Source organism: Corylus avellana, chromosome ca6 (genome assembly GCF_901000735.1).
Source record: "Corylus avellana chromosome ca6, CavTom2PMs-1.0".
NCBI classification, from domain to species: Eukaryota; Viridiplantae; Streptophyta; class Magnoliopsida; order Fagales; family Betulaceae; genus Corylus; species Corylus avellana.
Genome location: NC_081546.1, coordinates 24,919,678 through 24,991,264, shown reverse-complemented (window position 1 = coordinate 24,991,264; position 71,587 = coordinate 24,919,678). Strand labels below are relative to the sequence as shown.

General features: G+C 35.4%; 5 protein-coding genes, 1 long non-coding RNA gene and 1 other non-coding gene across 11 annotated transcripts in view; 4 read left to right on the top strand and 3 right to left on the bottom strand.

The window, feature by feature from the left end:
- The first annotated feature begins 6,287 nt into the window (after positions 1 to 6,287).
- On the top strand, positions 6,288 to 6,448 carry LOC132185995 (U1 spliceosomal RNA). Its single transcript, XR_009440679.1, has one exon. It is a non-coding gene; the product is annotated as a U1 spliceosomal RNA (small nuclear RNA).
- A 3,922-nt stretch (positions 6,449 to 10,370) lies between these two features.
- On the bottom strand, positions 10,371 to 13,892 carry LOC132184113 (receptor-like protein kinase 7). Its single transcript, XM_059597618.1, has 2 exons — positions 11,156 to 13,892; positions 10,371 to 11,063 (listed from the first exon to the last, which is right to left on the bottom strand). The coding sequence occupies exons 1-2, from the start codon at positions 13,716 to 13,718 to the stop codon at positions 10,663 to 10,665; spliced, it is 2,964 nt and encodes a 987-aa protein (XP_059453601.1). The 5' UTR covers positions 13,719 to 13,892; the 3' UTR covers positions 10,371 to 10,662.
- Positions 13,893 to 24,101: 10,209 nt separating this feature from the next.
- LOC132185436 (receptor-like protein kinase 7) lies at positions 24,102 to 25,817 on the bottom strand. Its single transcript, XM_059599210.1, has one exon. The coding sequence runs from the start codon at positions 25,815 to 25,817 to the stop codon at positions 24,102 to 24,104; it is 1,716 nt and encodes a 571-aa protein (XP_059455193.1).
- A 5,218-nt stretch (positions 25,818 to 31,035) lies between these two features.
- On the bottom strand, positions 31,036 to 37,780 carry LOC132184879 (uncharacterized). Its single transcript, XR_009440591.1, has 3 exons — positions 37,663 to 37,780; positions 36,083 to 36,224; positions 31,036 to 31,796 (listed from the first exon to the last, which is right to left on the bottom strand). It is a non-coding gene; the product is annotated as an uncharacterized LOC132184879 (long non-coding RNA).
- Positions 37,781 to 41,638: 3,858 nt separating this feature from the next.
- On the top strand, positions 41,639 to 51,354 carry LOC132183845 (sucrose transport protein SUC4). 3 transcript variants are annotated; one of them, XM_059597300.1, is made up of 6 exons: positions 41,639 to 42,435; positions 43,369 to 44,114; positions 44,543 to 44,606; positions 44,687 to 44,730; positions 50,320 to 50,479; positions 50,820 to 51,354. In XM_059597300.1, exons 1-5 carry the CDS (start codon positions 41,952 to 41,954, stop codon positions 50,476 to 50,478), a joined length of 1,497 nt encoding a protein of 498 aa, XP_059453283.1. In that variant the 5' UTR covers positions 41,639 to 41,951; the 3' UTR covers position 50,479; positions 50,820 to 51,354. The 3 variants fall into 3 exon arrangements, with proteins under 3 accessions (XP_059453283.1, XP_059453282.1, XP_059453281.1); XM_059597299.1 differs by having other exon boundaries at positions 41,640 to 42,435; positions 50,852 to 51,354; XM_059597298.1 differs by having other exon boundaries at positions 41,640 to 42,435; positions 50,847 to 51,354.
- A 2,572-nt stretch (positions 51,355 to 53,926) lies between these two features.
- On the top strand, positions 53,927 to 56,270 carry LOC132184642 (protein DETOXIFICATION 48). The gene is made up of 2 exons (XM_059598352.1): positions 53,927 to 54,217; positions 54,373 to 56,270. Exons 1-2 carry the CDS (start codon positions 54,074 to 54,076, stop codon positions 55,909 to 55,911), a joined length of 1,683 nt encoding a protein of 560 aa, XP_059454335.1. The 5' UTR covers positions 53,927 to 54,073; the 3' UTR covers positions 55,912 to 56,270.
- Positions 56,271 to 69,516: 13,246 nt separating this feature from the next.
- Positions 69,517 to 71,587, top strand: part of LOC132184655 (soluble inorganic pyrophosphatase 6, chloroplastic-like) — a 2,335-nt gene continuing 264 nt past the window's right edge. The window contains exons 1-6 of one of the 3 annotated variants that reach the window (XR_009440577.1): positions 69,517 to 69,862; positions 70,119 to 70,279; positions 70,419 to 70,519; positions 70,601 to 70,782; positions 70,916 to 71,014; positions 71,262 to 71,348. Coding sequence is in view for 1 of the 3 variants with exons in the window: in XM_059598373.1 (XP_059454356.1) it covers positions 69,590 to 69,862; positions 70,119 to 70,279; positions 70,419 to 70,519; positions 70,601 to 70,782; positions 71,262 to 71,360 (816 nt within the window). In the remaining 2 variants the exon portion in view is untranslated. Of the gene's footprint in view, positions 69,863 to 70,118; positions 70,280 to 70,418; positions 70,520 to 70,600; positions 70,783 to 70,915; positions 71,015 to 71,261; positions 71,361 to 71,587 lie in introns of those variants that run through there. The other 2 variants (XR_009440578.1, XM_059598373.1) reach the window with 2 other exon arrangements.

The following is a 71,587-nucleotide window of genomic DNA, read 5'->3' as shown; positions in this document are numbered from 1 at the left end:
ACAGGATTTACCGGGGGAGACTGGGATTCACGGCGTGTCTTCGATTAAAGAAGAAAAGCCAAACCCAACGGAGAAGAAATGGATGAAATTGCGGTCTTTCTGAGAAAGCGAGTTTTAAGGCTGGGGATTTTCAAGGAAAAAAACTGAAAAGGTGTGAAGAGAAAGACAAGGACAATATGGTCAAATTTCCCTAATCCAAAGTTTGCTGGTCAACATTGGCAACCGGTCAAATGGTGAACAGTGTCTAGGCACAACCCTGTTGCCAAACGAACCTAAAGGCAGTTGAGGAACAATTTGTGAGTTCCGACAAGGCCTTAGCCAGCACCTTAATGAAGAAGCTATCAAGCGAGGCCTTTGATAATTCCAGAAGTGTGCATGAGCACATTATGGAAATGAGGGACATGGCAGCTCAACTCAAGTCCCTAGAGGTTGATATATCTGAGTCATTCTTGGTTCATTTCATACTGAATTCTCTCCCCTCTGAGTATGTTCCTTTTAAAATATCCTATAACACACATAAGGATAAATGGTCAGTAAATGAACTTCTGACCATGTGTGTTCAAGAGGAGGAGAGGTTAAAACAGGAGAAGCCAGAAGGTATTCACATGGCTATTCATGCTAAGGGAAAGACCAGGAGAGGCAAGTATGCCCAGAAATTCAAAAAGGAGAACAAGGTGCCAATCAAGAAAAATGGCAAGAAGGATAGTTGTTTCTTCTGCAAGAAAGAAGGGCATATGAAGAAAGATTGCTAAAAGTATATAAAGTGGCTTGAAAGAAAAGGTAATCTTATATCTCTAGTGTGTCATGAATTTTTTTTTGTTGAGGCTCCTAATAATACATGGTGGATTGATTCGGGTTCTACAATCCATATTTTCAACTCAATGCAGGGTTTTCTCACAACAAGGAAGCCAGCAAGCAAAGAACAACGTGTCTATTCAAGAAATAAATTGTTTTCACAAGTAGAAGCTGTTGAGACTTTTAGAATAATTTTGAATCAGGATAAGTTTTAGATCTTGAAAATGTATTTTTTATTCCAGAATTTTCTAGAAATTTAATTTATGTTTCCAAATTGGATGTTGTTGGTTTTATTTTTTGGTTTATCAATTCAACTTTTAGGATTTTTAAAGGTGAACAATTGATTGGTGGTGGAACAAAAATTGATAGTTTATTCAAAATTGATTTAGATCCTAACTTTGAAAACAACTATTTATCATTGCATACTAATGTTGGCATAAAGAGGAGTCTAATGGAACAAAACTCCGCTTTGTTATGGCACAGGAGATAAGGACATATCTTCATAGAGAGAATCAAAAGGTTAGCGAATGATGGAGTTTTAAAAACTCTTGACTTTACAAACCTTGGTTCTTGTGTGGATTGCATAAAGAGAAAGCAAACTACCAAGACCACTAAAGGTGTCAAAAGGAGTTCTGAGATTCTTGAGATCATACATACTGATATCTGTAGACCTTTTCCTACTCCTTGCCTAAATGGTCAAAGATATTTCATATCTTTCATTGATGACCATACAAGGTTTATGTATCTCTATCTTCTAAATGATAAGGTTGAAGCATTAAATGCTTTCAAGACCTATAAGATAGAAGTAGAGAAAAGAAAGGAAAAGAAAATTAAGATCATAAGATCTGATAGAGGCAGAGAGTACTATGGTAGGTACACAGAAAAGGGACAAATGATAGGTCCATTTGCAAAATTCCTTGAAGAGGAAGGTATTGTAGCTCAATACACGATGCTTGGCACACCGCAACAAAATGATGTAGCAAAAAGAAGGAATCGCACACTTATGGACATGGTTAGGAGCATGCTTAGTAATTCCGATCTTCCTTTATTTTTATAGAGTGAAGCCTTAAAAACTGTTGTGTATGTTTTAAACAGGATTCCATCCAAGGCTGTCCCTAAGACACCTTTTGAATTATGGAATGGTTGGAAACTAAGTTTAAATCATTTACACATATAGGGATGTCATGCTGAAGTGAGGATTTACAATCCAAATCTGAAGAAATTAGACCCAAGGACAACCAACAGATTTTTCTGGGCTATGCAGTTAACTCCAAGGGATTTAAGTTTTACTGTCCTTCGCATAGTCCTAGAATTGTTGAGTCTATAAATACAAAATTTATAGAGGATGTTGAACCTAGTGGGAGTGCTCATCCTCAAATGGTTGAATTAGAGGAAGAACGAGAGTTGACTGAAGCTCTTCACATGAAGGACGTTTGATTGTGCTTAGGGAAAATCAAAATGATTGCCTTGAACCATAATCAATTCAGAACAGCCAACTCATGAGGAACAAGTTTTGAATGAGCCTACTCAACCTCCTCCAAATGCGGAGGAAGTAGGATTAAGAAGATCCTCTAGAATAAGCAGACCAACAATCCCTAGTGATTATATTGTATACCTCCAAAAGTCTAATTTTAACGTTGGGCCTAAAGATGATCCAAAATCGTTCTCACAAGCCATGAGTGGAGATAACTCCACATTTTGGTTCAATGCCATGAAGGAAGAGATGGAATCCATGGCTAAAAATCAAGTCTGGGATCTCGTTGACTTACCAAAGGGAACTATAGCCGTAGGATGCAAATGGGTTTACAAAACCAAAACGAATGCTTTTGGTGTTGTTGAACGATATAAAGCTAGACTTGTGGCCAAGGGCTTTACTCAGAAGGAAGGCATTGATTATCATGAAACATTTTCTCCAGTATCAAAGAAAGATTCATTTAGAATAATCATAGCATTAGTAGCTCATTTTGATCTAGAGCTACATCAAATGGATGTGAAAACATCAATTCTAAATGGGGATCTTGAAGAAGAGGTATACATGAAACAACTTGAAGTATTTAATGATAACAATCAGAAGGCTTGCAAATTAAGAAAATTTATTTATGGGCTAAAACAAGCCTCCCGTCAATGGTATATCAAATTTCACAAAGTTATTACCTCATATGGTTTTATTGAGAACTTTATTGATCAATGCATATACCTTAAGGTCAGTGGGAGTACAGTTATTTTCTTAGTCCTATATGTAGATGATATTTTGCTTGCAAGTAATGATTTAGGTTTGCTACAAGAAACCAAACAGTTCCTCTTTCAAAACTTTAAAATGAAGGATTTGGGTAAAGTCTCATATGTCATTGGCATAGAGATTCACAGAGACAGAAAATAAAAAATATTAAAATTGCCTCAGAAGGCTTACATTGAAAAGGTTTTAGAGAGATTCAAAGTGAAGAACTGTTCAACTTCTGTAGCACCTATCATTAAAGGAGATAAATTCAGTAAAAATCAGTGTCCTTAGAGTGCATTGGAACAAGAGCAGATGAAAAGTATCCCATATGCATCTACAGTTGGTAGCCTATTATATGCATAGGTCTGTACTAGACCTGACATTACAATGGCAGTTGGAATGCTGGGTCGATATCAAAGCAACCTAGGATTGGAATATTGGAAAGCTGTAAAGAAAGTCGTGCGGTATTTGCAAGGAACCAAGGATTACAGTCTGACATACAGACACACTGACCATTTGGAGGTGGTTGGATATTTAAATTCAAATTTTGCTGGATGTGTAGATAGCACGAAGTCTACTTCAGGATATATCTTTCTTCTTACTAGAGGGGCTATATCTTGGAGAAGCAGCAAGCAGACTATAGTTGCTACATCTACAATGGATGCAGAATTTATTACATGCTATGAAGCCACTACACAGGCATTATGGTTGAGAAATTTTGTTGGTGATCTCAAGATTTTCGATTCTATAGCGAGACCAATCAAGATCTTCTGGGATAATCGTTCTGCCATTTTCTTCTCTAAGAATAGTAAAAGTGGAAGCAGAAGTAAACATATTGACACCAAGTACCTTCGTGTGGATTCATTCAATACTAGTTAACTACTCTTGCAAACACGTTAGGTTTTCTTTCTTTTCTCTCTAGCGCCGTCAGAGAGCAAGAAAGGAAAAAAAGACTGAGGAGGAGGGAAGAAAAGCCTGAGCATATCAGGAAAAAAAACTTGATATGCTCATCCAAAAATCACAACTCCAGCCTAACTTCCGACGCTCCTCCGCCCCCTCCGAGCCAAGACAATGGTTTTTTTGTTCGGATTTGTCATGGGTCTCCGATCTGGTTTCTTTGAAGCTCGATTTGTCATCCTCCGGCAGCGCCGCTTCTCCACCTTCGTCTCCGGCATCATCTCTTCCTGCTGCTGCCTTTCGCTCAACCTTCCGGCCACCTCGAGCCTCTGCGACTCCTCCATCTCCGCTTCTGTTGTTGCTGATTTCCGGATTTGGAGATTTTTTCCTGCTTTTTAATTTTATGCTCTGCCTTGTGTGGCTTTTGTTGGGCTTGTATTTTCTGTTGCTTATGTTTTTTGTGTTTGTTTTCGAATTTGTGCTGGTTACTCTCTGTGCTTCAGTCCCTTCAACGGACTACAACAATGCCCCTTTTTGCTTTTATCACCTTCCGGTGGTCGTTGCTGGTTCATTCTGGGGGCTCAGATTTTGTCTGTGCCCCTTTAGCTTCTGTTACCGCCATATGCGACCCTTTGAGAAGACCGGATCACTTGTTTGACCCATTTCCTACCTTTTGTAATTATTATTGCACTGTTTTAGTTTGTTTGAGGTTTGTTGTTGGGGAGCCCACCCCTTTTTCGTTGTTAAGATCTCCCACTTCTTCTTCCTTTCCAATCAAAAGTGGTAAAGATCCTCTCATGTAGCCCTTTCCTTATTTGCTTAGGAAAAAAAAAAAAAAAAAAAAGAGGGTACCTTCGTGTGAGAGAGAACATCAAAAGGAATGAAGTATTCATTGAGCATACCAATACTGAACTAATGATTGTGGATCCCGTGACTAAAGGTTTACCAGTAAAGCAGTTTAACAGTCATGTGGAGCATATGAGGCTCATTGATTCATTTTATACTTAGTTCTTTCTAATCAGTCTATAGACATCATAACATTTTAATAAAGTTTTGTGCACATTTATTACCTCATCTATGGGATAAAAATGAAGTTTGGACCCGAATGACTTATAGGATGTTCATTCATAAAGTACATTATCCATAAAGTACTAATTTATGGAGATATTGCATATTGTGATGCATGGAAGGGGCGACTTATCATATAAAAGCTTTACCACCATGATTCGTGTGTAGTATTCCTTGAGTGAGTGGGAGGATTCCATGAATTGTAGGATTCCATGAATGGTTGGAATAAATAAAGTAATGGCTATATCATAGAACCGAACACCATAAGGAATTTACATGTCATAAGGGCCAAGTGGGAGGATGTAAGAAATTTCATTTAAGGTATATCCCTTATGTCACATATATAAAATATGTATAATTACGGTGTTCAGTGATTTATTCTAATTAAAGCTTATTCTATAAAATCAAATATTTTGAATTAAATTGTTGATTTAATTCTTGTGGAAACAAATATTTGAATTCATTACTGATTTTATTTTGTGGAATCAATAAGTTGTATTGATTATTTATTTCATTTTTATTTCTTGATGGGAGGAATAATTAAAGTAACAGCTCTAATTGAAGGTCCTTGACCTACCTATAAATAAGGCAATAAGGCATGTGTATTCCATCAATTGACACTCATTGGTAGACATATGTCAGAAGAACCTATATATATATATATATATATATATATATATATATTGGCTTTCTAGTTTTGGTTGCTGTAAAGTTGTTCTTCAATTTGTTTGAGCAAAGCAATGGCCGGAAGTACTTATATATTAAATTATTTTCGCTGCTAGTTTTATTGTTAATTAACATTTAATATATATAGAATTCTTACACCTTCTTTCTTGAGATTTACCAAGAGATTTAAGTGGTCGGAGGCTTGTGTTATTTAGCAGTTGGTGGTTGCTATCAAACCAGTAGTAGCTTCAAGTCATTTTCAGTTTTTCACCAAGTAGACATAAAATAACCTCTTCTAGAACAAGCTTTGTTAATAGTTACTCTAAATTACATCATCAGTAATGTTTTCATTGATCCAATAATTAGATATATGCTTATGAGTCGGTCAAGAGCAGGATTTGAAAGAAAGAAATTCTATTCTCGCATGCCAAATAAGAATCGGTACACGAACTAACCCCTCCTTAAAGGGTTCCTAGTCATTAAAAAAAAAAAAAAAACTACTGAGCATCATCTTCCAAATACTTAACCAAAAGATGCAGAGAAGATCACGATGCTGACGAGATTGTTGTCCCACATGGAAAAGAAGCAAGGAGAAGAAGGCTGAGGTGCTACTATATAAAGAGAAACACGAGCCACGTAGAAGATACTTACCTGGACAGGGTCTATGGGTAATCAAGAAGGCCCATGGCCTAGGCCTGTGACTTCCATTGCACTCTGGAAGACTGCTTGCCTAAGGTCTGCCCACGTGGCAGAGCCTAAGTCATAATTTGTGGTTGTTGGGGCCTGCGTTCGCGCGGCCCCCGTTCCAAAACAAGCCAAATATTTTGGGCTTTAACACATTTTTTTGGGGGTCTTTTGAGTAATTTTGGGTTCTTCAATCTTTAGTGAAATGGGTGGTTCTTGCAGGACAATGGAGGCATGAAATTCATCTGAATCTATTTATTTCTTATATGAAGGCATGAAATTGAGAAAAAAACATGAAAGACAATATTTCTCTTTTATTATTGAATCGATACACAAAATCATGCCATTTTGGAAACCTTTTTCTATCAAATTATAGAATTTCTAAATTTTTATAGGACCCTTTGGAATTCCTCCCAAAGCCTGTTAGAATAATTTTTTTTTTCTTTATTTTATGGATTGTGTCCTTTCTTTAGCCCTCTAAAAGCAGCCCATTTGTTAAGAAATGTGACATATCCCAGAATTAGCTTGGGCCAAAAGGTACTGTGGGTCTCTGTCGAGTGTCCCTTAATCTCTCTTCTAGTTCTAGATCTTTTTGTCCCTTTAACTCCCAACCAACTGACCAAAAGAGTAGGTAAAAAAAATAAAAAAAAAAAAAAAAAAAAAAAAAACTGACCAAAAGAGAAAGACTTATGAAGCCCTATTATATTCATCATACATGGCTGTTTTTTTTAATTATTATTGGTTGTTGACCAAACAATGGTTCCAATTACGCTCTTGACCGAGTCATAAGCATCTAATAATTGGATCAATGAAAACATTGCGATTTTCAAAGCTTGTTCTAGAAGAGATTATTTAATGTGTACTTGGAGAAAATGGAATGAAGCTACAATTGTGATGGCAAACAACAACAGCCTCTTAAATTTCTTGGTATCTCAAAGAGACGTGTTATACATTCTTCTATAGTATTTATTTATTATTATTTTTTTCTTCTCAAAATTATTATTGAATCTGTGAGGCTAAGGAAGAAGTGGCTTAGATCCAAACCAAAACCAAATATATCCGTTTTATTATCTAGAAACTTAGACCTTCTCCCCGATTGTGGGAACCGGAAAGGACCCACTTGTAGTTGTGTTTTTTTATATGTATGTATTGTATTTTTGTTTATGTTTCCTTCTATTTGTTTTTCATCTATTTTTAAAAAATAATTATGTTGCCATATGGAGCACCAAAGGAAGCATTTTTCAGCACAAAGAAGTGCTACACATTCTCCTCTTATTATGCTTTTATTTTTTATTTTTTAAAATTGTTATTAAACTTGCGGACTTTTTTTTTTGTCTTTTCTTCTCGAAGCACCTTGTTTTTCTTTGGACTGCTTACCACCAACTGAAGTAGAAGTAGCCCACAATGTCGGTGACTATAGAAAAAGAGAGCAGCCGGGCAGTCCAGGCCATTGACTTGTAGCATTTACTTTAGAGTAAGAAAACTACTTGCAAAAGCCAAAAAAAAAAAGATTTGTATGCAAACAAAAAGGACAAATGGAGTAGCCTTGCACCATGCAAGAACAAACAAGTCCTTATTTGGATGAACTCAATCAATGGGCTATACCCATATATTAACAAAATATTCGATAGAAAAATCATATTAATTGAACGGTTGATATAGTTTGGTTTATCTTAAGATATCCTAACATCCTGATATGAAAAATGCTACGGTTTTTTTGGATGTTCTTTTGGTCCTACGTAGAGGTGGCAAAACGGGTTGACAGGTCAACCCGTTTAAGACTCGTGACCCGTTTAAGGTAAACTCAAACATGACCCGTTTAGCTAACGGGTCGGCTCCACCAAACTCGGACATGACATGACAATTTCATGGGTCATCCAACACGACCTGCCTAACCCGTTTTAGCTTAGAAAGTGATTTTTTTTAAAAAAATAAATAAAAGTGATGAGTCGGGTCATAAACGGGTCAATTGACCCATTTATGACCCAAATCCATCAAGGATAAACCAAAAAAAAAAAAAAAACTAAATGGGTGTAACAGGTCACCAACGAGTGGCTCACGGGTTGACCTGTTAAGAAAAACATAACGGGTCATAAACGGGTTGACCCATTTATGACCCAAACTTATTTAGGGTAAACCCAAACCTGCTAATTTCGTGTCGTATTTGTGTCGGATTGTCGAGTCGTGTCAAAATTACCAACTTTAGTTCAACGTGCACATTATTTTCTAAAAAAAAAAAACTTATTCCACCTATCCCTAAGAAAAAAAAAAAAAAAGCAAAAAATAATATTCACATAGCATTCATTATATAATAACATCTCTACCTAAAATTTAATAGGTTGAAAATCTAGAATAGGATCCTCGTTAAATTATTTTATGATTCAATTTTTTTTTTTTTTTAAATGGATATGATTTTGATAAAATTTGTCAAACTCTAATCAAGTTTAAGGTGACTTTGAGGTGTATACCTCAAAGTCACGTTAAACTCGATCTCCCACTTCGATCGTGCTTTTTCATAGTGACCCACAATACAAAATAAAAAATATTAATAAAAGCAATAAATTAGAAATAATTACGTGGAGGCCCGCCCATTAACTTTATTTATACAAAGTGTCGTGTGGTGGAGAGAGTCGGTTGGTTGAGCACGGAAGCGTCAAGCCGCCGAAGCTGACTTGATGTGTCTAATTACGAGGTCGAGAAACCACGTGGTTAGTAGGTTGTTAGGATAGTGCGAACCAGAGATTCGACAACTCGCACGCGCCTCATCACGCCCTTCAGAGAAGATTGCCTCCTCTAATCATTTGAAGTCTCTAATCCCAAGACCCACCGTGTGAAACATTTTCAATTTTCCACCGCTCTGTTGCCCGGCCACAGGCAGGTGGGCCGTGGCCCACAGTATGCATTATGTGCAAGAAATAAACAAATTTTAGAATTACCTTCTAGAATTTTTCCCACATTTCCTTCTTTAAATTTTGAGATTACCATATTTTATTGCATAAATTGTGTGTTTCCAAGGGGTAAGTCAATTGTCTGGAGACCACATCTCATGAAACGGAAGTCATTAGTTTAAATATCTTATTATGGACATGTAAAAGAAAAAAAAAAAAGAATAATTAATTATCAAATATTTTAGAAAAGTGAAGCTCATGGTATTTGTTTGTAATGGACAACGTTTTTCTCTAAAATGGGGTGAAAGAATTTTTTTTTATTATCAAATTTATAAAATCATTACAGGTCTTTTAATACATGAGAAACTTATATATATATATAAAATTTTCAACATCTTTATCTCTTCGTTGGAGTCCTTCTGTGGTGGTTGAACCAATAAAAAAATTTCTTCTTTCATTGATCAACAATGGTCTTTTAATTTTGTTAGAAAGGTTCAAATCAACAAAACTGATCTTAACAGATCCATTCAAATACTGTTAGATGTAATCAAGATTAATGGTATCATTTTCTACTCTAGCGGGTTTAGATACATTCTCCAAAAGCCATTTGTTAGGAAGATCAATTTCATCCAAGCGAATCATTTTAGGAGTACGTATATTTTATATATATAATACTTTTTATGAAGATAATATGCAAAAAAAAAAGAAAGGAAACTTATTGGTCTATGGTTAGGACAAAGTTTTTCTCGAAATTTAAAAGTGAGAGTAAAAATTAAAAGTGAAAGTAAAAATTACATGTTTTAAGGACAAATATCGATTTAACAGGCTAAATTAAAAAATTTCTTAAAAAAAATAATCAGAAAAGCAAGTAGGGTCTCAACTCTCCTCCTAATATTATTCTTGTCTTCTTTATTTCTTTCTTTTCCATTTTATTTTTTATTTTTTGGTTCATCTTTCCCAGGAGAGGACAAATAACTCATTCTGTCAATTATTGGAGAGCAAGCATGGTTAGGAGTTCGTAGGAAATTGCAGGCTGGCATGAGTCTTTTGGTTTTCTTTGATAAAATCTGAGTTCCATTTCTGGGTACTGTTTCCTCCTCTTTGCTGCCACAAATGATCAAGTGTAGAGGGAACTATTTGCTGTGAGAAAAGAATAAATCCCGAAAGCAAAGGATAATGAGCATGACATATATTTCATTCTTTCCCTGCAAATGTATGCTGCATTCTTGAGAAGCTGCAATTGGGAAGAGAAAGTAAACATATATGGATTCAATTGCTTAAAGGGAACCGCCCATCACCCTCATTTTTTATTCCTCTATGTTACAGAACACAAAAATCTAGAGGCTTTTTATCACTGATATCTACAAATAACCTCAGCTCTCATCTATTATTACACAATAATGCTATGTTACACCTCGCAGGACAATGGAGATCATGACCAAAACCTTAAAGGTCTGGACTTGTTTTCTCAGTACCCTTCACTTCATTTCTCTTACTAGCACCATCTTTGCCAATGGCGATTCCGACCAATTTATATGGCGCGGCTTCCTCAAGCATTTGGACTACGGTTCTCATCGTTGGCCTAAGTGCCGGAAGTGCTGCTGTGCAGAGAATTGCAATTTTCAGTACCTTGATTGCATCTTCCTTGAAAGCCTCTGGAATTCTTGAGTCCACCACACTTAGTATGCTCTCTCTGTCCTTCAACTTGCTGCAAATCCAACTCACTATGTCCTTGTTCTCCCCGTACTCCGGCTCGATCGGTTTTTTTCCGGTCACTAGCTCCATCAGCACAACACCAAAACTATACACATCACTCTTCTCATTTACTTTGTATGTATACCCATATTCTGCAGTATCAACAAATTCAAAGAAAAATTCATTAACTTTATCAAAGAATCAAAGAAAAAAGACAAAGTAAGGAATCTGATAATTCACTAACCAGGAGCAATATAGCCGTGTGTTCCAGCAATGACATGGGTGGAATCTCTGCCGCCATTGGCCTGAACAATCTTAGCAAGCCCAAAATCAGCAATCCTTGGCTTCAAAAACTCATCCAGCAAAATATTACTGGACTTGACATCCCGGTGAATCACCGGCCTCTCATACCCATGATGCAAATACTCCAACCCTTTGGCTCCTCCCACCGCAATCTCATGCCTCGTCTCCCAATCGAGCTCCGTCTTCCGGCACGAATGCAGCTGATCCCACAAGCTCCCATTCGGTAAAAACTCATACACCAACAAGCTCGAGTCCTCGCTGGTGATGCTGCAATACAGTTTCACCACATTCACATGCCTTATGGAGCTCAGAGTCTGCACCTCGGAATCAAATTCCTTGGACTTCCCGCCGCGCTTTCCGAGCATCGGCACGGTGGTGCTCCGGCCAGTACCTCTGGAATCAGCGTTCCATATGTGCTTCACAGCAAGCTCTTTACCGTTAGCGAGCACCACCTTGTACACGTTGCCAGAACCACCTTTTCCAATCAGATTCTCTTGCTTGACAGCATCAAGAATCTCATCCTCCGTGAAGCTCAACACGTGGTAGGACTTCACGTCCCAAGATTCATCCTTCAACGAACGGCTATGATTCTTTTCCCTCTTCTTTAAGTAGAAAGAGTACACCAGAGACGCAATCAATAAAGCAGTACCCACTGCGAAGCAAATGATGAGTGTACGGACTTCCCTGGACATGCCTGAAGCCGAAGGACAACGAGGGAATACGGAGCCGATGATTGAGCTGCATAGGCCTGGATTTGCAGCGAAGCTGCCGTTATACGCTGCGAGTGACAGAGATTGCGGCACGGGACCGGTCAACCTGTTGTGAGACAGATCCAGAAGGCTTAGTCGAAGAGACGAAAAAGTCCCCGGAATTTCACCGGAAAGTTGGTTGTTGGAGAGATTCAGAGCATTAAGAGTCGGTAGAGATCCCAAAGAGGATGGGATTTGACCCGAAAGCGAATTGTTAGCCATGTTTATGTCGGTGAGAGAAACGCCGGTGCTTAACGTATCTGGTATCGAACCAGAGAACTTGTTGTTTTGTAGATGAAGGCTGTTGAGTTGCTTCAATTCACCAACACCGGAAGGGATATTTCCCGAGAACTGATTGTCGTTCAGTTGAATCGATACCAGCGAGGTAGCGCCCGAGATCTCGGCCGGTAATTCACCCGATAAGCGATTGCCTCCGACTAACAACTGCCCAAGAGACTTGGCGTTCTTGATATCGGAGGTAATCGGGCCTTGGATATTATTCGACGAGATATCGAATATGTTCACGTTGGGTAAACCCCAGATTCCGGTGGGAACGGTACCGGAGAGCAAGTTATTGGGGACTCTGAAACGAAGCAGAGTCGAACAATTGGCGTAGTTGGCCGGAATTTCGCCGGTGAATCTGTTGTTAAGCAGCAAAAGCTTCTTCATAGTACCTTGTTTGCACATATCTGGTGGGATTGAACCGGTCAATAAGTTATCGGACACGTCGATGAAATTGAATTCCGCCCAAGATCCAAGCTTCTGAGGCAGAGGACCCGTCAACCTGTTCGAGTACAGAGAGAGGTTCACCAGCTTCTTGAATTCGCCCAACTCGGCAGGAACCTGCCCAGAAAGATTGTTAACATACAGTTGCAGATCAACCAGGTTGGTCAAGTACCTCAGCTCCGACATATCGCCTTCGAGATAGTTCGTAGAAGCATCAAACATCTCGAGCTTGGTGAGGTTTCTAAAACTCGCAGGAAGTTTTCCTGTGAAGGAGTTGTTGTAGAGCTCGAGCTGCCATAGGTTCACGAGGTTCCCAATCTCTTCTGGAATCTCACCGGTCATGTAATTGTCGGAAAATTCCAAGTTGATTAGCTTCGTGAGTTTTCCAATCCCAGCTGGGATTGGTCCTTGGATGTTGCAATTCGAGAGGTAAAGCCAATCCAGCTTGGTGAGTTGAACGACGACACTTGGAATTGGACTGGGATTGAAAGGGTTGTCTCCGAGGCTCAGCCTAATGAGACCTGTCATGTTTCGGAGTGAATCCCACGGAAAATTTCCCGAGAATCCACTGTTGTTGAGGTGCAGATACTGTAATCCGGTGAGAGTGGATATGTCTGGAACAGAGCCATTGAAGAAATTGTTTGCCAAGTCCAAATATTGCAATTTCACGCAGTTTTTCAGGTCCTCTGTGATTGGACCGTGCAAGTGGTTGGACCCCAAGGAGAGCCTTTCCAGCGATTGGAGCTGGCATATGGAATCCAGAGGAACAGTCCCCGTCAAGTTTTTGTTCGAAAGCTCGATTTCTGTGACCAAATTGTTCGAGTCGCAGGTGATTCCAGCGAAATTGCACGGACTGGAGGAGGATTCCCATGAACTGAAAACGTCTGTGGTTGAGCCCTGAAGCGAAGATTTGAGTCTCGTGAGAATTTGGAGCTCGTCGGATTTGACGCCGGAGAGAAGGGAGAGGAAGAAGCAGAGGATATAGAAAGAATGATAGAGGTGTGGCCGGGAAGTGTGTGGCGGCGACATGTCGTGTCGCGGACGGAATGGCAGAGACTTTTGGGAAAAACTAGAGAGAAGATTTGGAAGCTAAGAGTGAGGATAGTGCCATTTTAATTACCTTCTCGAATCAATGTAGAAACCTCTCGTCACTTTATTCACAACGGTTAGTACGGCTGCATCATGAGAACCGTTGCTTTTCAATTTTCTGTTATAATTCCATGAGGTTTATTTATGAATTATGATTGTTAATTAACGTATTTTGCAAACCTACATTATTTTAAGAGAATTACTTTCTCAAAAAACAGGAAAAAAAGAAAAAGAAAAGAGAATTACATTTATATTAATCAACATATATATCTTCTCCGCTAATTTTTCTGTTATTAGCAGGAAAAAAAAAATATATATTCACAGGAGGCCAAGTTTTGTGTTCATAACTTAACAAAATGGACCGACGAGGATTTTCTATAATTTCTTAAATGACATAATTTAGACTATTTTTAAGCATCGAAATACTTGAAAAATACTATCTATTAAAAAGGTGACATGTAATACGTCTGGAATGTAATACGTCATACGTCATTTTTTACGCTTGTAACCTCGTAACTTCGGCTATAATTGCTGTAGAACTTTGCTATGGGTTGTTTGAGTTTTATGCTCGTTTATCAATGAATAAAATTGAACTGTTTTTTTTAAGAAAAAAAAAGGTGGCATGTTATCGAGGTACCTAAAAAGAATTTTCTTCTCAAAATGCTTCCTCTTCATTTTTGCATAAAATCAAAAGACAATTTTTTACTTAAAGCTTTTTTACAACACGGATGGTAAGAACCTCATAAAAATATACTCAATTTTCAATTAAAACATACCACATTTTCAATAGGTGGCATTTTTTAAACATTTTGAAGCCTAGAAACTGACCAAAATTGTTTAATTTGAGAATCTACGACTATGACTTAAAATTGTAAGAAATCTTAATCTAAAATTAACTGCTATATATATATATAAATTCAAAGCGCTTTGAATTTTTTTTTTTAAGGAAAAAATCAACTTCACCCCCTAAAGTTTTAGGAATTTTTCAATTTGAACCCCAAAGTTTAAAAATTGGCAATATACCCCCCTAATGTTTCAAAAATTTTTAATTTAAACCTTCCGTTACTAATTTCCGTCAAATTGAATGGAAATCTCTAAAATTACATCATTACCCTCAGGCTTTTTAAAAAAAAATTCCGTCCAATTTAACAGAAATTAGTAACGAAAGGTTTAAATTGAAATTTTTTGAAACATTGGGGGGTACATTGCCAATTTTTAAACTTTGGGGTTCAAATTGAAAAACTCCTAAAACTTCAGGGGTAAAATGATTTTTTTCATTTTTTTTAAAGAAACTTAGACCTATGGTGGGAACTAGGAAGGACCCACTTGTAGTTTTTTTTTATTTAATATATATATATATATATATATATTGTAGTTTTGTTTATGCTTCCTTATACTTGTTTTTCATCTATTTTAAAAAAGAAGTATGTTACCATATGGAGCACCAAATGATGCAACGACCTTTTCTTCTTTCTTTTCTTTAATTTTCTTCTGGAAGCACCCTGTTTTTCGTTTTTCCCACCGATTTTTTTCATCACGAGCTATAAGGAAGTAGGCCACCATGTCAGTGTGATTATACAAAAAGAGAGCCGCCCCGAAGGCCATTGACTTGTAACAGTTACTTTAAATAGACCAAGAAAACGATTTGCAAAAGCCAACAAAAATAAAAATAAAATAAAAAAAGATTTTGTGTCGTGAACAAAATGGACAAATGGAGTAGCCTTGCAGCATGAAACAACAAACAAGTCCTTGTTTGGATGAACTCAATTACGCTGCAAAAGAACCCACGGGCCTAAGGGATAAGAGAAAATACAACTATTTATGGGAAAATATTAATTTAATTACTACATATATTCTTAAGATTCACAAATATTCGTTCAACAACCTCAATCAATGGGCTATGATGCCTATACCCATATTATATTAACAAAATATTCGAAAGAAAAATCATATTAATTGAATGGTTGATATAGTTTGGTTTATGTTAGGTTATCCTAATATACTCATATTCATATAATCCTATCTCCATCTAAAATTAATAGGTTGAAAGTCCAGAATAAGATCATCGAGAGATTATTTTATGATTCACCATTTATTTTGTAAATGAAAATGATTTTTTACGGGTTAAAGTTTTGGAGTAATTATAGAAATTTCTCTTGTGTCCCTCTTGAGTTTATCCAATAATGATATGACTATTAAAATTACCATTTGATCAAAATTTAATAATGATCAATCATAAGTCCAACAGTAATTTTAATAGTCACATCATTCTTGGATGGATTTAAGAGGAGCACAATAGAGACTAATAGCATTACTCGAAGTTTTGTCTATATTTGAGGTTTTGATTATTTGTAGTCGGTTTCTAAGATTTTATTTACAAGAAACCTTCAGAGTAGCACTTAGATTTCTTATCTGTCTTTCATTTTTTTCTCTTTGGTTTTTTGTTTAGGAGCAAATAACTGACAGATGGCAGAAGAATTATTAGATGTGTGAATGAATTTGTCATTGGTGGTAGAGGAAGCGAAAGAGATTGCGATTGCGAATGCTTTTTTGTAGCGGTGATGGAAAAGAGAGGCAATCATTGTCTAGTTTGAAAAGTTAAAATGGATCAAACAATGGACAAAAACATGATTTGTCAGAATATGCTACGAATCTGAAAACTGATTAGGACGGTACATGACATTCATAGAGTTAGATATTAACTAGTTACTCATGTAGTTAGATATGATTGGATTTAATTTCATTATCTTCCCTTAGCTTGTATAACCCATAATGTGGGATATAGCAAAAAAACTTGATAAACAAAGTATAGATTATGTTTGGATGTGAGAAATTTTTAATATATTATTTTGTTAGAGAAACCTCCTTTTTTTTTTTTTTAAAGAATGAAAAAAAAAAAAAAAAAATCTCCCATTGCAATCGTGCTTTTTCATGTGACTACAATACAATAAAGATATTAATGACGTGAAGGCCCATTAACTTTGTTTATACAAAAAATGTCGTCTGGTGGGAAGTCGGTTGATGAAGCACGGAAGAATCAAGCCGCCGAAGCTGACTTTCTGTGTCTCACGAGTCGAGAACCCACGTGGTTTAGTGAGGAACCAAAGATCTTACTTAATCCTAGACGCACCACTGAAGCGCGTGCCCAAAAAGATTTGATACATTGAACCTTTTGCAACTCAAGTTGGATCTCGTGTATGAGCCTTTTTATCATACAATTAACCTCTAAATTAGTAATTCGTGTCTATAGAATTGGAAACATAACCAATAATAATAATTTTAAAAAAAAAATCAACAGCTTATTTTACTTTTTGGACATTTTAAATTTAAGACTCCATTTTTAAAATTTGATAAATTTAAAATTCTGAGTTTGTATTTATGTGAAATTCTAGACCTCTTTTAGGATTTTTTTTTAATTTTTAATTATCAAATAGGTAATAGAAATGTGTAAAAATACTTTTATGCCTCTCTAATAAAACATTATTCAACTAAAAAAAAGTTTGTACGGTTATTATAGTTTTTTTTTAAAAAGATTTAACATGAGAGAGAAAAGGTAAACATAATTTTTTTTAGTATTTAATATTTTTATTTTGAAAAATAAAATAAAAAACAGAAATAGAATGATTTAATAAACAAAGTTTTTTTTTTTAAAAAAAAAAAATCAACTTCTGGAAGGTTGAGAAATCACGCGCGCGTGATCAGGCAGTAGAAGAGTTTCTGTCTTGTATGATGTAAGATTGGCTTGGAAGGGTGTGAAACATGTTCAATTTCGACACCCCGACAGACAGGTGGGCCACAGTACGCGTGCAAAAAATAAAACAAACTAATAGTTACCTTCTTCTAGAACTTTAAATTACAGATTATCCTCTACAACTTTAAAATTATCATTAATTCAAATTTAATATTAATTTATACAAATCTAAGAATGATTTTAAAATTACATTAATTAATAAATATATATATATATATAAGAAAACGACTTCTAAAATTACTTTATTTTATCACAAAAATTGGCTGTTTTACTGTTTAAGCACATGACGTTGAACAATTCATTTTCAAATATTTTAGAAAAGTGTAGCAATGATATTTGTCCGTTGTGGACAGCTTCTCACAAAAATTGAGTTGAATTTATTTATTTATTTATTTTTAATGTAAGTTATTAAAAATTAGGAAAAATTTAATTTTATCTTCCTAAAGTTTGAGGCGGTTTGTAATTCAATTTCTAAAGTTTTAATTTTGGTAATTCACTTCTCCAAAGTTTCAAATTTTTGCAATTTGACTAATTATATCAAAAACTTTTCATATTGCCCATAATTTTTTATTTTTTATAAAAAAAAATTTTAAAAAAATTCGGGGTGGCCGTTGCCACCCCTTTGGCCATTTGGCCATTTTTGCACCCCCAAATTTGTTCTTTTATATATATATATATAAAATAAAATAAAAAAATAATAAAAATTAGGGGCAATATGGGAATTTTGGAATAATATTGGTTGAATTGCAAAAATTTGAAACTTTAGGGGGGTGAATTGTCAAAATTGAAACTTTGGAAGTCGAATTGCAAATCGTCCCAAACTTTGGGAGGTAAAGTGTAATTTTTCCTAAAAATTATATATTTTCACATGCTCAAAAGACTCATGAGAATTTTATAAACTGGTTTAAAAAAAAAAAAAAAAAAATCCCAATTTAAAGGGAAACTTTATGCATAACATTTTTTTGAAGATAATATGCAAAAATAGGGATTTCAACTCTCCTCCTAATATTATTACGTACTCTTGTCATCTTTATTTATTTCTTTTCCATTTTATTTTAAATTTTTAAATTTTTTTTGGTTCCTCTTTCCTGCTGGGAGAGGACAAATAACGCATTCTGTGAATTATTGGAGAGCAAGGATGGTTAGGAGTTGGTAGGAAATTGCAGGCTGGCATATGCCATTAACAACCAACAATCCCTTTTGTTTTTCTTTCATGTTCTCTTTCTCTTTCTCTCCCACAAAAACAAATAAGCCTGAGGAATCAAACAACCGATAGACTTAGATTTTCTACACTAATGGAAGCAAGCTAGAGAGAATGGCGGTGGGAGGATAATATAATTCACACAAATCAGACAATAACATAGTTTTCTGGTGGATGCAAACAAGAAAGATGATGTTGGAATTAATGAAATATTATTGGAGACATCATCTCAACATCATTCAATATGTGTAGCCATGAACATGACTTTAAGGCAACCTCTTTGAATTTTGACATTTGGCCACCGCATGTCATGCGAGAAGCTTATGAAGAAGACAAAGGCTACAAAGAAAATCACCTCTGATCTTTAAGTCAGTAAATAAAAGAAGAAAGTGACAGATCGTACGTAAGAGCCAAGTGCGTATGCACCAAGTGAAGTCACCTCCATCTCGAGCCAAGACAAGTTATGAGCTTAGGCCGTGAACCTATCATCAGCTTGTCACAGCCAAAATGACTTGAGTCCCTCCAATGACTTATGGGTTTCGTGGGCATCATGCCCAATGGGACCTTTAGGTACAGGCCTCATGGGTTCTCGGAAACTTAATTAATACTACGCAAAGATTGCAAGACTATCGGAACCAAGCTTTAATGTAATTTCTCAATCACTAACTTTGTATTGGGTATGTTAGTTTGTTAACGTATTTTAAGGGTATTTTATATTTTGAGTTGTTTGTTAATGTATTTATAAATGAAAAATCATAATGCCGAATATTCATGATTTTTTTTTGCCAAGGCCAATAAGGTCTTAACCTTTTAGGCTTCCTTTTGGTTTTTTTTTTTTCGTTTTTTTGATGAAGCAGCCTCTTAGCCTTATTAGGTGTCCTAGATCGAATATGGCCAGTCTGAAGCATTATAGGTATAAAAATAATGTTTAAAGTGGAAGAAAAAGTGAAGAAGAAACAGAAAGTAGAAGCCATGATAGGTGTAAAAAGGATCTGGGAGGTGATACACAAGTGTTTCTCAATAAAAAATAAATTAGAAAAAAGGCCCACTCGAAGTATCTTGATGACCCTATTATCAAATCTCCCATGATAGGAAGAAGACAAATTCATAAAAGAGTTGAAATCATGTGCTTAATTAAAGGACAAATTAATAATAGGTGCTCTGTGATTCACCATCTTTTTCTACCTCGTTTCCACTGCAGTACAACAAGGTTTATCCGTACTATTTGAGTTTCATATAAGATATTTTGATTCATTACCCATTTTGTTTGGTGGTTTACAAAAAAATACAGATTTCAAAGCAATAATTTTTAAAATCGCAATTAGTTATTTCGTAAAATTACTATTCGGCCTTAAAATGCCAAAAGTGTATTTTGGTATTTTTGAATCTTTAAAAGCGTTTTTAATCTTTTTTACTAAACATGTACTTTTATCTTTAAACAGACTTTTTAAGTGTTAAATGTATTTTTAGGCTTATCAAACCCACACCCAAACATGCCCCTAAGTGTTGGACATGATAGATGGTGGAAATAAGTGTCAATATGGCTTCCATCATGCATGGTGGAGTCAACAAGTATGGAGAAGTCTAATTTTTTTATTCTAGTCTTATATCCATAATAAAGTGGTATGGCTCAATTGTTGGGAGACAGGACTTATGAGCACCATTATAAGAAAAAGATGACGGTCATTCTAAGTCTAAATTATTTGCGCTTTTTGTCATGGATGGAATCATGGGGTCGGGAAATTAGGTTTAATTTCTATCAAAATTAGGTTTGACTCTTCGTTTATGATTTGATCCCGATGAAAAAAAAAAAAAAAAAATCTGAATTCCATTTAGGGGTACTGTTTCCTCTTCTTTGCTGCAACATATGATCCAGTGAAGAGGGAATTATTTGTTGTGAGAAAAGAATATATCCCAAAAGCAAAGGATAATGTAGGCAACTTCCTAATAAAGTTCCAAAGTAGAGATGGCAATGTTGGAGGGTACTCCTATGCAAGAGCCACTCATAAGTAAGTTTAGTGAGAAATATCTCCACTACTGGTAAGAGCCCACATGGTTTGATCTTTTGCTAGGGATAAAGATAAAGGTACTTCTTTAATTTCTTTTACCAATAATTGGGGGGCAGATAATTAAGATGGACTGCATCTAAACACTTTTTTCTTTCTTCTTTTTGTTTTCTTTATTTAAAACAAAAATGTTAACAAAACACCCGTAAAAAAACGTTCAAAACTGCTTTCATTTTTATCTCACGTTGGAACGTTTTTTTTCAAACAAAATACATTATCTAAAGATCATTAACAAACGGATAATACTACTAACCATTAGATTATATATGGATATAAAGCAGAAAAGGGTGAGTAAGAAAGTTCTCAAGCAAGCATTTTTCCAAAGCTTGTCTAGAAGCTTTGATCTAGGGGTTTGATTGTGACAAGATAGAATACTTTTGGGAAAATAAACTTTCGCCCCGTAGCTAACACTACATTTTTCATTTACACCTCTAAACTTTAAAAAGTGATATTGGGGCTCTCATACTATCATCACGTTAGACACTTTTTTTCGTTTTTCTCTGCAAAATACTCTTAAAGTTATTAAAAAAATAAAAAAAAACCATTTGAAAAGTAAAATTAAGGGGACTAATATGAAAAATGCGAACCCTTTTTGGTATTTTCAGTTTGTCTTCCTTCTTTGTTTAATTTTTTAATATATATATATATATATATATATATATATTTTTTTTTTTTCCAAATGGTTAGATTTTATAAAAGTGTCTAATTTGACATACAGTAATAATATAGGGTCACAACGTAAATTAATATCACTTTTTAAAATTTAAAAAACGTAAATAAAAATTTAATGATAATTGAAGGACTAAAGGTACAATTTTTAATGTTGTTCAAAAGCACTCATTTTCTAAGTGGTTTTTTTGACTGGTTAGCAGGTAAAGGAAGACCCTAGAAACACATGTTTTTATTTTTTCTTTTTTTTTTCTTTTTCTTTTCTTATAAATAAAATACAATAATATTTAGTTGAGTAATGTTAGAGACCATTTTTTATCCTCTTTTTATCCTCTTAAAGTTGATGTGGTTTTCAAAATCACCATTAGATCAAAATTCAAGTATGATTCATCTAAAATTTAATGGTGATTTTAAAAGCCACATCAACTTTAAGAGGATAAAAAGAAAGATAAAAATATGATCTCTAGCATTATTCTATTTAGTTGCTGCTAGCCAAAACTATGTGCTCCATTGTTTGAAAAAACATCTCAATTGGAAGGGTTGTGGTAGATGCCAGTGTCCGGAAGTGATAGAAAGGGACACAAGAACTATTGCTTTGTTTTTTTAAGCCAAATTATCAGACATTAGAGAACATGGTGCATTGTTTCTGGTCAATTTGAATGAGTTTTATATGTATCTTTGACCAAACAACTTCTATTTTATGATCTCTGCCAGTGCATGTTCGATCGTTATCTTATTGTTGAATAGGTGGATTTCTTCTAATTGCGATGGGTTTTATTAATGACTTGTTTGTTAATTGTCTATTTATATATAGAGGTAAAAAGGTAGTTACGATTAGTAGTTATTGGCTAAAACCTTAAAAATAATAAAAAAAATTAAAACAAAAAACCAAAACTACATCGTTTTTATGATAACACAATAATACCCTACCACATAGGACATCATTTCTAAATTTTTTATATATATTTAAATATAAAAAGGAGGTCATATATATATCGGTTTTGAAAAAATTTAAAAACTACTAACTATAACCGCCTTCAAAAGTGCTTAGCAGGCGGAATAACTGTCCACCTTTTCATCCCTACTTATACATAGCCAAGGAAACCTAATTAACTTCCAAAACAAACATTCAAGCACAACTATATTGTGATAGGAATTTGTAGTACTTGTATCTTAGTAAATCACCCCATATATTAAAAGTTTAAATTGGTAGAAAATATAAATTTAATCATCTAATTAATATTTTAACAATCTTCATTATGTGTCTCTTTCTCACGTGAAATAGTTAACTAAAAAAAAAAAAGTAAACTATATTATCTTGGTTAGAACTCTCCGAATAAGTTAGACATATTGTTAAATATTTAATTGAAAATGAGACATAAACTATGGAGTCATGTTTCAAACTCATTGTCCTTCCTTTAATACTATGTTAAACTCCCTTTCAAAAAAAAAAAAAAAATTACAAAAATTACTATGTTAAAGTCAACAAGCGAAGCCCAACACGTAAAATATATAACTAAAAATAGAAGGAAAACTATGAAGTCATTGTTCAAATTAGAGAATGATTGCAAAATGAGTGTTTACTCAAGAATTTATTATACATTTACCCATATTTTAGTTAAATGCTCAATTTAATTAGATTCATTGTTGCATCTTTGTTTAATATATTCACATTCTATATTATATTATTTCCAATTACTTGTAATCATATTGTTAATGATTAGTAGTATATATTACATTTTTATCTCATTTTGTAGACGTGACACAGTCAATAAGCTATTGTTTTTTTTTTTTAAATAAATTAATTAAATGACTAATTGACATTGTCACATCATAAAACTAGGATAATAGTGTGGTATATAATATTTCTCAATCTTCATTTAGTGACAGTTAAATCTCTACAAAGTATTATAAGTTCTTATGAAAGAAAATCATATACATTCTCTTTGTGGTTAACCTTAAAGATGTTTCTATAATCACTCGTCTGGTTCTTATAAGAACATTAAAATTTCACTAAGAAGCAAAAAAGAGAACAGACTTATTCCTCTAGCAAATTAAGCAACCAAAGCTTGTATGAGAATCTTTTGGATAACAAAGAGTAACGCTACATATCACACTACTATTACATCACTATCATATTATACAGATATGATGTTGTCAATTCACTCTTAGATAAGTCATTGTAAAAAATAATAATAATAAAAAAAAATCTAATAGTATGTCAGCATAGTGGAATAGTGGTATGATATATGCCATTACTCAATAACAAATCTTAACGATATGTTGACCAAATGGAGGAGGGGATTGATTTTGTGGAATGAAGAAAGGAAATATCAATAAAGAAGATGTAGTTCTATGAACATTTATCTTTTGGACATGGGACATGATCAAAACAAAACAAAAAAATATTCAAGCTCGATCTGTTAATGCTTTTTAAAGAGTGTGGTGTTTTTTTTTTAAAAAAAAATACATATATATATTTTGATGGAACATAAAAGTAAAAATAATTTTAAATATTTTATATTCTAAGTTGTTTATTAATATTTTTATTTTGAAAACAAAAGGGAAAAGGAGGGTAACAAACAGTCATTCAGTTTTATGTTCTTAATATACAATCCAGGAAAGTAACTGTTAGACTAAGAATGCGGCACGGGGCCGGTGAAATTGTTGTGAGATAGGTCGAGAAGGTTTAGCCGGAGGGACGAAAAGATCTTCGGAACCTCACCGGAAAGTTGGTTGTAGGACAGATTTAGATATTTAAGAGTCGGTAGAGATCCCAAAGAAGATGGGAGTTCGCCGGAAAGCGAGTTGTTAGCCATATTTATGTCAGTGAGGGAGTCACAAGAGCCTAATGCCTCTGGTATTGAATCGGACAATTTGTTATTCTGCAAATGAAGATTGCCCAATTGCTTCAAGTCACCAATACTAGAAGGAATGTTTCCCGAGAATTGATTGTCGTTGAGTTCAATGGCGACCAGCGACGTAGCGCCCGAGATCTCGGCTGGTAATTGACCCGATAAGCGATTGTTTCCAACAAACAATTGCCCGAGAGACTTGGCGTTCTTGATATCGGGGGTAATCGGGCCTTGGATATTATTCGACGTGATATCGATTATGTTCGCGTTTGGTAATCCCCAGATTCCAGCAGGAACGGTACCGAAGAGCAGGTTATTGGGGACTCTGAAACGAATTAGAGTCGAACAGGTGGCGTAGTTGGCCGGAATTTCACCCGTGAATCTGTTGTTGAGCACCAAAAGCTTCTTCATTGTACCTTGCTTGCACATATCTGGCGGGATTGGACCGGTCAAGAAATTATCGGACACGTCGATGAAATCGAATTTTGCCCATGACCCAATCTTCTGAGGCAGAGGACCCGTCAACTTGTTCTCATACAGAGAGAGGTTCACCAGCTTCTTGAACTCGCCCAATTCGGCCGGCAGTTGCCCAGTAAGGTTGTTTTTATACAATTGCAGGCTCACCAGGTTGGTCGAGAACCTCAGATTCGACAGATCGCCTTCGAGATGGTTCTTAGAAGCATCAAAATTCTCGAGCTTCTTGAGGTTTCTGAAACTCGCAGGAAGTTTTCCTGTGAACGAGTTATTGTAGAGCTCGAGCTGCCTGAGGTTCACGAGGTTCCCAATCTCTGTCGGAATCTCTCCGGTCATGTTATTGTCGGCAAACTCCAAGTTGATGAGCCCGATGAGCGTTCCAATCCCAGCTGGGATTGTTCCTTGGATGTTGCAATTCGAGAGGTAAAGCCAATCGAGCTTGGTGAGCTGAACGACATCGTTTGGAATTGGACTGGGACTCAATGGGTTGTCTCCAAGGCTCAGCCGGATAAGACCCTTCATGTTTTGAAGCGATTTCCATGGGAAACTGCCGGAGAATCCACTGTTGTTCAGGTGCAAATACTGTAATTCGCTGAGAGATGATATGTCTGGAACAGGGCCAGTGAAGAAATTGTTTGCCAAGTCCAAGTAATGCAATTTCACGCATTTGTTCAAGTCCTGCGTGATCGGACCATTCAAAAGGTTGAACCCAAAGGAGAGCTTTTCCAGCGATTGGAGCTGGCATATGGAATCCAGAGGAAGAGTCCCCGTCAAGTTTTGGTTCGAAAGCTCGATTTCTCTAACGGAACCGTCTGCGTTGCAGGTGATTCCGGCAAAATGGCAAACGGAAGAATTGGTGGGTACCCATGTGCTGAAGACGCCGGTGTTTGATTGTTGGAGCGCGGATTTTAGTTTCAGGAGAATTTGAAGCTCGTCGGATCGGACACTGGAGAGGAGGGACAAGAAAGAAAGGAGACAGAGAGAAGAATAGAGGTGTTGGCGGGAAGCACGGGCCGACGACATGTCGTGTGATGGATGGGATAGATGGCTTTTCTAGATCTGTGGGTCCCTCTATTTAAATAGTGCCAATTTTAATTTACTAGAATGGCGGGAAGCCACATGTTTTTAAAATCCATATTATTTAAGAAAAAGTCAATTCTTAATACCAGCGTGGCTTAGAATGGTGAAAGCCACACGTTTTTTTTTCTTTTCTTTTTTGGGGCTAGGATGATCAATCCACAAAACAGTTTTTTAAGAGGTAATTTAATCAATTGGATCATGCCTCATAAAGTGGAAGTCAGTAATTCAAATTTTCACTCCCATCTTTTGTGCGGACATGTCGATGCATCCTTATTTATGAGTAATTTTAAAAACTCATTTTATTTATTTATTTGTATACAATTGGACTAATGTGAGCCCTTAATTCTAATTTTAATTTTTTAATAAAGATTAATTCAGTGGTTTATACACACTCATAAATTGAAGGACAAAGCATCTCTCTCATGATTGAGGGTATAAAAAGTGTTTTTTAATTATAGTACAAATTATTTTGATATAATATAAAGGTAAGATTTTTTTTTATTTAAAAAAAAAATAATTTGAAAAGTTTTTGTATTTTAAATCATTTGTTAATTTATGATTTTTTGAGAAAAATGTATGTTTTTAAAACTGTTACCAAACCATACTTATCTTTGTTTTGCTGTGTTTGCCCAAAAAGAAGTGATTTCATAATTGGAAATATTCCCATTTCAAGTCTTCCTCCTTTTATTTTCGGCCTTTGTAGTGATCTAAAGCCCTAATGAATATTTGCTCTTTACACTTATTTATCATATCAGTTGACGTAACGTGTTTCAAGTGATTTTTTTTTTTTTTTTGTTAGTAGATGACATCATGGGTGTGATAAATTGATGGACCAGGATCCCCTCCCATTATTTGGAAAATTGCATATTCTCCAATTTTCAATCCTTGGCCGTCTATTTTTATCCAACAGCCCATACAACGCCACGTGTCCCACTTAAATTAAATAATAAAATATTAATTAATTTTTAAAAAGAAAATTAAAATTAAAATCAAATAAAAAAAAAATTGCCACCCCAGTTTTTTTTATTATTTTTATTTTCTTTTTAAAAATTAATTATTATTTTATTATTTTATGTAAGTGGGACACGTGGCATCGTATGGGTTGTTGGATAAAAATGGACGGCTAAGATTGAAAATTTGAGAATCTCCAATTCTCCCAATAATGAGAGGGGGTCTTGATCCTAAATTGATATGGAGAATGTTAAAGTATTTATTAAATGATTAAAATTTACATCTTTCTATCATTTTAAACTTTTAAGATAAATTGTGATTTAACGAAGATAAACATTAACAAAGAGCCCTTATTCTTTTTGCTCTTACCCAAAAAGAATAAGGGCTCAATAATTTTGGTTTTGGGAACGTTTATTTTTTATCCTTCCATATATCCATAGTGTGGTGGGTAATTTTGCCTTCTATACACCAACCACTCAAAAGCAAATTTAGTGGAGAAAATGTCCACTAATTGGTAAGAGCCAACAAGAGTTGATATTGTGCTAGGTTAAATATTGTATGGTTAGTTTTTTCAATTCTCTTACCAATAAGTAGGGGAAGATGAGTCGCAACACCAACCAACATTTGGAAGACGAATGTATTATTAGATTGACTATAATTTCTTAACCGAATTGCAAGTAATTTTTTTCCTTTTCTTTTTCTTTTTTCTAATTAAAAAGGATAGGAGGAGATGACCAACTAGGCAACTATGGCTGCTCTATCTAGGTGTAATCATAATAGCATCTACCCATTGTGAATTGCTCAGGAGGGGCATAAACGACGAGAATCACAAGCACTTCCTCAAAACTAATTGAAGCATAACATAACCCCTCTCTACTAGGATATCAGTGGAACCCAAGGCAGTTCATACTAATCAAGCTTGTATGGGTGATTCTCCATTGCATAGAGTCAAACTCATGCTCTAGTATATGCCAAATTTCATGAGAATTTTCTTAAAAATACTGAACCACCGTCACTAGTTTAAAGTCTTCTTGCTCGAGACAAGTAAATCCCGCCCCTACCTTCCCTGTGAAGTTGTCCATATTGCATATCCTTGCTTCTAACCATTAAGTTTTGAATATGAAGTGTAGGAGGGTACGTACAAAAACTTCCCTCTTTCAAAAGTAAGCTTAGATGGGACCAAAAATGAAAGGGAGCCCTATCCTGAATTAGTCAAATTGTAGCTTCTTGAAGGTGTTGCCAAATGCGAAGGCTTCTCAATTCCACTCCTACCAATCAATCATGTCGAGTTTTTTTGTCCATGAATTAAAGTATGTCCTTATGATTAATACTTAAGCCTTCCCCTCCTCCCCAAATTATTCAAATTATCATTTGTGATACTTGGGCCTTCAAATTATCATTTTGTTTTAATTTGTGCAATCCATTAGATTTTTAACATTAAAGTAAACAAAAAGTTGTCCAAGTAACTCCCTGGAGATTAAACAAATAATATAAATTGTAGTCATTATTATTATTATTATTATTATTATTCAAATGAGGAAATGAATTACAAGTGATGATATTTCCCATTTTTTATTCCAATGGAAGTGGGAATGGGAGATAAATTGAAGTCTTAAAAAGCAATGAGAACACCCACGATCCACTCGAAGCAGTATTGCCATTTCATTCCATGCACATGTTGCACACTCAAAAGTATCTTCTGGCCACTTTCTTTGCTTTGCTCAAAAGAAAGAAAAAAAAAAAAAAAAAAAAAAAAAAAAAAAAAATTCGAAGAAAAAGACTTAAAAAAAAAAAAGGAATACTTACCCCTCAAAAAAAAAAAACACTGAAAGATTGCAAAATTCACCTATTAACAAATAAGTCCTTAAAATTTAAAAGTGTTAAATCAATCAATATGGTATACTTACATAACAAATAACTTTCTCCGTACATATTCTAGCCATTTTTTTAAAAATCATTATATATATATATATACACACGCATCGGGGTGGTTAGCCATTCTCAAATTAGCTTAAGAGGTAGCTGAACCACCCTAGAAATTCAATTCCATCTCCTGGTCATAAAAACCAGTGTCATCTCTCCCCCTTCCTTCTAGAAAGCAAAACAAAAACATGTGGGGAAGGGTTTTATTATTTGGTCCACTACCTTTATCGCACAATGTTTGTGAAAAATGAAAAGTAGTCTTTCTAGTGCAGGTTGTGTCACAATCCATTATTGACTAATCTTCCCCAATCAAATTTGCAATCAAACTACTTTGAACAGCAATCAGAAAGAACAAAAAAAAAAAAAAAAAGTACTTTGAACACCTTATCCCTAAATCTTTCCAACACTCAACTTTCCTTTGCTCTCTCACCTTTCCCCTTTTTTCAACCAAAAGGGAGCTTTAGTGTTTCCACCTGATCTACAATGATCAGTAAAAGAAATGGCATTAAATAGTGAAGGCGATTCAATTACTTTTGGGTCTTCTTCTTTTCCTTGCCTTTAAAGAGAGAAAAAGGGGTGATGTTCAACAAAAGTTGTATATTCAGATCCCTTATTAGTGCTTATAGTTGAGCATTATTACATCATTGTTTGAGGGTGCTTCACAAATGTCACCAAAATGACAACGGCAAGTGATACAGTTAATTGTAGTGTGCGTCACATAGGGCTAGCAATTTTAACACGACCTACGAACCCGACACGAACACGACACCAAGTTTATAGATATTGGGTTTGGGCTTATCGGGTTGGGGTCTTAATCGGGTCTACCTGATTAAGACCCGGTTAAATTTGTGTCTGGCAGGTCGACCTGGTAGGTTAGCCGGGTGGCCCGCCAGACCCGTTTAAATTTTTTTTTTTAAAAAAAAAAAACCTAAAATGTAAAGACTAAAGTGCCCTAAGACTAAGTTAACCCTAACCTTCACCTCTTCAGTGTTTTCACTCACTGAATCACTATTGCAACAGCCCCCCCCAGCTGCACAGCCCGTGCCTCTCTCTCCCTCTTGGCTCTCTCTCTCTCTCTCTGCACTTTCTGTCTCTGCTATTTGCTCATTTGTACTATTGGCACGCCTCTCTCTATTTGCTCTTTTCTTTTTCTTTTTTGCTATATATATATATATACACACACACACACTGAAAATGGAATTTGTAAGAATTTTTATTGCGTAGATGCATAACATTTGTTGGAAATTTTGTGTTCTACTTTTCATCAAGGGTTTTTTAAATGGGTCGGGTCGTGTCTTGTCATGTCTACCCGATATGACCTGATTATTTTAAACGGGTTAAGCAGGTCGTGTCGGGTTATCCGGATATTTTTCGTGTTATAATCGTGTTAGACCTGCAAGTCGTGTTCATGTATAAGATAATCGTGTCGCTGGTCTTAACGGGTCGTAATTGTATCTACCCGTTTATCTGTTTTGCCAGCCCTAGTGTCACATAACTTGAGGTGTGTATTCTCACTAATTTAGTGTTCAAATTGCTAACAATAAGAAAATAATAGAAGAAGAGAGATTATGATGATCTGAGGTTGAGTGCTAGCGGGACGTGCCTTAGAGGAGGAAGAGAGAAAGGGTGTGAGAGGCTCTCAATTGATCTATGTGTTGGTAATAATATCTTGAATTTTCTTTGCTTTCGAATTTAATGTTTAAGTTACTCTGGTCAACAGAGAGCTAAAGTTGCTGAGTTGACCTAATTTGGACGGACAGTAAAGTTGCTAAGTTAAAAATGTTTGGAAACAATTCTTCTTTATTTTATGATTTATGTTTGGAAAAGATCTATTCTTGTCTTAAAATGTGTATATAATACACATTTTAACTTATATAACTACTTATGATTGTGAATAGCAGTATAACTTCCAAAGTTCTATAAAAAAGATGACCATTGTTCTATCAGTTAGAATTGATGAAGGCACAATTTCTGATCCCTTACCAGCTTCACGACCATATAATAGATTTTCTTAAGCTCATCAAGGATGCAGTCATAGCAAAAGGTTCGTCAAGGAAGATCATAATAGAAATTAGGCCTGTGATATGAGAATTCCAACTTGATAATGATGACTTTTAATGTTTGTATTGTGTTCATTACAAAATTTGTTAGTGATGACCTATATCTTTCAGAAGATTTTTTTTTTTTTTTTTTAATTATTATTATTATTTCTCAGTTGAAGTTGCAACATGATTGTAGATTATGATAGAGTATTGCATGACTTTAGAATAAGAGCTCTTGCCACATTCTTTTGAAATCTTACCATATCGTACAAGTTAAAAGTCCCAATGTTTTCTGCTGTTTGGCCTATAATACAACTTGGATTGTGCAGGTTGATCCTGGCACTGGCACTGGCACTGGTAGCCGCTTGATGGCTAAGCTTGGGCAAAAACTTGAAATATCCTATAGCATTTTACCAAAGCTTGCTACCAACTCTAGATAAAGAATCTGAATTTGATTGTTTTGTTTTGATCAATAATCAACAATAAAAGAAATGTGTTATGACCTTATACATAAAGTAGCTAAAATCTAGGCTGAAACAATTTGATTAGTGGGAAACGCCCTGCCCATCTAAGTCCATTCAAAGATCAGAATTGGAATAAAACTCAAATGTCTCCCTGTGCTATCTTTTGAATGGAATACCTGACTAGGGAGCAAATTTTTGTATATAACGAATTGGTTGAAAAATTCAGAAGCACAAATGAACAAGGGAATTGCTAATAAAATAGGACAATAATGCTCAATGGGTCCATATATATTATATAATTACATTTACATTTATATATGAGGGAAAACTGGTACGAAACATATCTAACAACCGGTTGTCATAAATTACCAACGAAAAAAGAAAAAATGAAAAATAAATTTAAAAAATTACCTTGTAGTTTAGACAATAGTTGTACCGCTTTCTACTAAAATTGGCAGTTGTCCAGGAGTTCCTTAAGTGGGCAAGAACTCCACAGTGACATAATGGACGCATCGCTATTTGCAGATATTATTTTGTCATGCCTACGCAAAAGAGAATTACTGAAGTTAATTATCATTCCTCAGCCCTAATAGCCAACCAAACAACTCATCACAACAACTCAAAAGTGCCTTCATTCAAGGATTTAATTCACATAATTTGAAAGTTTTTTTTTTTTTTTTTCTCTCAAATATATTTTTCACTCTCAACATATGAAGGAACTCCACAGTGACTTACTTTATACAAATATATGTATGTATAATCAAATACAGAACACTATTGGGAATCTTGGTGTTTTGTTGCGCTGTTTAGGACAGCAAGCTTGCCTTATATCCTCTTATTCACAGTTCTATCAGTTTGCTTAAATTTATGCTGGAAATAAATGCTAAATGCCAGAGATGTTGTTTTGCTGAGATCAACTAGTTTTATGTTAAAAGCATCACTAGACAGCCCTTTGGACAGCATAAGATGTTCAAGCTACAATTTTGTGGGTCTGAAGAAACTTACATGCTAAGCGCAAGCCTACTTATCATGATGATTGTAATCCTGGATAGCTTTATTCTCAAAGAATTTGCATAAATGGAATTAATTTTTTTTTTTTATATATAAGTAAAATCATAATGGAATTGATGACAAGCTTATTCAAATCTCTTCCTAGAAGGCCAAGGAGCATTTGAATAAGTTCAAGATCAACATGTCTATCAGAAACCGAGGCAAAACCAAAAGTTGATAAGGATGCCAAATCACACTTTCAATATATACTTTTCTCGGTCACCAAACAGAGCTTACATATGCTACCACATTGATCTATCCCACAACTGCATAAAAAGTTGAACAGTAAATAGTATAAACTATTTTCAATATCCATATTACTTATCAAAGAAAAGTTAAAACTATTTTGAAGTTTCTTATAGCCTATACCTAACACGAGAATTCAAACACTGAAGTCGTAGGAAAGGAAAAGCTTCCACCATTTACTCATACAACTAAATGAATGCTGTGAAATAAAACTTCTTACAACTCTCAAAGCATCCACATCCCCTTACATTTTTCTCTAACTTCCTCTAAAAGGATTTTGAAATCTCTACACACATACAGATTAGGACATAGTAATATGTTGTGACATTACACAGCACAACTTTATATTTTTTTCCATTTAGATGTGGAACAATATACATAAGATTATTGCTAACATGTGTCATGACATCTGGTCTCTGACAAAAAATATGCATAATCAAACTATAAAGAAATCAAAACTCTAAGAATCACACCATTAAATTTTCTTAAGTTGCTGAAAGCCTATATTGTCACAAGAAAAAAAAAACCCAGATCTAATGAAACAACAAGAGACAAAACAGAACAATATGCAGGAGAAAAAACAAAAATTACTCGCATTTTAGAGAGTGTCCCCTTCCCTAGCATTTCTCGTGTGAAAAAAGGGGTTGAACTCAAACCTGACTCAGATTGGAAGACCCATCAGCGGCGCTGCTGCTTCGTGGTGGGAGAGAGGGGGGGAGGGAATTTGGGAGAGAGACAGGAGGGAAAAAAAATTATACCCGTAGTGGGCTGATCTGCTACCCACGGTTTTGACAAAAATAGGATGTTTTGCTTCTCCGCACGGCCAGAGGGTGCTTTGTTTTGTTTTGATTCGGTTTAGACGTGGCCCAACTCTTCAATTATCCACAAACAATTTGTTTTTCTCTAAGCCCATTTACACAAGCCCACAGACCTGTACACCTACTCCATATTATAAACTACAGATAGTTTAGACATCATACCTAAGCTATAGGTCGTTTAGTGTCCCAAAAAAAACCTCGTTTTCATCATGACTGAAACCACACCTTCTATCATTCCACACCTCTTTCCCGGGATCTCAATCGTCATCTATACCTCTACCATTTCGATCATCTTGGTGTAGTATTGGTATCTCGGTCTTTGATCGAAGAAAATTATCAAACATGGAGTAGGGCAATTATTATGGCTCTTAGCGCCAAGAGCAAGCTTAGAACCATTGATGGGACCATCTCTCCATTAGCAACCTCCTTCAAAGATTTTTCACAATAGAGCCATTGCAATACTATGGTAAAATCTTGGTTATTAAATTTTATTTCTAATGACATTTGCAGTAGTGTTATTTATTGAGCCATTGCAACACTATGGTAAAACTAAAATTATTTAAAAAAAAAAAAAAAAGGGTTAAATACTTCAGACCCCGTAGGGTTTCACAACTTTATTTTTTCCCCCATGGGGTTTCATTTTTATCACAGGAAGTCCTTGTGGTTTTGATAATATACCAAGTTAATCTTTCGTCAGTTGACTTAACGGAATTCCATGTAGACCAATCAAATGTTGACACGTGACACCTACTTAAATTTTTTTTTTAAAAAAAAAAAATTTAAAAAGTATTTTTGAAAAAAAAAAAAAAACAAAAAAAATTGGGGGTGGCTCTTGGCTCCAAAGGTGTGAAACCACCCCCGCTGATGCTTGGGGTGGTTTGAGATTGGTTTGGGGGCTAGAGAAATGGCCGAAACCCTGGGCCCTTGGTGGCTTCGCTGAATTGGGGTGGCCGGCCACCCCATATTTTTTAATAGTTATTTTTATTATTTATTATTTAATTTTATATTTATTTTTTTAAAAAATAATAATATTTTATTATTTTATATTAAGTGGGACACATGGCGAAATGGTGACTGTTAGATGAAAATGAATGGTCAGGATTTCAAAAAAAAATTGATGGGCAATTTTCCCACTATTACCGGGGATCTCAATCCCATTGTTTGAAGGTGCTTCACAAATGTCACCAAAATGACAACGACAATTGATACAATTAATTGTAGCGTGCGTCACATAACTTGAGGTGTGTATTCTCACTAATTTAGTGTTCAAATTGCTAACAATAAGAAAATAAGAGAGGAAGAGAGATTATGATGATATGAGGTTGAGAGCTAGCAGGACGTGCCTTAGCAGAGGAAGAGAGAAAGGGAGTGAGAGGCTCTCAATTGATCTATGTGTTGGTGATAATATCTTGAATTTTCTTTGCTTTCAAATTTAATGTTTAAGTTACTCTAGTCAACAGAGAGCTAAAGTTGCTGAGTTGACCTAATTTGGACGAACAGTAAAGTTGCTAGGTTAAAAATGTTTGGAAACAATTCTTTTTTATTTTATGATTTATGTTTGGAAAAGATCTATTCTAGTCTTAAAATGTGTATATAATACACATTTTAACTTATATGACTACTTATGATTGTGAATGGCAGTATAACTTCCAAAGTTCTATAAAAAAGATGACCATTGTTCTATCAGTTAGAGTTGATGAAGGCACAATTCCTGATCCCTTACCAGCTTCATGACCATATAATAGATTTTCTTAAGCTCATCAAGGATGCAGTCATAGCAAAAGGTTCGTCAAGGAAGATTGTAATAGAAATTAGGCCTGTGATATGAGAATTCAAACTTGATAATGATGACTTTTAATGTTTGTATTGTGTTCACTACAAAATTTGTTAGTGATGACCTATATCTTTCACAAGATTTTTTTTTTTATTTTTTTTTTAATTATTATTATTATTTCTCAGTTGAAGTTACAACATGATTGTAGATTATGATAGAGTATTGCATGACTTTAGAATAAGAGCTCTTGCCACATTCTTTTGAAATCTTACCATATCGTACAAGTTAAAAGTCCCAATGTTTTCTGCTGTTTGGCCTATAATACAACTTGGATTGTGCAGGTTGATCCTGGCACTGGCACTGGCACTGGCAGCCGCTTGACAGCTAAGCTTGGGCAAAAACTTGAAATATCCTATAGCATTTTACCAAAGCTCGCTACCAACTATAGATAAAGAATCTGAATTTGATTGTTTTGTTTTGATCAATAATCAACAATAAAAGCAATGTGTTATGACCTTATACATAAAGTAGCTAAAATCTAGGCTGAATCAATTTGATTAGTGGGAAACGCCCTGCCCATCTAAGTCCATTCAAAGATCAGAATTGGAATAAAACTCAAATGTCTCCCTGTGCTATCTTTTGAATGGAATACCTGACTAGGAGCAAATTTTTGTATATAACGAATTGATTGAAAAATTCAGAAGCACAAATGAACAAGGGAATTGCTAATAAAACAGGACAATAATGCTCAATGGGTCCATATGTATTATATAATTACATCTTTTTTTTTATAAGTAATAAGAAGTTTTTTTGATAAGTATAATATAATTACATTTACATTTATATATGAGGGAAAACTGGTAGGAAACATATCTAACAACCGGTTGTCATAAATTACCAACGAAAAAAGAAAAAATGAAAAATAAATTTCAAAGATTACCTTGTAGTTTACACAATAGTCGTACCGCTTTCTACTAAAATTGGTAGTTGTCCAGGAGTTCCTTAAATAGGCAAGAACTCCACAGTGACATAATGGACGTCCACTAGACGCATCGCTATTTGCAGATATTATTTTGTCATGCCTACGCAAAAGAGAATTACTGAAGTTAATTATCATTCCTCAACCCTAATATCCACCCAAACAACTCATCACAACAACTCAAAAGTGCCAGTCCATTCAAGGATTTAATTCACATAATTTGAAAGTTTTTTTTTTCCCTCTCAAATATATTTTTCACTCTCAACATATAAAGGAACTCCACAGTGACTTACTTTATACAAATATATGTATGTATAAACAAATACAGAACACTATTGGGAATCTTGGTGTTTTCTTGCGCTGTTTAGGACAGCAAGCTTGCCTTAAATCCTCTTATTCACAGTTCTATCAGTTTGCTTAAATGTATGCTGGAAATAAATGCTAAATGCCAGAGATGTTGTTTTGCTGAGATCAACTAGTTTTATGTTAAAAGCGTCACTAGACAGCCCTTTGGACAGCATAAGATGTTCAAGCTACAATTTTGTGGGTCTGAAGAAACTTACACGCTAAGCACAAGCCTACTTATCATGATGATTGTACTCCTGGATAGCTTTATTCTCAAAGAATTTGCATAAATGGAATTAATTTTTTTTTTTTTATATAAGTAAAATCATAATGGAATTAATGACAAGCTTATTCAAATCTCTTCCTAGAAGGCCAAGGAGCATTTGAATAAGTTCAAGATCAACATGTCTTTCAGAAACTGAGGCAAAACCAAAAGTTGATAAGGACGCCAAATCACACTTTCAATATATACTTTTCTCGGTCACCAAACAGAACTTACATATGCTACCACATTGATCTATCCCACAACTGCATAAAAAGTTGAACATTAAATGGTATAAACTATTTTCAATATCCATATTACTTATCAAAGAAAAGTTAAAACTATTTTGAAGTTTCTTATAGCCTATACCTAACACGAGAATTCAAACACTGAAGTCGTAGGAAAGGAAAAGCTTCCACCATTTACTCATACAACAAAATGAATGCTGTGAAATAAAACTTCTTACAAATCTCAAAGCATCCACATCCCCTTACATTTTTCTCTAACTTCCTCTAAAAGGATTTTGAAATCTCTACACACATGCAAATTAGGACATAGTAATATGTTGTGACATAACACTGCACAACTTTATATTTTTTTCCATTTCAATGTGGAACAATATACATAAGATTATTGCTAACATGTGTCATGAGATCTGGTCTCTGACAAAAAATATGCATAATCAAACTATAAAGAAATCAAAACTCTAAGAATCACACCATTAAATTTTCTTAAGTTGCCGAAAGCCTATATTGTCACAAGAAAAGAAAACCGAAATTAAAATATAAAAAAAAAAAAAAAAAACCCAGATCTAATGAAACAACAAGAGACAAAACAGAACAATATGCAGGAGAAAAAACAAAAATTACTCGCATTTTAGAGAGTGTCCCTTTCCCTAGCATTTCTCGTGTAAAAAAAGGAGTTGAACTCAAACCTGACTCAGATTGGAAGACCCATCGGCGGCGCTGCTGCTTCGTGGTGGGCGGCGGGTGGGAGAGAGTGGGGGGAGGGAATTTGGGAGAGAGACTGGAGGGAAAAAAAAATTATACCCGTAGTGGGCTGGTCTGCTACCCAAGGTTTTGACAAAAATAGGATGTTTTGCTTCTCCGCACGGCCAGCGGGTGCTTTGTTTTGTTTTGTTTTGGTTTAGACGTGGCCCAACTCTTCAATTATCCACCAACAGTTTGTTTTTGTCTAAGCCCATTTACACAAGCCCACAGACCAGTACACCTCCTCCATATTATAAACTACAGATAGTTTAGACATCATACCTAAGCTATAGGTCGTTTAGTGTCCCAAAAAAAACCTAGTTTTCATCATGACTGAAACCACACCTTCTATCAATCCACACCTCTTTCCCGGGATCTCAATCATCATCTGTGCCTTTACCATTTCCATCATCTTGGTTCGGTCTCTTATTGAATAAAATTATTAAACATGGAGTTGGGCAATTATTATGGCTCTTAGCGCCAAGAGCAAGCTTAGAATCATTGATGGAACCATCTCTTCATTAGCGACCTCCTCTAAAGATTTTTCACAATAGAGCCATTACAATATTATGGTAAAATCTTAGTTATTAAATTCTATTTCTAATGGCATTTGCACTAGTGTTATTTATGAGCTATTGCAACACTATGGTAAAACTAAAATTGTTTTTTTTTTTTTTTTTTTTATAAAAAAAATGTGGAAAATTTCAATTTTATTTTTATTTTTTGAATTTATTAGAGTTTTTTGTCTTATTGAAAAAAAAAAAAATCAGGGTTATTTTTGTCTTTTTGCTGACCTTAGGATTTATTGTCAATTTTTTTGATAATTTAAGAGACATTGTCCGAATTAAGAGTTCGGAGATACACTATGACATTGTCAATTGAATAGTAGTTTGAGAAAGAGAAATTTGCTTTTGTTGTTTAGAGCTTCGTGCTCTTAGTGTTTAGAACTTTGGTTCTAGATGTTTTTGTATTCTTTCAGGTTATTTGAATAAGATTAGTATTTATTAAAAATTAAAAAAAATTAAAAAAGAAAAAAGAAAAAGGTAAGTAGTCTGAGGGTGTGGAAACTTCTCCTTAATGATTAATTTAAAGAATTAATTGAATAAAATAATAATAAAATTTTTAACATTACTCTCGAGTTTTCCCCAAATAAAAGATAAAGGTGCCGTGAGTAGTGAGTAGTGACGGGGAGTGTCTTGTTCGGATACGCAAGCCTACATGTAGGCTACATGTTTGGCGTTTGGTACCTGAAATATCTCTTACCATGTTGTCATCGGACACGTCAACATCCAACCGCTTGAGGTTGCTGAATTTCCACAAGTGGTGGTTAGAAAACCAATGGGCTCGGACTCTCCTGTTGGGTTAGTCCATTTACAATTGTCCGGGTTTGTCACGGATTTTAGTCCATTTTATATCACCTGTTGCACCACCCGTATTGTTCGGACCGTTACGAGTCGACGACTGTGACGGTCAACATGCATGAATAAGTGCACAGTATGCAGTATGCAGTATGCATGGGATAGGGTTGACATCATTCCATGCATGATATCGATGCGTCCAAATCATCTGACCACTTCAAAGCTCCCCATCCCTTTATGAAAATGCATGTAAACCGTTGGATGGACTATTATATCTATTTTTCACAAGTTGGTTGAAAGAAGTGACTTTTAAACCCAAGGTAGCAGACCAAACACGTCGGCATCTCATTTGGAAGCGGATCAGATGGCGTCACCATGCCGTCATCTGTTACTACTACTACTACTACTACATGTATTTATAGAGCTTATATATTTTTGGGCTTAATTTCTATATGTGCTAATCCAACATATTCGAAGCAAGTACGTGTAAACTTACACATAAATTTAAATTGTCAATGCCACTTAAAATTTTAACATAAATATCATTAAATTTATAAAATTTAATTTAAATTACGAAATGAATTGAAATGTTTTATTTTATTTTTATTTTTACTCTCCCATCTTTTTCTCATGCTTTCATTTTAAAAATTAATCATTAAATATGTAAGACCCACGTATGAATTATATAGATCTAGGCCTTGTTTGTTAAACCCTACCCCATTCTCTCGCATTCTACCACACTATTCACTTCATTTTTTTTCAAAAAAAACATTCTTATTTTTATATCAAATCATTCATTTTTTATATCACATAATTTACCTTTTATTACTATTCAAATAAAAAAATCATTACAAAACAAAATTTTCTGCTTTCTAATATCACTTTTTCATTTTCCCATATCAATAATTATTTATTTTTTATTTTTTATTTTTACAAATGAATAGTGCCATGGTGGGGGGTTTTGTTTAACAAACACCCCCCTAATAATTAATTTTTAAAATGCAATGATGGAAGAAGAACCCAATTATATTAAATAGGAAAATACTAGGTGTTCTCCTCGTACCATGTGAATATTATTTTTTTCTAAAAAAAAAAAAAGAAACTGGCCCCACCGGTCCCCTATTTCTCTAGTGAAATATTATGTGTTCTCCTAATGTTTTCTTGGTCCTATGTATATATTATTTTATAAGAAAAAAAAAATTGGCCCTTATTTCTCTACTTGATTTTTAGAAAATAATATACATTTAAAACCAAGATATATAACACGCATTTCTTTTCTTTTTTTTTTCATTCGATTTAAAAAAAAAATAATATCCACACAGAACAAAGAAATACCTAACATTTTCCTATTAAATATCAGGTGTAGAAAATGAATCATTTCCATTTTCATGGCTAAGTAAGAACTCTCCTTCCACATAAATGAAACTATCAATGGGAATGAATTTGCATTTATTTAATTTGCTGATAAGTAATGTTCAATTAATATTTGATCTAATTAGCACGTGATAAACATGCGTGGAATTGAAAGATTAACAGTACCGAGAAAGTTACTTAGACATTACCCTTTGTTTTGGTATGATGATGGGTATCTAATAATAATAATTCCATGAACATGAACATGCATGATGGCGATGCATGAACACTTAAAGAAGCGCTCTGGCAATTTGCTTTTTCATTATGAGCAGTGCAAATCACGACAGACCGTTTACACACGTGATCCCAACAGTTCTACAGATGCCACTAAGAACGACAATGAAGCAATCCTCGGCATACTTGTCCAATAAGCATTCCCACTTTTCCACCTTTCATTTTCCTAAACATCCCCCACACCAAAAAGAAAAACCACACCCAAAGCTTAAGAGTCTGTATTTTTTGATAAACTCGTGTTTGGTTCAATAATCGTGTTGAAATATGTATAATATAATATTATTTTGGTCAAATCGTAAATCAACTTTTATGTTAAATTTGTAATTCTTGTACAAAATTATCTTCCCAAATGTTAAACAATCCAATTGAGATTCATTGTAATTGAGCAATAAGAAATATCTTGAAATTACAAGAGGCCTCAAATCTAGAACGAGACTCATTAGAGCCCACTGGTTCTAGGGTCAGGATACCCTGAAAAAATCATAAATTCTTAAATAACGGAATTTTGTCCGGTTTTAGACATCACAACAATTGAAAAATATTACTTATTAAAAATGTGACATGTTATCGAGACAACTAAAAAAAACCCTCATAAAATGTTTTTTTTGTTTTTGTTACTTTTGTAAAAATGCTTATTCTTCGTAAACTCAAACCGTATTTGAGTTAAAATTTTTGTACAACATAGAAATTTTTTTTTGTTTTTGTTAAAAAAAGGGTCTCCACAATCTCGGCGAGATTGAAAGAAAACCCGACACCATTTCCAAACAGAATGTAACACGCCAACTACTTACGTGTCTGTTTGATAATAAAAAATTAAAAAGGTTGTCGGACTATATATATATATATATTACCAGATTTGTCGCTTTACAGTAGAGGGGTATATTTATGATTTGGGTCATGAAGAATATTGAATAAAAATATGAGACCGAAGTTTGCCCTTATTTCCATTTATAATTTTGGCAGTAAATGGGTTTTATCTGCAAATTCTATGGTAAGATAAGGGCAGTTTCTCGTTGATAACAAACAAGCTTCACACACACTCGTTCGCAGGTGTGCCAGAGCGCAGTTCGGCGGAAGCCGCCAATTCTGTGTGTCTCCCGCTCTTCTATTCGATTCTCAATACAATTTATGAAGCGGTTAGAGCGAAAGAATTCGAAATTTATGAATCGCTAAAAGAATCGTATCGAAAAGAGTGAAAGAAGTAGACAACAAAAATTGGAGGGAGGAAAATGGCGATCCCTGAGGCGGAGCGCCGCCGTGTCAGGTTTCGGACGACGATCGAACCTAAGGTTCCGTTGAGGCGGCTACTGCGGGTGGCTTCGGTGGCGTGCGGGATTCAGTTCGGGTGGGCGCTGCAGCTGTCGCTGCTGACGCCGTACGTGCAGGAGCTGGGGATCCCGCACGCATGGGCCAGCGTGATATGGCTCTGCGGGCCGCTGTCGGGGCTCCTGGTGCAGCCACTGGTGGGCCACATGAGCGACCGCTCCACCAGCCGGTTTGGCCGCCGGAGGCCGTTCATACTCGCCGGGGCGGTGTTGATCGCCGTCTCCGTCCTGATTATCGGACACTCGGCGGACATCGGGTGGCTCCTCGGCGACCGCGGCTCGTTCAGGCCCAGGGCCGTGGCTGCGTTCGTGTTCGGCTTTTGGATTCTGGATGTGGCCAATAACATGACTCAGGGTCCTTGTAGAGCTCTGCTCGCCGATCTCACTGGTAATCCTCCATTGCCTTTTCTGCTATTTTATATTTTTCCATTTTATTTAAGCGTTGCTAGATTCTTCAATGGCAAATCAAATCTGATTCGGCCCTCCAAAGCAATGTGCCAATTTGTTAGTGTTCGTTAATTTATTAGTGTCCTTCGAACTAGTTTATTCTGATAAAAAAAAGAAACTGTTGAATACAGGATTCTGTCTTTGAAATGTTAATTTTGGTCGTTATTTATTTATTAATTGTTAGTTGTTGATATATTTTACTGTCTTAGCATTTAAATGGACTAGGATTTATCAGTTAATGATATCTTTTGTGGAACTAGAAGTACTAACAATTTGCTTCAATCAACTTTGTCGACCATTAATTAGTACGGTGGAAGAAACCCTGAATGTTTCACATGTTGATGGTGGGCATGAAAATCAAATGAACTAGTACTCAATTCAATCAAAATTGTAGCAAATTGGATTGGAGCTCATTGAATGATGTAAAAGCCATGGACGGGTTACAGTTATACTCAGCTTCGCTATTGAATTCTGCATAAAATCCACATCCTAAGTTTTTTGCCACAGATTATTCTTGCAATCTACCCAGCAGACTATAGAGCACTGCCTATTTCGTCAAAATGAAAATTGACTATTGAGAAAGGAGAGAAAGACATGAAGATAAGTATTGCCGAAAATTCTGTATGAGAAACTTAGTGAGATATAATAGAACCTATTCTTCTTAAATGTTTTTTTGTGTAAAAAATATTCCCAAATTAGAAAGATAATGGCATGTGGAACATGGTTCATTCTTTTGAGAAACACCAGTTACTACTTTGTACCTACACCTGCATGTGAAACATATGAAAAATATTAAATTTTGTCAGAATATAAATACTTCTGCAAACAAACTACTAGTTGACATATGTCTTGTGCTAAATATCTGTCATGCTAGGAAAGGATCATCGAAGGAATCGAGTGGCAAATGCATATTTCTCTTTGTTTATGGCTGTTGGCAATGTTCTTGGCTTCGCCACTGGATCATATAGTGGCTGGTTCAAAATTTTTCCATTTACTCATACCACTGCATGCAATGCAAACTGTGCAAATCTCAAGTCTGCTTTCCTTATCGACATTGTGTTCATTGCAATTACTACATATGTAAGCATATCAGCAGCTCAGGAAGTGCCTCTTGGTTCGAGTGTGAGGTCCACACCCTCTGCCGAAGATGGGCCAGGAACTTCAGGTCATGCTCAAGAAGCCTTTCTTTGGGAACTGTTTGGGACTTTTAGTTATTTTTCAGGGTCTATATGGGTAATCCTGTTTGTTACTGCTTTGACCTGGATTGGATGGTTTCCATTTCTTCTTTTTGATACTGATTGGATGGGTAGAGAGATTTATGGTGGCAAGCCTAACGAAGGGCAGAATTATAGTACTGGAGTTAGAATGGGTGCCTTTGGTCTGATGTTGAATTCAGTTGTTCTTGGAATAACTTCAGTGCTCATGGAGAAGTTGTGCAGTAAGTTGGGGGCCGGTTTTGTGTGGGGGGTTTCAAATATCCTCATGGCTCTCTGCTTTCTTGGAATGCTAGTAATTACCTTTGTGGCGAAGAGTTTGGGCTATGCAGGCCATGAACTACCTCCAGATGGCATTGTAATTGCTGCATTGCTGATTTTTGCAATTCTCGGAGTTCCTTTGGCAGTAAGTCATGCAGTTCTCTCCTCTAAAAGGAATAACAGTTTTCTATTTTTTTTTTCTCCTACTCAGTCATACTCAAATTAAGGGATAATAGGAGTCAAACTTCTATTTTATGTGCATTATGAATTTATGCTGTTGTGGCCTAACGCATGCAGAGGGCCTTAATACTAAGTTGTTGTATTCTTCAGCTAAAACATGACCGATATGATCCTTCCAGTATATCCTTATTGTTGGGGCATCAAAGAAGAATTATGTAAAATTTTCTGGAGCAGGGCCTTCAGACCGAATATTGCGTTTTGGGATAACATTCTTTTCTTTTTGCCTATGTGATCAGTTAGAACTGCCGCATATATAGCTAACATGAGGATGACACTTGTATGTATTATGCAAGAGCTCAGTTTATGCATTGATTTTTACAATTTTTATTGCAGATCACTTACAGCGTTCCATATGCCTTGATATCCTCACGTATTGAGTCTTTGGGGCTTGGCCAAGGTGGGCAATTTATAGTTTCAAAAAATTTCTGGGAGATGTTGGCTGTTGGGCTGCTTATCTAAATGGTTGGGTTCTTGCAGGATTATCAATGGGTGTCCTGAATCTGGCAATAGTGATCCCACAGGTATGGCTGCCCTTTCATTCCTTTATTCTATGTGCATATCTGGCACTAATACTAAATGGTAATCAATTCATATTCATGATAGATGTTGTTTTATACCAAGTTTTTGGGATGACCGATAACTAACATGTTGTCCAACCTTTGATTGTCTATTGAGATTCAATTTGAATCTCTGAAACCTCCATTGCATTCAAAATTTGAATCTCAAAGTGAGAAGCAAAATCTTTTCCGTGAGTGACTTGGTGGTTGATATTTTCTCTCTCACACTAAGGTTCAAGGTTTGAATTGAATGGGGTTGTTAGAATTAGTGTGTTGTGTGTTTGATACACATAGTTATCCCACATTTGAGAAGTTTTTTTTGTATGGGTGCTTGATGTACATTGATTGCTTACTTTATGGTAAATTAAGCTTTTGGGATTGGTGGTTCTGTCATGGTATCCTATCCTTATTAGGTTAAAAGTTACTTGGTTCATTTCACGGTGACCTCATTTTGTTTAGTTTCTTTTACTTATGCACATGCAAGGCTCAGAATTGATTCGGTGGATTAGAAATTAAGTGTTATTAGGTGGTTTACAAGAGGGGGAGAATGTTAGTGTTGGTATGTTTTGTGAGTTTGATATACATTGTTGGCCTACTTCCTAATTTCTTAAGCTTTAGTGTCCGTTTGGTTTAGTGGTTTGAAAAAATAACAATTTCAAAATGAAAACGCGATTTTTAAAAACACAATTAAAATCATGTATAAAATCATGTATTTTTAAAATCAGCCTTTAAAATCATGTATTTTTTTTTTTTAAAAAAAGCAACTCTTACCTACATTTTGAAAACATGGATTTTTTCACGTTTTCAAACTGCCATTTTTTTTTTCAAATACACTCTAAAAAAGGACACTTTCCGCGATTTTGTTTAAAAATGTTCTTTTGGCCTACGAAATTGTGAGGCCAAAAGCACTCTACTATATACTTTCAAGGTAGATAGTAGCTAATGTATTATTGGAGTCGTGTTTGTGAAGTTCAGTTATCCTAGAAACAGTCTTTTTTTTTCCTTCTGCATGTGCAAGGCCTTAGTCTTCAATTAATGAGCAGGCTTGCACGTTAGGGGGAGAGGGGGGTAAATGAGTAGGTGCTTGATATATATTGTTGACCCACTTTTTGATAGTGTAAAGCTTTTGAGATCAATGCTTCAACATGTTGTAAGAGCCTGATTTATTTGATTGTTCTTGGACTCCACAAATCAGGCCTATCTATACTTACATTTTTTTTTGTTTTTTTGTGGGGAGGGGGGGAGAGGAGTGGGTTTACACATGGGCTCTTCTGGGGTTTTGTCCATAGCCTCTCCTTTTTGTGTGCATGTGTTGGTTTGGTTGGTGACTCGTCGAAATATAAATATAATCCCTCTCCACATTACAACCCCATCTCTTAAGTTATGTTTTTTTGTTCTTAAATCCTCTTTCAAAATTAATAGATATGTAATTAGCTTGTTGAGCAATTTATAAACTTGGAACTACTATAGTTATTTAATAATTTATGGGATCGCATATAGTACTCATTAATTTTATACTTACGCGACATAGACATGAAACTTGGGATATATTGCTTTGCCTCTTGATCATTATTCATCTTAGGATTTCTCTTTTTTTGATAAGTAATAAAAGTTTTATTAAAGGATTTCTCATATTAATATCTTGTCTTGGCTTTCATTGAAAAAATTTCTGGCTCACTAAATGTGATAAAGGATGTTTGTGAGTCCCATATTGGTTAGGTGTGGTTTTATATCTAATAATTGGCCTCTCTACCTAATGACTCCAGCTTTTGGTTTGGATGTTCTGAGATCTTTTCCGTCCGCCCCTCCCAAAAATAAAAAACCTTTTTCCCTCTGGTGAGCCACCTATGAGTTTGTTCCCTGCGGTCTTCACTGTGTACCCCAACTCCTTAGCCAAAAGCAAAGAAAAAATCCATTAGAATAAAGCATCGATAATCAAAAACAAGAAATCCAGTAGACATTTTCCGAAATCTTCCTAGGATCTTTATAGATAAAATCTGGAAAAAAATGAATATTGAAAGAATGGATTTAATCATAAACTCCAAATACTAAAAATTAATTCTTAAAGCTTGTGGGCAAAACACCATGAAAGCCCTATTTAATTGCAGCAGTCATTTATTTTGGCATGGTGGTTATGCATCTAGAGTAGTGGGTTATGAAAAAAGTGAGGATGTTCGCTAACATTTTTGAAAATTTACTTGTCAAAAACATTTTTGGAAAGTCTTTCTATTTTCAAACACAAAAAACACAGTTGTCAAAAAAAAAAGTTACGAAATGAAACATTTTTCAACAAACAAAACACAACATTTTTCAAAAAACAAAAGTTACAAAATGAAACATTTTTCAAAAAACAAAAGTTTTAATGCATAATTGATACTTGTGGTTTCACTCTTTATCAAAAAGGTATTTGGGTTTTAAAAAGTAACAAAAGTGATACATTTACTTTCCAAATTTATCTATTTGATACCTCTGTCCATCTACCATTTAAAAACTTAACAAAATTTTTACCACATCTATATAAAGCCATATAAGACCAATCAAATTTTGCCACATGTACAACTATGCCACCTCAGCTTGACACCTGAGAGCTGACCACATTACCGTTCCTAAAGGAGAAGACAAGGTGGCCATGTGGCTACCCGAACAGAACAAAGGTGGTTACATGACTACCACAGCAGGAGTTGGCCATGTGGCCACCCTAACCAGATGGGGGTTGGCCGCGCAGCCACCCTCACAGAGTCACAGATCAGAGGTGGTTGCACGACTACTTATCTCTCTCCCTCTTTTTTTTTTTCTTTTTTTTTTTTTAAGTAAATAAATTTTTAATTTTTTATAAGTCAGCCTCCGCCCCTGAAAAAATAAGCATAGTTAATGGTTAAGAAAAAGAGACCAAAATTTTCTTTTGGCTCATTTAAACTCCACGACTAATGGCGCGTAGAGTGCACCTCAGCGTGAGCTTTAAGAGAATGTGGCACCCTTTTTATAGACAGAGTGTGTGGGAATTGTGCTTGTTCTTTTCAGTGTTGGGCAAAATGAGATGGCTGGTTTGCATCTTCTGGTGCCTCATTGTCTGCTGGTTTCTCTCCATCTCGTGTTGGAAGTAACACATTTGTTGATATTTCTTCCAATCCAGTCATTTGGTCTAGCACATATTCACTTAGCAATTTCAAATTTTAAGGTTATTACATGTACGTAAGATTTGTTTATATTGTGTTTACTAAGTTCTTGTGAAGACTAGCAAATAATAAATGGAACATCAATTTTCTCAATCAAGTAATGGGTAAAAATAGAATTTTGTTGCCTGCCAATTGGTTTTATTTTCTAGTCTTATATGTATTCTGTCCAATGGGCAAATCAATCATTTGGGCATTTTTCATAACATTAACACTGAATTTTTGGTCCATCCTTAATTTGGTGTCTTGTATTTGCTAACAGAGGTCTTAATTTAGTGCCTTGCATTTTGCTTGTTCTTTTTCATACTGATTTAGTTAGTATATATCATATATTAACCAACTAGTTTGTATGTTAAATTGTTAATATATATATATATGTGTGTGCGCGCGCGATATAAGAACAAGCTAACGAGTAAAGCCGAGCTTATACAAGCTATGTTCACAAACATTAATTGAGTCGAGCCAAGTTTATGCGGGTCGTTTAATTATCGAACGTAATTTTGTGTTCACTAATAACTCATATATTAAATGAACCGAGCTTGAGTTGAACTTATATGAGTTGATCCCAGGCAAACTTGTGAGCAAACTAGTTCATTTACAGCCCTATTTGTGATGGTGGTGTTTCCTAGGATTGTTGGAGCATTGTGGTGGCTATGTGGAGACTGTGGGTGGATAATGACTACAGAAGTAAGATTGAGATGAGGGATTAGCTATTTGTTTTGGACATTTTTTTTGAAGGAGAAGGATAGTGTAGTGGTAGAGGGGGGATAATGGTGCGCAGGCTATGGTGGAGAATGATAGTCTCTCTCTCTCTCTGCTTTAATTTATTGATTTTATGGTGCTGAGTTGGGTGGATGTGTCATTTCGGCTTATTCCTTTAATGGCATTATAAATTTAGGCCCCTTGAGTCAAAGTACTTATATTTCTCCAGGTTTGTAGGTAGGGTGGTTATATGTTTTGTTTTGTTCTGAAATCTATTAAGGGGAGAATTGTAGTTTTACCCTTAATATGTTATTAAAGAAAGAAAAAAGAAAGGTTAATTATCTTTTAATTTTGAACATTCATTTTCACAACTTATTGTATCTTTTTCATCAGTGGACAAGTGAATGTTTTGCTAAAAGGACTGATATTCTTTTTCTGAGACTCTAGTTGAAAATATAAGGGTTGCAGTCACCAAAGATATATTGTCTACAGAAAACAGCTTTCATTCATTAGAGAGTTAAAATGTGAGTACCAAAGTAGTTAACCATGTGGATTTTTGGGAGAAGCGAGGCTGGATTATGGTTTTTATAAGACTTCCCCAGAAGAGTGAGTATCATTAAAATATAATATAACATTTGTTGCATGAATTGTAGGATACTATATTGGGCACTCACAAGTTTGTTCTAGTTTATTTTCACGAAATCTGACACCCCTTTTCATGCAAAGGCTATGTTGTTGTTTCTGAACCCTGATCTGTTCCATATCCAATAAAGAACTTCATTATATTCAGAGCTTAACAAATTATCAGGGGCATGCTCACCACTATAAGTTACTGAAATCAGAGGCCAACATATATTTTAACAGTGATCCTTCTGGTATTAATTCTAAATAAGTTGCAAACATATGATGTTTGTGTTCTGATTTAAATAGAATATATTAAACCCAGACTTATCTTACATCCAGAAGAACAGGGGTGCTGGAGTTCTGTTGAAGCTTGGCTTATATGTTTATATATAAGTAAAGAAGTGATCTTAATTATGGAGATCTAAAACCATTCTTATAACGTAGAAGGAAAGCCCACTTTTATGTTGAATACATGCCTGAAATATCAATAAGAATATCTGCACCCTTTCATACTTGCTGCCTCGCTTAATTGTTATCTAGAAGCATGTTTACAGCAATTAGCTTGACCAATGCCAATATACAAAATACTTCCAGCTGTAATATTCATCTAAGATAAAAAAGAGTCAGTGCTATTGGCATTTTGAAGATGCAGGCCATTTGCCGGACATCAAAGTGTGACCTCACTTAAGCATCACACGGAGGGAGAAAAATAATTGATTTACATGTTTCTGTTAGCTATTGAAAAACAATGTGTGCAGTGAAATCTTGCACCCAAATTTTCCCAATTGTGAGATATTACCATCTATAATTATGAGAACATGCATGTAGTTTATTTATTATCCAATCTGAAGAGTATTCATGCTGTTAGGTCTCTAATTGTTAACTGTTGTTTATCCCTGCTGCTTATTCCTAGTCTAATATCCTGGTCTCCTAGTGACTCGTGTAATTCTGGGAAAAAAAATTATGTGGAAAAATAATTTTGGTAGCATGTCATTCACTTTTGTTTGTTCTAATTCTTAGTCATTTAAGTGATGAATCTCGTGTTTGAGAGCAGGTTGTGGTGTCCCTGGGAAGTGGACCATGGGATCAGCTATTTGGTGGGGGAAATGCTCCAGCCTTTGCTGTGGCAGCAGTTGCAGCCTTTGCTAGTGGACTTGTAGCCATCTTAGCTATTCCACGATCTGGTCCTCAGAAGCCCAGAGGCCTCACATGAGGTATCTTGTTGTAACCACTAGCCAGAATTTGTAAAATAGATATTGTTCATTCCATCTATTTAATACAATTAATTGTTTGAAATTCATTTGTCCAGGAATCTTTCTTTCTTTTCTTTTTCTTCTTTTTTTCCCTTTCATTCAGTTTTCCTTGATATTTCTTTTCATCTTTTTAAGATATTCAAATAACCGAATGGCCTAAAGTTTCTTCTCATTGGTTGTTGAAATAGCAACTGAGAGTGGACAATAAGTTTTCCAAGACCTATTATTCTAATTTTTTTTCGTAGTATTGGAGGCTTTGAGAACTGTTTCTCATTTATAACTCAATGAGACCCTGTGACAGTCTGACTGAATCATAAATCCTGTTTAGAGTAGTGAGGAAGGTGCGGACTGAAGGCGTGGGGTCTCCATTTACGACAGGCACTGGTGAACATTCTACTACATATATAATTAACGGTGGAAAGCAAGCCAGTTTTGAAGTAATAATTTCTCAGACATGCTCGAAAGCTGTCATCAAATGCTGTGTGAGACAGGTTAGTTCCAAATCAGTGGAGAATTTCTTCACCAAAAATCAGTCCCACTTCATTGAAACATTGCTTTATGGCTAATTGCCAGAGAAAAGTAGTTGAAGCCTCAGCTCTGGATTCCAAAGTTACTCTCAAGACTAGTTCCTTTCAAACCAAGATAAGTTGCCCTTAATCGGGAATTATTCCTCAAGAAAATAAAATTTTCTTTCGGGGCTTATTGTGCGTTGATGGTTTGTCCGGTGATGATCTATTGGAATATCATGCATTTTGTACATGATTTTTGTTGTATGAATATGAAGTGTGCTTGGTGGCCAACATTGAATATATGAATTATGCTGATTGAAACCCTGATGTACACATCTTTTATGCTCTGGCTTTTTTTTGCGGAAAGCTGGAATGATTTCTATGGCAGGTTTTATTTATCATTTTCTTTTTCCTTTTCTTTTATTTTTGTCTGCATCTGAACCTTGGAATAAATTCCCGTGTTCATTGCACTTATCAGTATCAATGGAAGTCTGTTTTTTGCCTTGAATGCTCCCATCAATGCTTGCTACTCAGCCCTGTGAAGCATTTGAAAACAAACACAATTCCCCTTGGGTACTTCTTGCTCAGATATGACTCTATAAAGATTTTGAATGAACACATGAAAATTTCATTGCCAAACTAGCTTGTCATCATCATTGGTGTTAAATAAGAAAAGATATTCTACTGCCTTACTGCCAGGGGTATTGTATTATAGCTTTTATTACAAGTCTGAATTATATCAAAGATTATAGTTATTTGCTGTACATCCGGCACGTTAGACAGCTTCTAGTAATTCACTAGTATGTGTGGTGTTGGAGAGAGAGAGAGAGAGAGATTTATGGGTATCTATCTATATCTCTGCTATAAGTCGTGGAGATTGAGCATCTACCTTTTTCAGGAAAGGGGGGGAGAAGCATTGGTGAGGGGGATGGAATCTGGGAATTTGTTCGTGTTTCAAGGGGAGTAGTATAATCTTCATTAACAGAAAAAATTCTGACAGGTCTTGTCATTGTTGCAAATACTTTTTTCCCCCCAAACTTGCATTTTGGTATTGTATTTCTCCAATCTCCACTACAACTTGCTTTGGTGTGAGGGGTAATATGATTTTCTGATTGACGTGGGTAAAAGTGAATGGCATCACCACATCCCATGATAAAAGGTTGTCCATTTCTGTTGCTACAACAATCCTGGTGGGGTCTCCCCCAACTTGGATGCTAAATTCGAAAAAGGTATTTTCATATTTATTTAATTATTTATTTCATATAATTTTGGCTCTGTTGTTTGCATGACACATAGCTTTCATGGCAACAACATATCGATCTAAACACACATGGACTCTGACATTTGTGGGGAGGGGTATGGGTTTCAGGGAAGTAACTGATTCTTGAAGTTGCAGGAGACCCAGAAGAAAAAAGAAAGCAAAAAAAATTAACTGCTGTTGTTGTTTGAGAGTGGTGATGGTAGGGCAGGTTTTGTTGTCTTACATGCAGAGAGACACAGTCTCATCTGTGTTGTGCGAAAGGGAATACATATTTCATGGTTGTAGCTGCTGCACGTAATTTTCTCTCCTCTCTCAGTGTTCCCTTTCTCCCATCTGCCTCTTCTTCACACAGCCATCTACTGTCATCTCCATTAGCATCACTTTGTGGTCCCCATTCATCGACAACACCTACCTCCACATACCCATAAAGATAACCCTTTCTTTAAAAAAAAAAAAAAAGAATTTTTTAAAATAAATTAATGTGAAAAGGTTGCATTAAAAGATCCCACTAGATTTTTGCACCTTTTCTTTTTTTTTCATCTCACTTGCTAACCCCTCCCCCAAACCCCACCTGTTTATACTTCATCATCGCCTTGATTTTGCACTTCTCTCAACTCCACAACCCAGCAATGAAAAATGTCTCTGAGTGATTTTATATGGAGTTGGGATCTTTGAAGATCTCTTAATGGATCAGAAAATCTCTGCCATCTATCTCAGTGCTTCTTTCTTTTACAAATACCCCTCCCCCGCATATCAAATATGTCAAATATATATATATATATATATATATATATATATATATATATATATATATTCCCTCTTCTAAACATGTAAAACAAAGAGTGGAAACAAATGGGGCCTTTAAATAGAGATTACACAAGCGATGTTTTGGGTGTTAAAATGGATCCAGACAGAGCAAAGAGTGAATGTTTTTCTCACATGGGTTGTGCAAGAATGGAACATGCATGCTTGCCTTTGAACACGCAAACATTCAAAGTTAGAAGCCTGCAGGCATTTGTCACACAAAAAGTAAATAAATAAAATTAAAATAAATAGGCCAATATATGATGCCCTTGTCACCTCAGCACAAGTAGGCGAATTTGCTCATTGATCCCTTCGATCCACTTGACACCTAAAGATAAACTTCTTTATATTTTTCTTCGTACACAAAACCAGAAACCCAAACACGGGTGTGTTTAGAAAGATTATCCACTTGAGCCAAAAAAAGTTGATTAAACCAGAAGAGTAAACGCACCCTCAAGAGACTGCAAAAAGCACCCTCCCATTATCATGTAAACAAACCACAAACCAAGCCAGCTGATTTGGCGGTAAAAAGCAATAATATCCTCACCAATCACCTCTCTTCTCTAGCTACTATTTTACCATCTTAGTATTAAAGATAAGATCTTAGAGAAGCTTTGTAAATACTCTTGCTCTGTCTTTTCTAAACTCCACCCATTTATTCTTCCTTCTTTCTGATCATATTACAAATGAATATACACCAGCAAGCAGCCTGATAGATCGGTTTATAGACAGAGAGAGAGAGAGAGAGGTTGGTCCCCCCATAGACACTCCGGTTTATCAGATATTTTTTTTTTTTTGGTGCTAAATTGACACGTTTCTGAGAACAAAAGGTAGGGCCTAATCCCTCCATGTATATATATAACCTATCCTCCACACACCCGTTGCCATATTCAAAGCTCCCAACAAAACAAAACAACAGCACAAAACAGAAAGCCATATATTTCATCTCTCTCTTTCAACTTTCTTTTACCCACAAAAACTATGTGTAATCCAAATCCTTCTTCTCCCTCTCTTCCACTCTCTTCCAAGAAAACCCACAACTTAAGTCTCAACAAACCTACGGATCCTCATGAACCAGATACTGAAGCTGAAGATCAACTTCATAGGTGGCCAACACCTTCTGAGGTAAAAAAAAACAAAAAAAAAAAAAAAAGAAGAAGAAAAATATCCATGCACACATACACTCTTAAGAACAGCAATGATCCGTATATAATATATGTACATGCATATATCTTATAAACTCAGGCATTTTTTCTTATACTTGTGTTTGATTAATTCAGGCCTTGGAAGAAATCAAAGCCATAGGGAAAATCTCAGGCCCTACAGCCATCACAGGTCTTCTTCTATACTCAAGAGCCATGATCTCCATGCTTTTTCTGGGCTATCTTGGGGAGCTCGAGCTCGCCGGAGGATCGCTCTCCATCGGCTTCGCCAACATCACCGGCTACTCCGTGATCTCCGGCTTGGCGATGGGAATGGAACCAATTTGCGGCCAAGCTTACGGCGCAAAACAATGGAAGCTTCTTGGCTTAACTCTGCAAAGAACAGTACTTCTCCTCCTATCCACCTCCATTCCCATCTCTTTCATGTGGCTAAACATGAAGAGAATCCTCTTGTGGTGCGGTCAAGACAAAGAAATATCATCAGTTGCTCATACTTTCATCGTCTTCTCCATTCCAGACCTCTTCTTCCTCTCACTTCTTCACCCTCTTCGAATCTATCTGAGGACTCAAAGCGTCACATTACCCTTAACTTATTGTTCTGCAATCTCCGTTCTCCTTCATATCCCAATCAATTTCCTTCTTGTTGTCCATTTCAAGATGGGAATTTCAGGGGTTGCAATTGCAATGGTATGGACAAATCTCAATCTCTTCCTCTTGCTTTCTTCCTTCATTTACTTCTCCGGCGTCTATAAGAACTCGTGGGTATCTCCAAGCACCGATTGCGTCCGCGGATGGTCGTCTTTGCTCGCCATGGCCATCCCTACCTGCATCTCCGTTTGCCTTGAATGGTGGTGGTATGAGTTCATGATATTGCTGTGTGGCCTTCTTGTCAACCCCAAAGCAACAATTGCTTCAATGGGAATTCTCATCCAAACAACATCTCTTGTCTATGTTTTCCCATCAGCTCTCAGCCTTGGAGTTTCCACTAGAGTTGGGAATGAATTAGGCGCAAACCGCCCCGAAAAAGCCCGAATTTCCACCATCGTCTCCCTCGTTTGCGCCGTCGGATTAGGCCTTGCAGCCATGCTTTTCACAACCTTGATGAGGCACCAATGGGGTAAGTTCTTCACAACCGACGCCGAGATTTTAGAGCTCACTGCAATCGCATTGCCCGTGGCCGGGCTCTGCGAGCTCGGAAACTGCCCGCAAACCACCGGCTGCGGCGTTTTGAGAGGCAGCGCGAGGCCGACGATCGGAGCGAACATCAATTTGGGATCATTCTATTTGGTGGGTATGCCTGTGGCAATCTTCTTGGGGTTTGTGGCGAAAATAGGGTTCGCAGGGCTCTGGCTCGGGTTACTTGCGGCGCAGGCTTCATGTGCTCTGCTCATGCTTTATGTTCTCTGCAACACCGATTGGATGATTCAGGTAGAGAGAGCAAGGCAACTCACACAAACATATACCACGTCTCCTCCGTTGCCGGTATCATCATCATCATCACCACCGGAGATATCTAACACTGAAGAATCCGGCAAGAAGGCTAATCTTGAAGAGATATTGTGCATCAATAATGGCGATGAGCTTCTGATGAAGTCACCATCACCAACATCGCTTGAAACAGAGCCGCTTATATCTACTAGACATGATCATATATAATACTGTGTAACTGATTGATATGGGATGTTAACTTCACCATTTTTCCCCATCCCGGCCATGTGAAAATTATTTAGATTAAACCCTTTTCTTTTAAAAGTTGTTGTATTAATAATAATAATAATAATAATAATAATAATAAACATAGTAGAATAGAATCGAAACACTTTTGTATTATTTCTCCAAATTGACATTGTGTGTGTTTATGTTGTCTGAGTGAGAGAGTGTGAGAGGTTAAGCTGTCGGTTGTTTTTGAGGCGTGGGAGGAAGAATCTCTGCCTACCTTTCTTCTTGTTTCTTTCCAAATTAGGCAAGCATCTTGACTGCCTAAAATGGAAAAATTACCTTAATACACTGTAAACTTCGGCTTAATTAAACCGCCCCAGATCTTAACATTGCTGCTCTCTCTCTCTCTCTCTCTCTCTCTCTCTCTATATATATATATAGGCGTACCATATCTATACATCACGTACATTATAGTTATACCTATTATCGAAGAAGTCATAAAAAATTAAAAATAAAAAACTATTACCATATAATATAAACTAGAGGTGATAAGTAATGAAAGGCCAAGGCCTTTTTATATCAAACTGATTTTAAAGTTTTGAGTAATCTCTTGAGCTTTCTTCTTTTATCAAGCCATTACTTATGACTCAAAATTTATCAAGTCACTTTCTAAGATTTGCTTTGTTATCATCCGTTTGTATTTTTGCGGTTAACTTTTTAAAGGTGATGAGTGACATGTAGCCATCGGACCGTACCATGTCCAATAAAAAGTAAACATGTGTCCAGAGAATATAATCAACTAGCTTATATCAAACTATACCAAACTGGATGCACCACATTATTGACAAGTACCTCAACCAATACTAAAAAAAAAAAAAATAAAAGCCTCCCACAACAGATGGGGGACGGCCTTGTGCATGGCCACTTCCACATGCAGCTAGCAGATGGGGATGACTACAACCACTCCCACAACAGAGGCCCTTTTCGTACATCAGAGGGGTTTATTATTATTATTATTATTATTATTGATTAAGTCTTGATTGATATGTTATTTATTTTTTATTTTTTATTTTTTATTGACATGTCAATGACTTGGCACATCCAGCGCATGGCAGCGTGCATAGCCCCTTCCACATGCAGTAGATGGGGATGGCTGTAACCACTCCCACAACGGAGGCTCATTTCGTACATCCGAGGGGGTCTTGCTTGACATGTTACTTTTTAAAAAAAAAAACAAAAACAAAAACAGTTCTTATTGACATGTCAATACGTACGTGGCACATCCAACGCATGGTATATATATGTCTAAATTCTAAAGTAAGCTAATTGGCAGGATTGTTTGGACACGTATTTACTTTTTGTTAGACATAATGTATAGAGTCTAATGAGTAAGGAGAAAGTAATTTGATAGCGGTGCAAGTCTTATGAAGTGATTTGGTAAATTTTAAACCTCAATAAGTGATTTTGACAAAAGAAAAAAAACCTCATAAGAAACATTTTTCTAAGTAACTTTGAGTAGACATATATTAAATCAGTAACACATGTATACATGTAAACTCACGTGTATATATATATATATATATGCAGAGAAAGAAAGCATAGTAGTAATTCAAGAAGGATAATAATTGGTACTAGAAAAGTACCTAGTGAAGAAGGGGTGGAGTTGGGGGTAGAGGGGCCCTGCTTGGAACTCATGAAGAAACAAAATAAAGCTATTATTGCCCATGTCTACTTCTCACATGACAAAACCAAAGAGTAGCACTGCCTCTCTGTTAGCAGTTCCCCCCACCCCCCTCACCCCACTTCTTTTCGTACTAAACCAACCCAATATGCCTTCACCCATGCATGCACCACATCATCCACACACACATATATATATATATATATATATATATATATATACACAATAATACATGTCCACACGCGCGCACACATATATATATATACACAATAATACATGCATTTTTGTATGAGAGTAATGCTATATGTCATCTCCGGCCCGGCTTATTCTCCTTTCATCTATTCAAAGCTTGTGTGATGCTGCGTATGCATGAAGATAATTGGTTTTTTTATCTGAAGGACCACGCCACGTAGGGTTGAGTGGTGGGTACGTGGGAGACAGATAAAAATAATGATAAATAGACTTACGTACTATCATACAATTAAGGATGACGTGACAGTTAAAATCAACTCTTTTTTTTTTTTTTTTTTAAATATATAAAGTTGGAGGATAACTTTGTTTGTATATATACAAGAAGACCACCATATATAGAGGATATATAATTTCTGAGTGGTACACGTATGACAGATTTGATCATTGTTTATTTATTTATATTTTTCCCCATCTCCGTGCCTGTGGTGGCTTTAGCTATTACTACTTCTTCATCTCATCACCTTTTCTTATCTTCTTTTCAGAGACAATTTGTTTGATAGTATGGACTACTGTTTCTAGCTAGCTAGCTAGCTATCCTAGTATTGTTCCATTACATATAACCATGCATTTGAGGCAATAGAAAAATGTCTCTATAATGGGTGCACAGTATTGCAAACATGAATATTTCCTACACTTTTGTCGTGGGATTTAACACCATACATTTTTTTTATTATTTAAACTCATGCTTTTTCTTTTTATACATCTTTACTTAAATAAATACCCGTTTTAATTATCATTTGGAGTTTGGGGTGAAAAAATAAAAAATAAAAAATAAATTTGGGGGAGAGAGGGGCTGGATAAAATTATAATTTAAAAATGATTATATATAAGGGCATTTTAAAAAAAAATAATAATAATAATAAGGAAAATGGTTCCCCCTAAGTGTTAATAATTTTTGATGCAAGAGTCATAACTTATATACGAGTTGTTTGATGTTAAGTTGATGGTGCTGGCCCGCGTACCTTAATAGAGAAGCTCGAATGGCAAGAATTGACATGATTAGACATAATTGTTTTACCATGAATATCAAAATCACACTAAAGACCCCAATTCAAAAAGCTTATTTTGACAAGCGCATTATGGCATTGGTTTTGACAAGCACTCTGAATCAGCGTTTTAAGATTTCTTTTAACTATATATATATATATAAGTGTGTTAGATTCTGTGTAAAGTATGTGCTGAATAGTAATTTAACTCACTTCAAAAAAAAGAAAAAAAAAAAAGAAAAAAAAGAATAGTGATTTAACTAATGCATATTTAGAGTGTATTGGCCTAGTAATTTGTAGGTTAATTAATACATATTTAATTTTAACCACATTGTGAAAAGCATTTTGTTGTCCTCAAGAGGTAGGTCAATCGGCTGTGGACCACGCCTCATGAAGTGGGGTCACTAGTTCGAGTCTTCCCTCCCCTTTTCCTTGTATGAACATAAAAAAAAAATAAAAAAATAAAAAAATTTGTTTATGAGTACGTATTGAAAAGAAAAAAAAGAAGAAGATAATTTAAAAACGTGAAAAAATTTACGTTTTCAAACCGTAAATAAGGAGGCATATTTTTTTAAAAAAAATACGATTTTTAAATGTCAAGTCAGTAATTTTACCAAACGTTTAACTATACTTTTAAAAATCGATTTTCCTTAACTACATTTTGAAATCACTATTTTTCAAACTACACGTTTTGAAACTACTAAACCAAATAGATATTTAACTATGTAAATTATTGTGAATAACTACTTGAATTATAATTCATCATTTTTGATATATAACTAAGACTTTATTTGTTTCAACGCAAAATGTTTTCCATCGTAAAATATTTTCAACGAAAACAATTTTTCAAAAATATGATTTTTTAAAAAATATTTTTTGGCATTTGACTCGTACAGAAATTAATAATTGGCAACTTTCTAGCAACCTTCCACGATGGTATGATGGTTTGAGAATGAAACACTCAAACTCGAAAAATAGTTTACAAAATTTAAAAACAAACCATTTTTCAAAACAAAAAAAAAAGTTACTCTAGGTATTACTCATTAAAGATTAGTTTCTTTTCTATACAAGAATAATTGCTCTCATTCTATACTTTACTTGAAAACTAGAGGAAAAAAAAAATATATGTATATATATATATATATATGTCTTCTCATGTATATATTTCTGAAACGAAAGCTGAAATGACACCCACAAAGATCCCCATATAGTATGACTGGCTTTGTTGATGATAACTTGGAGCCAAACATATATACATGCATGGCAGGTGTGGGATAGGCGTAGCTCAATGACACTTTGCCATGAAAATTGCCTTTTTCTCTGAATCACCCCCCCATGATTTTGATTGTACACACATGATGGACTTCCACTTTTTTCTTTTTCTTTTTTTCTTTTTTAAGCTGAATGTCAATTACTCTAGCTCTATCATTTACTATAATAAAAAATAATAAATAAAGATTGATGTTCTAACAAAAAAAACAAATACACTTGTCAACTATTTCTGAAACGAAGGCTGAAATGACCCCCACCAGATCCCACACGGTCCAGCTATGTTGATAATAACTTTGGGTCCAAAGCTGCATATATATCAAAGTCTCTGACAATTCCTTCCATCCACTTGTTTTAATTGACAATAAACTGACACATGAATTAAATCACATAAATGGTTTATTGCAATATAAATTTAATAAGTAAATTCTTTATAATTTAACATAATATTAAATCTAAAATCTTGCGTTAATTCAAATTTTATTTTATTATTTATCTCTTATTTCAATTAAAATATTTAACGTTAATTAGTCCTCACTTATTAAGGACCGAATAATGTTTAAATCCACACGTGAGAAAAAGTGTTAGAATATAAATTAAATTATTATACTCGTTCATTCATATTAAGATAAATGATAATTTAATATAAGATATTAAAAAAAAAATAAAAGTTAAGAAGTGGTGATCAAAACATTTCCAAGGAGATAATTGGGGTGGTTCGACCAATGACCACCCTATTGAAGGAGTGCTCAGCCACTCGGTCTACTCCTAAAAGGGTGATTCGGGTGGTTCGACCATCGTAAGGAGTGATTGGATTATCCTTAATTTCTTTTAACTTTTAGTTTTTTTTTAAAAAAAAAAATTAACAAAAAAAAAAAAAAAAAAAACCTCATGACTTGGATTGGAGAAATTACAAGGGACCTCGATCCCAAAAATGCATGCATGGCAGATGATGCCATATGAAAAAAAGCAATGTCACTAAAGCAACCCTCCTATGATTATGCTACTACCACACATCACACATGATGGATAATATACATAATTCACTTTTTCCTTTTCCTTTTTTTTTTTTTTTAATTCTTTTATAGGCTGATGATGGACATTCACATCACAATAAAACTTTGTATGATTAATGTGCATATATATAAATAAATATATAAATGCTTGAAAAATGATATATTGGTATATAGTTTAAAGTGCCAACTAAGTCTATGTGGGTCAGTGTCCGTGCAGATTGGTACCAATGTACCTCCCTGCAGGCTGGTGAAGATGGGTGCCCCTCGAGCGCCAGGTGAAGAGGACACCTAATTCCCTGCTTCCAAATTTTCAACCCCACGTACTGAAAGCTTCTCCATCAAAAGTTAATTCGGTCCTACTTCATATTTGGAATAATTGAGCCCCCCATTATTGATGCCTCAACAGTACATTGGGCTTTTATTAAATATTCTGTGAAAGAGATTTCATTTCATTGTTCAAAATATTAGGTGTTATATCATTTAAAGATTTTAAATAGCATGTCATTCTTAAATAGCATTAATTAGATTAAGACAATCAAGACTAGGAATTCTACTTTGTAAAGTTCCTTGAAAGCTAACCATGTAAAAATCACTAAACTTTAGGAGAAAACCTAAAGAGAAAAAACATGTGGGGGAATCTCTCCAATTCTAGATCTAGTTTTCTCAATTGGTTTTTCTCAACCATGCGTCGGCCCACCGAGCTCCTCGGCTCATCAGCTGCCCATCGACGAAAAACAATTTCATCTCGTCCACCACGCACCAGCCAGTGCGCTTCGCCTCTCTCGCCCCGACTATTGTAGTTGTTTGCTAACTTTTTTATTGTGTTTTTGTTATTTTTTTTTGAATAAGAGTTTGACTTCTCCTTAGATCTACTTTCATAAGCAATATTTGTGGTGAAGGTTTTTATCCTGGCCTTTGGGTTGAGGAAGATTAGTTTCGGTGTGAGGGTTTTACTCCCATGGCCAAGAAAATAAAAGTTGAGAATATAGGTTACCTATGTATTAGATTAAGTTTGCCTGGAGCAGATATGTTCTATAACCAAAGTTTGGATATGGGTTAGTGAATGTTGAAGTCATAGATAGGACTTCATTGTAAGATTTTTATGTTTGCCTCTATGACGTTGTAACCTCATAGTTTTGGCTATGATTTATCAAAATTTTATACTCTTGATATTTTTTCAAAGAATGAATATGAAAGATTTCCTTAAAAAAAAAAAAAAAAAAAAAAAAAGAGCTAACCATGTCATTTGCAAATTAAAGGATTTAGAGCTTCAATATCTACCTTTTTAAGAATGATCTTAAGAGTAAAATGATATGATAAATATTGATCGAGTTGGTAAATCTGGCAAATATTTAGCCGGCAAAATTTGGATGATTTTCATGTAAAATCATGAAAATGGCCTCAACTAAATTTTCTTCTTCTTCTTCTTCTTCTTCTTTTCTTTTCTTTTTTTTTTTTTTTTTTAAAAAAAAAAACAAAACAAAAGAGGAGTGGTTGTCAAAAGAGGAGTGGTTGTCAATCTTTAGGGCCGGCCCTAAAAAAATTCTTTTTTAAAAAAGGCTTTTTTATTTATTTTTTAATTTTTAACTTTGAGGGTATTTAAGTAAATTTGGTTTCTAAACTCAAGTTATTTCATAATTTCACTTCTAAAAAAGTATGTGTATGGCACGTGATCAATATTTTCGTCCCTTTTAATGACCTTGGCTAAGGAAAGTAGTGTTCTACCAACGATTAATGGTAGTTGTTGGGAGTTGAGTACGACAATAAGTAGTTCATGTTAGCAAATTGTAAATGACTGATAATTGTAAAGAAACTAAGGAATGTTAAGTTTCACATTATTTACTTATTAGGTAAAATTAGACTTTGTAATTAATTATGCAGAAGCTCTAAATTAACTAATCTTTTTGAGGTGATAGTGCAGATATGGTTAGCACCTTTTGTGGGTCATTACAAATGATATTAAAGCTATATAGTAACAAACATGTGGTACTAAAGCATTACACGACGTAGTCCTAACGAGAAAATCAAGGGTTTTAACGAGAGATTGTAACACCCTTGCGCAATATTGGAAAGATGAGTAGTCCACATAGAGTGTGTGGTTTATAAAAATGCTCATGGGTATTAAGTCTCACATTGCTTACTTACTATGTGTATGAAATTGAGTTTTATAAGTGATTCTAAGAAAATTTTAAATTGACTAATCATTTTAAGGTGATATTACAAAGTGACTAACGCTCTCCTTGGGTCATTACATTAGTTGGCTAGGTGCGACTAAGTGGCGGAATTAACCCTTAAATATAAAAAGCAATGGACTTATTAGCTAGTCTACAACAAATTGTGCAATTCCTTGATAATTGTACGAGTTTACAATTTTAAATACTAATTTAACCCCTTAAGGAGGTCGACCACCTCTTCACCCTCAAGGGGTGGTTGGCTACCCAAAGGTGCAATCACCACCGACAGTTCGAGGCGACCACTCTGTAGAGCGATTAGGATGGTTCAACCACTTTAACCACTCCCTTAAAATGATTGACCACTATCTTAGAAGGGTTGCCAACCACCTTAAGACTTAAGAGACCCCTTTAATTTCCGTCTATGAAGTGCACAATAAATAAATTAACAATTGCTTTCTGATGAGAAACCTGGAAAGCAAAAGAGAAAAAAAATAATGGTTATCTTTCTCAGAAGGGGAATCTCCTCGCAGTGGTTCCTATATCATAGGATAATATAAGTCGGAACCATCAGTGTCCCAGCACCTCAATTTTTAACTTGGAATCGAATAAATGCTTGCCACGTGTCAATTGAGACACATATTTCTAAATTCTAACCCCTTCTTATTCAGTAACTGGCCGTCAGCAAGGCGACACGTGTCTCAGGCATCTCAATCCACTTTCCTTAATTTAGTAGTACCACCAATGGCATCATTTCCATGGACTAGAAGAAAAAAAAAAAAGAAAAAAAACCCAACAAACACAACAATCAAACCGCCCCATTGGTGGGTTTAGTGGGTAGGGTTTATGCACCGAAGAATTGAACAAAAAGAAACCATAAAAAAAAAAGAACATAAACAAAAGTAAAAAGAATTCCTTAACATGTTGTCTTAATTTGCTTAAAACTCCAGCAAGAAAGCAGGCCTAAATGTGGCAATTGCATATATGCTCTTTTCCCTCAAAGTGTCACTTCAAAAACCACCCCCCCCTCTCTTTGTGTGTGTGCCATTGAGTGGCCCTTTATCTCCTTCATAGTGAGTGATGGAGGCTGTGGATCGAGAGAGTGGCCACTAGCATGCTTTTACCATAACAAGTGTTGAGGACCTTCTTCTCTAGGCAAAGAGAGAAGCCTCTGTCAACTATTATTCCCACCACTTCGCCGAAAGCCTTTCACACTCATTAATTTAACCCTAAATTTCCTTTAATATATATATATATATATGCATGGCCCGAGCTCTAAGGGGATTACCTACCCCATATATTTATCCTTTCACCTACCAAAGGGTCTTCTTTTACGTCCCTTATAGCCGCAGCCATGCACATATATCCTCCTTGTAATAAAGGCAATATTCCATACCTACAAAACTTCTATTTGAGTTGAACAAAATTTCTCCAACCACTAATTTGAATAAAAACTGTCTATGTGAAAAATATATATATATATATACACTCACGGCAAGTTACTGTCTTTTCTCTATTCTTATCTTATCAAGTCAACTTAAATAGCGTAACAGTGTAAATAAACCTTTAATTTTATTTTATTTTATTTGTCACATCATCAAGTTGGATGACAGTCATCGTATATATAATAATTTACTAAATAAAGCATTACTTGCTCAGAAACTGATGTAGATTTAGTGAGAGGATAGCTATAGGGGTATTGGAGATCATCACAATCATAGGGAGTTGAAAAGTAATAAAGGCTTTTGATGCGTGTGCATGTGATAGTGGCTATAGCATGCCGTGCTGACCAAAAGAACTAGTCTCTTAATTCAAAAAAATGGATCACGTACACCATTCAAAGATGCCAATCTTGTGGATTCAATTTGACAGTCGTCGTCACCCACACAGACAGCAGTGCCGTAATGGCTTTCTATAGGGTCCCTTATTAATAGTTGCTGCATGCAAGCAATGTTGGACCATTTTTCTTCCCCCCTCCCCTGCAGCCACATCCACTAAGGCACCCCCCCCTACAATTTGTCCTCAGTGGGGGTATTTCTAGCTAGCTACTACTACATCCCTACAACGAGAGTAATGATATAAACAAGACGTGACGGATCACCACGGAGCTAAACTAGCTAGTTAGCTAGGTTTAAGAAATTAAGGTTTCTTGTCTGTCATTGATCACTTAAATATTAAAAGGGTTTTTGATTTTTTTTTCCTTTTCAATTGCTTATTAATTAAAGGAGTCAATGAGCTGTGAAGAGAACACTTTTGGCACTAGAATGGCGGAAAAGCAGAGATAAATATAAATAAATAAGCAGGTTAGTTTGTTTATTCCGAAAGCATTTTATGCTGACCACGTGGATCCATGAAAACTGATTATTAAGCTTTAATTAATCTTGGTTTGAAGTGAAAAAAATAAACAATTAGGAAATAAAACATGTCTGCAGGCCCTAGCTAGCTCCAAAGTATGTGGGTTTGACATTTTTTTGTTTTTTTTTTTAATGGGGGTGCATTATATATATATATATATATATAAAAAGTGTTTGACCATTTCCATTTGACTTTCTGGGTTAGTCGGTCTTCTTTTCCATTCCGGCATACTTAATTCAACAACCAACTAATTATGGTGTGTGTGTGTGAGAGAGAGAAAAGTTGGAAAAGGAAGTCCAACATGGCATGAACACCATGGACTTGGAAGGTAGCAAAGAGATGATGAGGAGCATTTAGCAGATAACGTATCTTTTTTTTCTTTTTTTGGGTGGGGAATGATATGATGGCCCCCGGTTGGCCTGAGACAAATTAAAGTCGGTCAGAAGTTCAAAAACGCTAACAAAAAAAGCACAAAACGACGCGGATTTGGGCCTGGAGCAATAACCCACAGTCCTGGCAAGTTGCGACACGGAAGCAATGCCCATTGGCGGTGGTTCCGTTTCAACGACAATATCAACACTCTCTCAAACATGCTTGAAAATCACCTTTTTGTTTCTTTCAAGTTATGTTTTAACCAACATTTGGGGCAATTAAGACCACTCTTAACATCTCCAATTCTGTATATTATGGATAGAGATAGTGTTAAAATTCAAAACCACTTGCTTTAACAATGTATATACCCTAAAAACTTAGCTTATACATCAAGTGGAGAGGCCTAACAAGTATACATGTATGTACATCAATAATCAAACACATACATACCCCATGATCTAAGATTCATCAACATTAATTTCAACTAAAATTCCTTCCAATTACTGTGATAAATTACTAAAATTGCACGTGGTCATCTAGCAGTTTTTATAAATAGAAACTTCGAAAATAAAGAAAATTATTTTATTTATTTTTCATTTGTGAAAGTTTAATTAGTAATTTTGTGTTGACTATCATGATTATGATAATTAGTTAAAGTTTAAGTGTGCTTCTTTTCTTGATCGACCTCATAGATCTCATCTACCGTGGACTCAAAGGCTATATATATAGATTGGGCTTAGGCAAGCATGATTCAACCATGTTTAGATTACAGCTCAATATGGACAAAATTGGCCCGTGCCACCAAAAAATTGGACCTTTTGTTGGTGGAAACTTCGGTGGATTTCCAACAAATACAATGGAGTGTCTGAATCCCATGATCGACTGCATAACGCCCTTGTCCGATAAAAAAACAAAAACAAAAACAAAAAATTGACCTTGACCATGGAAGCCATGATGGGTCTATCTCTGGCTCATTAGGGATCAAGCCAATGAAGCCATCAAGGTATTACAAGGTTTTTGTTGTGAGTAGGCGTCCGGCGGACGAGAATCAGGTGCAATAAGCTGCTTATATTATATGCTTGTATATATACTTGATTGGGATATGTGGCTATCGTCGATGTCCCACAGTAATCCGTTCTTTCTCTTGATAAAATATATTTGTACCCTCTAATAAAAAATTGTCTTGTCAGCACAGTACGTAAAAGCTGAAAAAAAAAAAGAATAAAAAAAAAAAGTTGTTTCAAGTAAGAGAAAATAATCACAACCGCTTGTACACTTGTAATAATAAGGCGTGTGAACTAAGACAGTGAATGAAAAGCCTTAGATCTAGCTTGGAGAGACAAAAGAGTTGGGAGGGAGTGGGAAACCAAAAAACTTTGTACATAAAGAGGAGGACAATGAGGGGGAAGGAGAGGAGGAGAGAGACTCCCTTTCGACCTTCCTAAGTACTCATATAGGAGGTGGAGGTGGAGATGGCTCTCACATTCGAACGAGAGAAAAAGTCCCTTACTTGAAAAGGGATGAGAAGGTGACTCGATTCACTTATTTATTTATGACCAAACAAGATATGTACAAGAATCCCCTCAATATCCTTAAAAAACTTGAAAGGTGCTTAAGGCATGAGTCACGCGCGATAAGACTTTTGTTAATATCTTGCAATAGCTTTAATATGGGCCAACCCAAAAATTGTCACATCATCTAAAAATTTTGCATTTTATTTTCAATATAATTATTCATCTAGCTAACGGTCAAATGGGTAGTTTGGCATTTCATCTAACCAAAGAAGATGGTTTGGCCACTCCAATGGTTACCTTAGTGGCTTGTGAGTCGTGCAAATTACTCTTTATCTCTCTTATGTATTATCAAATTCTATTTCGCTCATTTAAAATGAACCGCTCAAATTAAAATTATTGCACTTAAAGGTATTGTATGCGATCAATCTTTCTTGTTGGTCTCAACCTACTCCACCTCGATTGTGGAGTCTTTTCCAAACTAGGCTCAAACCCCTATTGCTATACCCAAAAAAAACCTACCAATAGACTGAGTTCAGTCCATGGCGTTTATGTTGAGGTCGTTCCATATATAGGCCGGCCTAATTGGCACAAAATTCATTCTGTCTCTTTAGCGTGTTTGGAAGCCACTTGTTTTGATTCTAGACATATTAGGCAAGATGGTAGAAATCTGTTGGATCATGAGTATTGGTGAAAATCATGGGGAAATGTAAGGTTTTACTGTTTGGTTTTTGCCACCAAGTGCACTGTAGAAACAAGGTCTTTTGAATTGTTAAATCGAAAGGTGTTATAAGACTATGTTGATTGATTGATTTGGGTCACCAAAAGTTTTGCACGAGTGTGAATTGTCAAATGTCACATTAATTGAACTCAGCTTTTATAAGTGATTATAATATGTTTGAATTATAACTTTGAAGTAATCATTTGATGGTGTAATGCAAATATAACCAACATTTTCTTTGGTTGTGATCATTGGTATTAAAACCAACATAATATAAGAAAATCATGCGGCCCAGGAACTACATTGTAACTTGATTGAGACTCCTACCCAAAAAAGAAGAAGAGTAAGCTGAAGTTGTTTTGGCTTGAATACATGCATGTTAAGTTTGTTACATTTGCTATACATCAGCAACAGAGGATTAGGAACAGAAGGATCATTGGCTTGAATACATGCTGCTGTTTATATACAGAAGTCATTGAGCTGTTGTGCTTGCAATTCTGTTAGAGCAGTTTTGGTATGGCCTAACCGATGATGAGTGTCAAAGGGTCTTCAGCGTTGGCTGAAAATATTTTGATGCTTAAGTTAGCATGTTTGTCTGGAGGGAGAATAAAGTTATTCGCTTGTATTTTGGAGAGACGGATCCACCCTTTTACCTGATGCATTGAGTTCATTTTATAGGGTTTTCTATAATCGCTTTGCTATTAATGCTCCACATTTATGTGGTAGTTGAGACATAATGGTGTTTCACACTCATGTAGCGGTTGTCTTGAAATATCTAGAATAGTTAAGTTGTTGTAAAACTCTATGCGGCTACTTGAGTGAAACTCATAATTGATTTTATTTCCTGACAATTTCTTTGTTGTTAGACTGTCTGAATAACACAGAAATTTAGATAACTTAAGAAAGAGGGGTTCTGAAGCCCACCTATTATAAACAGGTAAATCTCCCATCTTAGGTTACTCAGAATAATTAAGTTGTGCAATTCTCTCTTAAACTACTCAAACTTACTAACATAGAATTATTATCCAATATAACATAACCCTATCAAGAATGTTAGCTTATAAAATTGTCATGAGCTCCAACTACACAAATGAAATTTCTCTTGAATCTTTGGGCATGGAACGAAGTTGGGCTGCAATTCTTAAGTTTCTAAGCCCATATTCATCTGCATGCATTTCTTCGGCGGGAACCTTTAACTTCAATATTCTTTAGGCCTTATATCTACTCTAATAACGACGCCGTTTGTACAACAAAGCCCAAACTTAAACGTTCTTTTTGTGAGTGATTCTCGTTGACACCAACGGCTATTGGTGGTACAGAAAAGTTAGGTCACAGACACACATGGCTGCTGCTGCTGCGGCGGCGAGAGCGGTGGTTGCAGCAGGAAACCATGGCTGTCTAACGACGTCGTATTTATTTCTCCACAGACCATTCTCAGCCACAAGAACAAACATAAGCAGGGCTCTTCGTCTGAATCCTAATCTCAATGGATGGCCCAGGAGGCGCTTCACTTGCAGAGCTGTCTACAATCCGGAGGACGTTCTGATCAAAGAGGAAGGGCAGCTCAAAACCCTGGATTACCGTGTCTTTCTTGTCAATCACTCCGGCAAAAAGGTCCGTTTCTTTTCTTTTTGGTATTTATAATATTCCCATTTCATTTCCGTGGTTTTCATGAATCAAATGCTTTTGATTTTACTTGCTTTGTTCCTGGAAAATGCCACATTTTATTGGTATTCGTTAATTTTTTGTGGGTGTGTTTTAAATTACTATTTTTTGTGTGTGAATAATTTGGAGTTTGGAACCTGTTAGTGTATGGTTAATCACTTTAGGAAGGAGACTTTTGATGGAGTAGTGTTCATTCATTGTACAGGTATCTCCTTGGCACGATATACCGTTGCGCTTGGGCAATGGGATTTATAATTTTATCGTTGAGATACCTAAAGATACAAGTGCAAAAATGGAGGTTGCTACTGATGAGCCATACACTCCTATAAAGCAGGACACGAAGAAGGGAAAACTTCGTTACCATCCGTAAGTTTTAATCAGTGGCTTCTGTTCTTCCATTTATGTCCATATCTGAGCAACCCAAATAGCCCGACTTGTCTCAGTTTCTTCTTGGCATTATCTGCATTCCATTTTGTTTATGAAAAACCATACCTTCTTGCTTCAGCTACAACATAAATTGGAACTACGGACTTCTTCCTCAGACTTGGGAAGACCCATCATTTGCTAACTCTGATGTTGATGGAGCATTAGGAGATAATGATCCAGGTATTTTGCAATTGCTTTGGTTTTTATACGACTTAAAAACCATTCAAACTGATTGTAACTCTTTCAATGGCGTATTTTTAGTTGATGTTGTTGAGATTGGAGAGAGGCAGGCAAAAATTGGTCAAATCCTTAAGGTCAAGCCACTAGCTGCTTTAGCTATGATTGATGAGGGGGAGCTTGATTGGAAAATAATTGCGATTTCATTGGATGACCCAAGAGCTTCAATTGTGAATGACATTGATGATGTCGAGAAACATTTTCCGGTAAATCTTGTTATCTTAGTTTTCCATCTGACCATCACTTGACATATGTGTAATGCTTGATGCTGAATTCTCTTGGAAATTTGCTAACCAACAAAAGCCACAACTATGTTACATTTTTTTCTTAATTGGACAGCATTTTATGCGAATATTTTAGAAAAAGGAATTGCCGATTGCTCTACAACTCAATCTATACCATGATTGCAACAGCATTGCACTGGTGAAGTACTCAATTGTGTGTGGAAGAGGTTTTTCCATTTTAATTTCTTTTTTTCTCAGTGTACAGTTGTTTTGCATTCAAGATAACAAGTACAACAGCTTGTTTCATTTGATAAATAGATCAGCTACACTTCTATTGCAAGCGTTTATGCTTCTTCTCCTTGTTTTTCATTACTTCAATTTGGTCTCTCATAAACAGTGAGCTTATCTTGTCTTTTTCCAGTCCACAGTTGACACTTGGCTTGAATTGGCAATTTTTTCAGGGTACTCTCACTGCAATCAGGGATTGGTTTAGAGATTACAAAATCCCAGATGGAAAACCTGCTAGCAGATTTGGTCTTGGCAACAAGGCAGCAAACAAGGTAGATTGTGCCTCTTTTTCAACTGCAAAAGTAACTTGCTATAAAAAATGATCTTTTTCCTGCCTTTATTCAGTTACTTTTCCTCTTGATGGGGGAAGTTATACTTTGTGAGTAATAGGGCCCCAAAAAAAATAAAAACAAAAAATAAAAGATCTTATTATCCAATATAACATTTAATATATTCCATGTCATTTGTTTGAGTCATACATTTAATATATTCCATGACA

What these genes read in the sequence shown, in the direction of transcription:
- LOC132185436 (XM_059599210.1), bottom strand. Translation starts at nt 25,817, where the DNA reads ATGTCGTCGGCCCGTGCTTCCCGCCAACACCTCTATTCTTCTCTCTGT.
- LOC132183845 (XM_059597300.1), top strand. Translation starts at nt 41,952, where the DNA reads ATGGCGATCCCTGAGGCGGAGCGCCGCCGTGTCAGGTTTCGGACGACG. An exon ending in TTCTCGGAGTTCCTTTGGCA is followed by an intron (nt 44,115 to 44,542) that starts GTAAGTCATGCA and finishes TTTTTATTGCAG; the next exon opens with ATCACTTACAGCGTTCCATA. An exon ending in TGGCAATAGTGATCCCACAG is followed by an intron (nt 44,731 to 50,319) that starts GTATGGCTGCCC and finishes GTTTGAGAGCAG; the next exon opens with GTTGTGGTGTCCCTGGGAAG.
- LOC132184113 (XM_059597618.1), bottom strand. Translation starts at nt 13,718, where the DNA reads ATGTCGCCGCCACACACTTCCCGGCCACACCTCTATCATTCTTTCTAT. An exon ending in ACACGGCTATATTGCTCCTG is followed by an intron (nt 11,064 to 11,155) that starts GTTAGTGAATTA and finishes TTGATACTGCAG; the next exon opens with AATATGGGTATACATACAAA.
- LOC132184642 (XM_059598352.1), top strand. Translation starts at nt 54,074, where the DNA reads ATGTGTAATCCAAATCCTTCTTCTCCCTCTCTTCCACTCTCTTCCAAG. An exon ending in GGTGGCCAACACCTTCTGAG is followed by an intron (nt 54,218 to 54,372) that starts GTAAAAAAAAAC and finishes TGATTAATTCAG; the next exon opens with GCCTTGGAAGAAATCAAAGC.